Here is a 72089-nt window from a genome sequence, read left to right on the forward strand (position 1 = left end):
GCGAACCCTTTAGATTTAAGTGTGAAAATAAGAAAAATGAATACAAGAAAAGTTTCATGGAAACATGAAAGGGAAGAAAAACAAATGTACTATAGAAGTATATTATAATAAAGTGATAAAGATATCTAAAAGAACAATTTTTTATACTTAAAAGAGTGGGTAGCCAACTAAACTTACTTAAGCTGTCTTGTAAAGCAGAGGCGAATATAAAGTTGAGCCGTTGGTTTCATCTAAACTCACTAATATTGTTGTGATGTATAAATTTATATATAAAATTCAATTAAAATTGTAACATAATATATTATTTCATAACTTTAATTCAATGCTAGAAACTTTAAAATTTAACATTTTATAATTTAAATCCTGACCAAGAAAAAAAACTGTGTGCTACCGCGCCGTTTCATATTGTCACGTTAATGAAGTTTACCAATGTTTCAATTTGGAAGGATGTTCTTAAAAAAATGGAGTACTTGTCTTATTTGAGAGTTGGGACACAATAAATTTTTCTAATAAATAATTATTCTGATATTTAGAAGATCAAACTACATTTAATTATTTGTCTATTAAATTTACATCTTCTTGTAATAGTTATCGTATGATCAGTATAATGTTAAGTGAATCCTTAGATTGAAATCTAATGTTGATCAACAATTCGTTTTTAATTAAGACAATTTAGGAGCTTCTCAAAACTGCAAGTTCTCTAAATTTAATTAGATTATCCATGCTTTAAAAAACATGATTGATAATTACAATCCTGGTTTTTATCAATCAAATGATATACTTAATGAGAAAGTGATGGCTAACGTGCTATGAGGTTCTAAATTTTTTTTCCCATTTCTTTTTGCTCTATTAATTTTCTAGTTATATGATTAGTATTCTTTTTTATTCACAAGTCATGCACTGTCTAGCTTCTTTGCAACATGTGACTTCCAGTGGTTACGGAAAATCCGCTTATGTGACTATGTCTTTAAAAAAAATAAGAAGAATAACATGCATATAATATAATGCAATCAATTTAATATATTTTATTTAAAAGAAATTCGGTTAACAAAACTTGATACATAACAGATGCAATTGTATACCTCATCCTTTGACCAAGTCAGAATGGACCATCCAGAAACTTGCTTGAAAAATTAGAAAATAATTTAACACAGGGAATCTTTTACCGTCCACGTCACGAATTAGTATTGGCACTTGTTGGTAGCCATAATAGAGGTAGATCACAATTTTGAGTCTATGAATTTCGAATTCTAAAAAAGACAACTTACTTAATTTTGGATAAAATATTTATAAGTATTCAATTAATTTTTTAATATAAATATAAAATTTTAACTAAAACTTTTGTGTTATGTCAAACCCGTAACTATATACTCTCTCTCTATGCTCTCGGCGTAAGGTAGTTAACCTACGCCGGTGTGTCCATGGCAGGGGCGAGAGGACATGGAAGAGGATGAGGAAGAGGGCGAGGTCGCCCAAAAAAAAGTACCGATCATCACCATCGGGAGCTCAGTAGGAACTCGTAGCTCAGAACCCAGGAACATTGATGAAGAAATACCAGCATCCCCCACGAACAAAGGGGATCTAAAGAGGGGAATCAAGGAGAATCATCAACTGGAGCGATGAAAAAGCTCCAATTGAGCCCATCAACACAAGAGGAAAGAGCAGATCTAGAAATAGAGAAGACAATGGAAATCACTATCCCACCAGTGAAACAAAGCAATGAAACTGTAATTCCAGCAGGAGAGGAGAACAAGCATGCAGAGAAGGAAGGCACTCAAACGTGGGTTAACCTATTTGCTAAGAATAGGGCTGCTGAAAATGGTATGGCCCTAACTTATATCCCACCACAGATTGTCAATGGTCAAATAATTGTAAAATTGGATAAGGATGAAGTTGATAGAGAAACTGAGAAATGGAAAGGGGCTCTAATTGCATATGTAATTGGGGACATATCGGGTTATAATGCTATGAAGAGGTATATAGAGTTAAATTGGAATGCTATTCCAGAACCACATCTGTATATGCATGAGGAGGGCTATTACATAATCAAATTCAAAAGGAGAGAAGATATGCAGGAAATTCTATATTCTGGCCCATATACTATCAACAATAGACCTATTATTCTCAAGCAATGGACAACAGATTTCGATTTTGAGAAGGAGTTTCCAACAGAAATTCCTTTGTGGATCAAATTCCCTAAGCTACCACTGAATTGTTGGGGGAATAATTCACTTAGCAGGATAGCCAGCTCAATTGGAACACCCATGTACGCAGATGAATGTACTGCTAAGAAAATCAGAGTATCCTATGCAAGGATGCTAATTGAGATTGATATAACTAAACCACTGTTAGATGAGATAACTATGGAGTATCCAAATGGGAGAGTATTCCTACAACCAATCATTTATGATTAGAAGCCAATGTTCTGTGAAAAATGCCAAGCCATTGGGCATAAGTGTCAACATGAAGGTAGAAGACAAAAGCAACAACATAAGGATCAAACGAAAAAAAAGAGGGGAACAAAGAAAATAGTGCGGCAATGGATTACTAAAGACAAAGGCAAAGCAAAGCAACATGTGGAAGAGGAACATCTGCCAAAGCCTAATCAAGACAATCATCAACAGGTGGAAACAAATACAATGATAAGAGTCACAGAAGCAGGGCAGAATTCAGGGGTGGTGAACACCAATATGCAAGTGCAAAAAAAGGACACAACCCCAGTGGCAGCAAACACGAGCAAGAGTAAAGCAAGAGCAAGCCCAGAACTAAATGACATCAATTTTCCAGTACTAGGATCAGTGCCATTAAATATTGGGTTTGGAGTATTTGAATAGATAAGTGATAGAAGTGAAATGGGTTCAATCAAAACCTCCCGATATAGGAGGTAGAACAAAACGATCAATATGACTTGGCTTGTGTGGAATATACGAGGATTGAATAAGAGATATAAGCAGAAGGAAGTAGGAAATATATTGAAAATAAAAAAAATAGGAATATTTGCTCTAGTAGAAACAAGGGTTAAGGAGAATAAGGATGAGGCTATGAGTAAGAATATAGCCCAAGGATGGGGATGGTTACATAACTACTCAACAACTAGTAATGGTCGAATATGGGTGTTATGGGACACTAATAGGTATCAAGTAAATAAGAAAGCAGAAGGAGCACAAATGATTCACTGTGAAGTAAAAGGACACACTATAGAGTTGGCGTGTGTGATTACTGTCATCTATGGGTTCAATAATAATAAACAGAGAAAAGAGCTCTGGGAATCCCTGAAAACACTAGCTCAAGGCATTACAGTACCTAGTGTTACAAAATTTTAATGCATTGTTGTATTCAATGGATAGACTACATGGGAATACAGTCCATCAGGCAGATATACAAGATTTTGTTGACTGCATTCAAACAACCAACCTAAGTGAACTATCATGGAGAGGTGACTACTGCACTTGGACAAACAAGCAACGAGTAGAGGATATAATTTTTAGCCGAATTGACAGAGCTTTTGGTAATTATGAATGGATGATGAAATGGGGCAATATAACAATGGAGTATGGTCTGCCAGGGATATATGATCATGCTCCAATGATCCTTCCTATGGAAGTTGATCAATTAACCATAAAGTATCCATTTAGATTCTTCAATGTTTGGGCAGATCATCAAGAGTTTGAACAGATGGTAGAAGACATTTGGATACAAATAAGTGATCCCTGGGCTATAAGATGCATATGGAAAAAATTGAAAGCACTTAGACCAAGACTAAGGCAGTTGAACAACAATGAATTTAGAGCTGTGACTCAGAAGATAAAGGATGCAAGAAATGAACTTATGGCAATTCAGAGCAACCTGCAGCAGACATATAACGAGGTTATACAGGAACAAGAAAAGATCACATTACAGAACCTGAAAAAATGGTCAATGGTTGAAGAAAGCATTTTGAAGCAGAAAGCTAAAGCTAAATGGATACAATTGGGAGATGCAAACACAAAGTATTTCTCAGTTGTAATGAAGGAAAGAACTCACAGAAAACAGATAAGAGAGCTGACAACTCTAGATGGAAGGAAGATTAATGAGCCTAAAGAGATCAAAGAACAGGCCATTTAGTTTTACAAGAGTTTAATGGGAACATCTGCAAGAAGTCTTCCAGCAGAAAGCAGAGCTATAATGAAAAAAAGGCCCAACCTTGAATCAAAAACAAAGACTGATGCTATGTGCAGAAGTGACAAAGAAAGAAGTAGAAGCTGGATTGAAAGCCATAGAGGATGGCAAAGCTCCAGGAGTAGATAGATATAATGTTGTCTTCTTCCAAAAAGCATGGTACATCATTGGGGAAGAGGTGACTAAAGCAATGAGGGAGTTCTTCTCAACTGGAAGAATGTATAGAGCCATTAATTGCACAGCCATTACCCCGATCCCAAAGACTGACAATCCAACAACAATAAAAAAATATAGGCCAATAGCATGCTGCACAATGCTATACAAACTAATCTCCAAGATACTATCAGTAAGGCTACAAAAAGTAATTGACAGCATCATCTGTGAATCTCAAGCTAGGTTTATTCCAGGGAGAAAAATATGAGATAACATCATCATGGCCCATGAATTAATCAAAGCTTATATAAGGAAATATGTGTCACCAAGATGTATGTTTAAAATAGACCTCCAGAAGGCCTATGACTCGGTTGAATGGAGCTACTTGGAACAAATTATGAACCTACTGGGATTCCCTGGTAAATTCATAGCTTGGGTAATGGAATGTGTAAAGACTGTGAACTATACTATTATGGTGAATGGTGAACCAACAGACCCCTTCAATGCTGCAAAGGTCTCAGGCAAGGAGATCCTATATCTCCCTTCCTGTTTGCAATTGCAATGGAATACATGAGTCACAACTTAAAATTGATGACTAAGAAGAAAGAATTTCACTATCATCCTAGATGTGCAAAGCTGGAAATAACTCACCTATGTTTTGCTGATGACCTGCTGATATTTTCAAGAGGTGATGTTTCTTCAGTAACAGAAGTACAACATAGTTTCAACCAGTTCTCAAAGGCATCATTTTTGTAAGCAAATTTAGTAAAGAGCTTCATTTATTTTGGAGGTGTACCACATGCTGAACAAGAGCTGATACTGAGCCAACTGGGATTCACAAAGGGAGCACTACCATTCAAGTATTTGGGAGTTCCTCTATCTACAAAGAAGCTGACACTAATGCAGTGGCAACCCCTCATTGAGAAGATAGTGGCAAGAATTACATCATGGACAACAAAAAAATAACTGATATGGAGGAAGAGCTCAACTGATAAGAAATGTACTATTTGGGTTTCAATCCTATTGGGCACAATTATTTATACTACCAGCAGATATGATAAAAATAGTGGAAGGTTTCTGCAGGAGCTACTTATGAACATACAACAATGTAATAACAAGGAAAGCATTGATCAACTGGGACAAGGTTTGTTCTCCAAAAAGTAGTGGAGGGTGGAATTTGATAAACTTAAGACTATGGAACAAGGCAGCTATAATAAAGTTGTACTGGGATCTTGCAAGAAAAAAGGACAAGTTGTGGATAAGGTGGATACATACATACTATATAAAAGGACAACAGATAGAGCATGCAACAGTGCCAAAACAAGCAAGCTGGATGGTGAGGAAAATCCTAGAAGCAAAGAATATCCTAGAGCAGGAAAGTATACATGTGTGCACATGCAAGAGTGTCATTAATCAAATTTATTTACATTTACTGGGAGAACAACCCAGGATTCCATCTCTATGTGGAATGTGACTACATGAAGGCAGTGATGAACAAGATAATGCAATGGACACATAGCCAAAACATAGCAGCAGGGGATTGGGAACAACATGTGGAGGAAGTGATCAGGATAGCTAAAGAAAAATCAAGAGAAGCCCAACTCTTCAAGAAGGTATACACAGAGATAGTACACCGCATATGGATTGAGAGAAACCAAAGAATATTTGAGAAAACAAGTGTAGAGTGTGAAAGAATAGCAAAGGAGATTGCATGTGTATGTTGTGTGCGAGCTCCTCCTAGAATAGATGAGATAGTACATAGATATAGATTCTAAATAGAAGCCTAGGAAGAGATATGAGATCCATTGTAAATATGATAGATAGCCGAGTTAGCTACCTACGACACTATTATTGGTGATTAATAAAAAGTTAGTTACCAAAAAAAAAAGGTACTATAACTCTAACTCTGCTTCTAACCATAATTATTTCGCACCAAAGTTTTCCTATTCTTTGATGAAGTTATTACGTATGTGAAGGGATGAAAGAAACTTTAAGTTCATGATATGTATGTAGACTGTGCCCTCATTGGATATGATTTGAATATTTCCGCATGAATCTTCACATGATCTTTAATTTGAGCCTACACTTTGATAAATAATAAATAAAACTTAGATATATCTACCCTTGTCAATTGTCATTTATAATTAAAATGTTTAGATGGATAGGCCTCATAGTGATTAGTTCAACCACATTAATCTTTGTTAGCTGCAACCACATCTAAAAGGGACCAACAAAATATTATACGAAAAAAATAAATTTAAAGACCACATCTTTAGCATTTTAATAAGTAGGGAGTTAATAATGCAAATGGAGTAGCATGGTAAATATAAGTTTGCTTTCTGTAAAATTTCCTCCTTTCCATATTAAAAAAGAGAGAAAAATTCCTCCTTTCCATTAGAAAATTAAGAACTGCAATTTTTTTATATTTTCTTTTGGGAAAGAAATAGCCACTATATACTGGATGCGTTCAGACGCATTATTATATATTCTCTTGTTATGCCTATTGGCCAACCCTAAGTATCAAATCCCAAACTCTAAAGATACAAATTCCCCTAATTGTGAATACGGAATATTAAAAAATTGCGGCCATTGTTCCATCTTTATTCATTGAATGGTTTCTTGTCATATTAGTATACACTATGCGCTATATACTTCGATTATTAACTGTACATGCTTTTTCTTTGTATGTTGTTTTACTTATGTACAAGATTATGCGACTTCAATCATTGTATGTTTTTCGTTTATATAACTTAAATTCAACTTAAAAGTACTCATATTATTTGTGTAATAGAATTATATATCCCTTTTCCACATGAAGAAGGTATTTACAGGAGGAGGAAAACAAACCTCCCCTTCTCTTCTTCCACCTAATTAACTTGTCTTGTCTACAAGACACACTAGCGTGCATTATGCCTAAATTCTTTTACAAAAAGGAATATACATATATCCTTTTTTAAAGTATTCTTTTTTCTACAATTTTTTTTAAAAAATTAATTACGAATTTCGTTGCTAATCTGTTCCTAAATCGCTGGAAGCTAACAGAATTTTTTGATAATCCGTCGCTAAATATTTTTTCTTTTAATGACAAAATTTATCCATCGCTAATTTCTTCTTTTTAGTAGTGGCACACTCACTTTTAATGTAGAAATTAAAATGTGTATTTCGCTGCGATAAGACTCTAGAACTATTAAATTGGTGTAAGTCTAAGATAAACCTGTATGAAAGTTTTACGGCTTATCCTTCGGAGTTATTAATGAAATTAATGTCTTGTTTTAACAGATATGTTTATATGCTTAATTATTGCGTTGCCTTTTGCATTCATTAATTTGTCATTTTCTTTTGTTTTCATTTACTCGGAAGAATTACACTCACATTTTCTAAGGTTTCGAGTTGTAACACGTCCATCAATTGTGGTTTTAGTATTACTCTAACCTCTCTCTTTACTTTTGTTTATGTGAATTACTATTAATTACTAATCCCTATTTTAATGGGATTGGTCCTAACATTATAGGTTCCTGCTAGAAATGTATTTAATTAGCTGCCAAAATTTTCTTAAATATTGTGAATAAGCTTATTTCCTTGATGTAGTTATTTTGTTTTATCGTCTAGATATGGGCCAACATCATTGTGGGCTTGTTTAGTGATGCATTGGGCCTCTTGAAAAGTATGGATATTGTTACACAAATAGCCAATCGGATTCATTTTATTCTTTTTCTAGCCTATATACATAGATTATAGAGAAATTTACATAGAATACAATATATTTAAGACCTATTTAAATAACTTACAACTACTTCTCGAAAATTACAAATAATGCAACTTATTTTAAAATCTCACCTTTTTAATTAAATTATACATAACTTCTCATCCCTAATATCTCTCTCTTAAAACTTGAACCTAAAAAATAGGGATTATACCAATTAAAGCATATCACTACATTAAGTTTAAAATTATCATATTTTCTCTCTCATCAAATAATATCTCACCAGTCACTCCAACATCAAATTCTGAAACTTCTTCTCTTTAGAAACGGTGATGGAATTGAATTGGAACCATTCTTATCACCCAACTTGTTTTCTCCCCACAATATTATATCTCAGATATTGTATAATACTTATTTATGTATATACACTTTACTATAAATTAAAGGTAGACTATATTAAAATTGTTCTATGCATTTTTGCAAAGTGTTAATTAATATTTGTATATTATATAGTTATATATAATATATGTATTACATATACTATATATTATAATTCAAGCAATAGGAAATTGTCTAAGGTCAAATGCTCTTTGTATACAGTATATATATATATATATATATATATATATATATATATATATATTATGGTATGAGATAATATTTTGTATATTGTATAATAACATATAATATTTGTATTATTAATATTATATAGATGATGAAAGGATGAAAGAATAGAGAAATTTTCATCCGAAATTATGGAACGTGAGTCTCTGTTTTTATGGAGGATGTAGTGTGGGTATGAGATAATATTTTGTATATTGTATAATAACATATAATATTTGTATTATTAATATTATATAGATGATGAAAGGATGAAATAATAGAGCAATTTTCATCCAAAATTATGGAACGTGAGTCCCTATTTTTATGGATGATGTAATGTGGGTATGAGATAGTGTTATAATAGTAACCTAATGTATTTATAGTGATAATCAATAATTAATAAATTAAAGAATTTTAGGAGCTAATTATGGAATATGTTTCAAATTAGAAGTCCCCTTTATTAGGAAATCTACCTTTTTTTAGAGTATATATTTTAACATTTGTTGTAGGATATGTTATTCTATTATTAGTTGTAGATTATAGAATATTTTTAGAATCCATAGGTAATTATGAAAAATTTCCTAGATTATACTGATTATACGTGATTAAACATACATTGTATATTGATTATACATATATTATATATTCATCGACTATTTTTATTTTAAGTGATTAGGTGAACCGCTATTTAGGTTAATTCTTCAAAGGTAAATCCTCAATCTGCCTTAACCTCTGGGCTATGACCTATTACCAAGGGGCTGGAATCGTCGGTCCAATTATGATATCAAAATTGAGAAGTTGCACATAAGGCCATTTTCAGGCCTCTTTAATTCTTGACCCCGTTAGTCACTAAAAACAGTGGGGATAATTTTAGTTTTGCAAACAAAATTCGTTTACATGATTAATGGGAATAAAATTTAAATAATGGCCTCAGTTCGTGCAAATGCCCCAATTTTCAGCAGAAAGGATTCACAATTGGGTTTGGGTAGAGACCTCACTAACACTTACTAAATCCAAAAATTAGGATGTTCGCATTCATTAAAGGGAATCTTACGAAAATGTCCCAAATAAGTTCTAACTTATCAATCTCTAATCATTAATTATAGATTTACCAAAAGTAGCCAATCGCATACAAAATAAATAAATAAATAAATAAGGATTCTTTCTCTCTAAGAATCACACGCAAAGATATTCTTTCATATTTTTAAGCGTGATCAGCAACATTAGATGTAAGACGGAAAGAAAATTATATGGATGAGGTAGCAAACAAGGTGATAAAATACAAAAAATAAATTTATATAAGATTCCAAAAATCTAAGCAAAATGGGACCTTTTTCGATGGGTATGGTTGCAATTCAATAAAAACATATAGATGAGTAAATATACAAAATTTGAGGAAGATTGGAGGTGATTTGGACTGATTTGGTACCAAAATTCGAGTTAAAATCGGGTTCAAAAAATTCTTATGCGACACATGTATCACGCATGTATCTCACATACAGGTATAAATGGATATACATGTGATACACATTGATACAAATATGATACATATGTGATACACAAATGATACATAGTGTGATACACATTCATATTTTACTTTATATTTTTAATTCAAACCACCTCAAAACTATATCAAATCATCCCAAAATTGAGATTTAAACTCCTTAAGATGTATCCAATATATTCCAACAATACTTACTCAAAAGAAAGCAAAATTTTGATATTTTTTTTACTATAAATAACTAGTTAGCTAATATTAGCAATTTTTTATGAATTGATAAATTTTTGTACTAACTTATGGGCTGACATAAATGGTAATTTTCCTTCATTAAAGGCAATTTGGCATGCCATTTTTCCTTCATTAAAGGTGCAGTAAAAGTCACCAAATAACATATTTCACTAAAAAATAATTCTCTACTCAAGAGCATTCTTATCGGGTTGATACTTACGAAATTGTAGTAAAGTTGTAGTATAATTGTATGTAAATTGTATTCTGTTGTAGTTATATATTTTTTATTATTTGAATGTTGTATGAAAGTTGAAAAATAATTGTATAATGTATGAATCGTTGTATAAAATTTGTATTTAAGTTATCAAGACTATCTTTTTTACATAAAGTTGTTGATATGTATCAAAATTGTATTAAGAGAGAAAATTTTGATTGAAATTTTAGAGAGGAAGAAGCACACACCACATACAAAATATATACAAATCAGATACAAAGTATACAAAAGACATATTATATAAAATTTGTATGAAAATTATATTTAAGTTGTATGATGTTGTAGTTGTATTTAATTGGGTAAGAAGGATGTATGAAAGTTGTAGATAAGTTATAAATAAGTTGTATATTGTATAATTAGTTGTATGAAATTTATTTTTATTATATATGTTGTTGTAGATATATCAAATTTTGTATTAAATTTCTATGAAATTTATTTTTAATTTGTATGATGTTGTATAATGCATTATTCTTTTCTTGAAATAGGATATGTTGATTAAATGCATTGATTTTTGTAAACTTGAGCTTGTGTTGTCACGAAAGAAGTCCCCACTAAATAGATTGTGTTTTAGTTTTCTTTTCTTTCTTTTTCTTAATAACCTTGTGCCCACTTTTGTCCCAGCTTATAGATGTTAGTAGATTTCTTTTGTTGGTAAATTAAGAGGGTCCTCCTTTTTTGTCTTGTTTGCCATCAAATTTTTTCTTATGAGAAGCATAATATGATGTATGTATTTTATTTATGGATAAGTGACAGAAGATATCAAACTATATTCTAATGAGATGAGATTTTCGTCAAAATCATTAGAGAAATTATTGAAACGTTTTCAGCTTCACTTGTATGCATCTTAACATTGCTACACGATCATTGCACTGGCTGAAGCAGTTTTCTTTCTTTTATTTCCAAAATTCAGACAATATGCTTGTCTACAAAAAGATTTTAAAGAAAGAACAATTAGGGTGACATTTGCTTAGAAGTATTATTTATTTTGTATTCTCCCGTCTGTTTGCTTTCTTTTCTTTTTAAAAAAATATAGTTGACCATGGAAGGGAAAGGTGGTTAACACCATTGTTCCCTTCAGTCATGCCTTTTTCCAAGCAAATAATCTCTTAATTTAAGGCACTAATAATGGACTGGGAGCCTTTTAAGGTGGAATGTATATAATTTGTAAGTAATCCTTATTTAGGACAAGTAATATACAAAATTAGAACAATTTTGATAAATAAATTTCAAATATTGTATAAAAAGAAAAAAACCTCTTAACGAAATTGTTCACATGCCCAAAAACCATATTGAAATTAGGCAATATCATTATAATTCCCGAGAGTGTGTAGAATCAAGAGATTGAGCTGATCAAGGGAATTTCTAAAAATGATTAAGATGCAAATTAATATCTTGGGAGTGGTACGCCACTGCTGATAACCCTTCACCTTAATTGCGGAAGTTATATTGGGAGCTCACCAAATGAAGCTTTCAAACACGTGCCAAGAAATCTAAACACTAATTAAAATGTTCACTGATCAGGAGATTGGAAAATTTCATGTAACAAATTAAATTATTGTAGACAAAAGCAGCTGGATTCACTAATCTAATTGTAGGGGTATACAAATCAAATCGACAAATCGTACCAACCCGATAATCCGAGTCAAACCGAGAAAAAAACCCGACTATGGTTTAGTGTTGGAAAAAAAAAACCCGACGATATTTGGTTTGATTTGGATTTAACTAAAAAAAGTCAAATCGAAACCAAACCAACCCGACATTATATGTATAGAAGTTTTAAATATATTAAATACATGAAAATATTTACTGTAGTGTAGTTTATAAATATTTCTTAAGCTTTTTCATAATTTAATCTTTTAACGTATTATTTCAAGTTTGGACTTATAATTTTTGGATGCTTCAATAAGTTTTATAGTCCATAAATGTTAGTAACTCAAATAAATCCTAAATCAAATTAAATCAATACTAATGATAATAAAAGACATTCAATTCAATTGTACTATGAATGAAAATAGTGTTGGATATCTATTTTTTAGTTTTTCCATGGTTTAGATAAAATGCATAACTTATTTTTCTTTTAGTGTTTAGTCATGTAAATAATAGTACTTATTAGTCGTACTTATTTTAGCAACTTATTAGTAATTTTAAAGTATGTTTGTTTTTATTATTGCTTATTTATAATATTTATTTTATGTGATTTTCTTATCTTTATTGTTGAATATTTTAGTGCAATGACATGAATCATCTCATATTTATGTTATTTTATTAAAAAATACCTTATATAGTTCTGTCTTACTAGTATTAAAGAAATATTTGGAGCACAAATTCTATGTTTTGTGCTATGAAGACTTTATGAAAAAAAAACCCGAAACAACCCGAAAACCTCGAGAAAAATCGAGATTTAAAAATCTGACTTTTATTGGTTTGGTTTGGTCTTTAGATTTAATAACCCGATATAACTGGTTTAGTTTGGTAATTAGAAAATCCGAACCAACCCGACCCATATACACCTTTATCTAATTGTAAAATACAAAAAGATTCGTTTTGATAGACAACGCCCCACACTTAAAATCTTGCTCGTCCTCGAGCAACTTTCAAAATTAAGCATAATGGCAAGAAACACATTTTCAAAATATACTCAAGCATCATACCAATGACAATGGCTTATGCCAACACTTTGAACTCAATATAAGAACTATTGACATCTTTCTTCAAAAGTAGACCCATGCCAAGACTATATAAAATATTTGTGCTACTTCTTCTAACATCCTAACCTCAAGAGATGACTCCAATACATTCCTTACTATGACTCATTTCTTGTGTCAACTCAAAATGCTTGGACTTTACCAATCCTTTGTAAATTATGTGCTCTCGCTACAACTAAAGAGAGAAATTAGTCTACACACTCAAATATGCATTTAAGTATAATTTAAGAACTTACACATCGAAAGAATTCACTCACTCTCACAAAGAAATTCATGTATATCCTGAGGTCGTACCATAGGCTTGCCCGTAGTGTATGTCTCTACTAATTTAAGCTTGTGAAGTCTAGGATCAATTAGGTCTTTCCAAGTTGTAATGTAGGCTAAGAGATAAGTAGGATATATTTGGGTATAGTGACTAACCCTCTTAAGCATTTAATACACCACACTTAACTTTCAAATACATACTCTTCATGACCAATTCAAGCAATACTACGAAACCATATATAATTTAACCCTTCTTCTTTAAGCACGACTATGAATTCATTAGCTCAGATTAAGAGGAATAGGAGGTGTATTTTCTATTTTTTTCCATTTTTCTTTTTTGTATTTTATTTGATCTTTTTTTTTCGTTTTTTTCCCAACACTCTCCAAACTTGGGTTGCTCAGCCAATGATCTTTCAAAACATATGTACACCTTTTGGCCTTTCTGTGGTTCCACTCAAAAGTTACTCCAACTCTCACCTTACTCTTCTAGCGACTTAAGTACTTTCGGAGATAAAGGTTCAAAAAGATCTGATTAAGAACAAAAAGGGAACAAACTTGTAATGTGGGTGCCAAAGAAAAACTTTATAGGCTCAAATGGGCTATCTAAGGATAATTTTATTTATGTTGGCGTACTAGCTCAATGGACAATCAAAGAAACGCCTACATCATCTTCTAGACTCACAAAGCTTACTTATTTTGCTTTGACTAACACACGAGGCAAGTTCTAGACTAACACATGATAGCACAGAATGTAATCAAGCCTCACATCACACAATGCACATGATTCACTCCGGACGGTTCAGACCTGACACTCAAGTTAAACATCTAAGCATAATCATCATATTAACTCAACACAAGGGAAGTAATCACAGGAGTCAACAAATAAACTTAAGCGTCAAAGGAAAGTCACATATATTCTCAAGGCATGTGGGTACATAGAACACGAAATAGATAATTAATTCAAATATTACAACTCTAAGTCCCGGCATAAAGCATGTCAAAAAGTATTGATACTCAAGTTCTTTCATTCCATTATCGGTTCTAAAAAGAAAAGAAAAATCTTTTTGTATTTTTTCTTTAGACTTTACTCTCTCAAGAAAACTGTCAACGAAGTCCATCGTCGGAAAAAGTCCAAAACTTTTATGAATTTTCTACCTAAAAAAAATTACTACCCAGTTCAAAGAGTCATCCCTTGGAAAAGAATCATGTCCATAAGAAAAATCAAGAGGGATTATTTCTACCTAATTATTTATTTATTATTTATTTTTTCTCAACACACATACAATAACACAACTAAAATAGCACATGAACACCCAAACAGTCTCTTCACCCCATATTTAAAATTATGCATTGTCCCCAATGCACACCCATAAATACAAGAGGGTAAAAAAAACTCCCTGATAGGACAACGGCCGAAGCATTAGCAGCTCATGGGGTACTCAGACTTCTCCCAGACTAGGTTCTTTGTGCGGGCACCCCACACTTAGTTCTGACCATCTCCCCTGCTTTTGCTTTCTTCCAGTAGCCTTACTTCCCATGCTCCTAGAGAAATCAAAAACAACACTGCAATAATAATACAATAATAAAAAAAATAAAATAAAGCAATAAAGCTGAGTTGCCTCCCAACAAGCGCTTGATTTAAAGTCGCGGCACGATGCGAATCACTTTTTGCCTCCACCTCGAGCTTATGAATTGAACCCCAAGTTTTGCTTCAAGTATACGATTATGCTCTTGGGTTGGTGGAACGAATCTAGTTGGCCCAAGGAAACAATGTAGTATTCTGCACTTCTTGGCCTTTAGATGAGGCGTGTGATCCTGACTTTCCGGCAAGAAGAATTTTAGAGTGTAGGTACCTTGTTCCTCATCCCTTAACTCCTCAATTGGCTCGGATGACTCTATTTCTATATCATCATCCAAACATAGTGTGGGCCAATGCGCTCAACTACATGAACTTTGGGACCGTTAACATCCTTAAAATCAATGACACTAGACTCAACTAAATATGTATCTTCAATGTCTTTGGTTGACTCTAGTATCACTTTTACAACATCGGCATCCTCAAATTCTAGTTTGATAGATTGTTGGTGTTCTACTCTGACCTCCTCCATTAGCACCTCAATTTCTGCATCTAATGTATGCTCTTTTTGGATACTATCCACAATATCAGCTTGTTGAGCATTAAATGCTTCAACTAATTGACTCGCTTGTGTCTCCAGGTTATGAATAATTGCATCTTCCCTTTGGATAGTATCACATAGCCTCTGTATTTGCAGTTGTTTCTCATTACTTTGTTCCATAAAATACTTTAACATAACTTTGATCTCCTTCAGGTCAGCTTCACTGGGTTCTTTGTTCCTGTTAACCTCACAAGAAAAAGTAGAACCATCATAATAAGGGATCCAAAGAGGATAAGACATACAAGCACAATCAGAAAAATGACCATCTTGACCACCACATATATTACACACATTCCACACATAAGATTGAGTTGGTGCGCATAACTCGCTCTCGAAAATATTTTGACAATTTTGCAATGGGTGGTTTTCTCCATAATATGCATAAGGAGGATCGAGAGAAGAATTGCCAACATCAAAACTCTCATAATTCCACGATGTCATGTCTCTCAAATCAATAACTAAAACAAAAATAAAAAAAATTAAATACAAAAAAATAAAAATAAAAGTTGAAACTTGAAACCTAGCAATATGTATACCTACAACTACACCTTAGTTCCCCGGAAGCGGCACCAAAATTTAATCACGGCCAACTCTAGTCCTAAAAAGGATAAGAGGTCGCTGCAAATATAATCCGATCTAAAAGTCCGGAGTCGAATCACACAGAGAACTAAGGCTTCGCTATAATTATTAAGTATCACTAAGAATACAAGTTCGAATAATTTCTAAGTTATAAATATAAAGATTCTTATGTTAAACTAATTAACTAACAAATTAAAGTAGTGAATTACCAACTAGAGATACGAGAGGTTGGAGAAAAGATTAATTAAGGAGGTCTAGAGTTATGATTTCTCTAATTGTCGGAATCCTTCCCGCTACGTCTTTTATAATTTCCCTAAGTATTCTCTATCGATCGTGAGTACTTTGGGTGTCGTAGCTCTCTCTCTCGAGCAACTACCATAATTTACTAGACGTATTCTCTCGAACTACGCTAGCTGGCACTAATTCACCGCTCACTACGATCGCACCAAGGTTTCGTTATCTCTAATCCTGCCTTTAAACCCTCTGTATTGATCTCCCACATACATTAGGAGTGATGTTGTTCAACAACTACCTAAATGCGTACTCTCTCTCGATCAGTATACACACTAAATAGGCACAGTTTATTTATGGCCATTCAATCAATAACAATAAACACGTAGTTGAACAAGTAGAGAAATCCAACGGCTTAATTATATAAAAATATCACAAGAATTTATCCTACAAAAGGTTCTATTAAAGCCCTAGATAACAAATTAGCTATTCATAATAGTATGAAAAACTACAATACTAGAATTCATAACCAATAATGAAAATAGGAAGAAGGAAGTGAAAAACTCGTAGAAGAATTCTCCGCCTTGCTCCTGGTGTGTTCTTGCCTCCTTTGGTCGATAATCTTCTCTAAGAACGTCCCCCTCCTAGGTCGAATCTGCTGTAAAAAACGTCCTCCTCTCCCCCTCCTAAAGTGAGTTTAAAAACTATTTATATGGGATAGGGTTAGCATGGGGCAAAATAATATAAGCTCACTTCGAAATAGCCTTTTTAGGATAGCTCGTTCACTCTCTCGTGCGCACGCGAGAGTGAACGAGCAAAGTTCTTCTCTTTTTCTTTTCCTTCTAGGTATCTCGTGCACTTCCATGCCTTTTTGCCATAATCCGCTGTTTTTTTCTCAAGCTTTTCCTCAGCTTGCTTGTTCACTCTCTCATGTGCACGCGAGAGTGAATGAACAACGTCCTTCTTTTGTCTTTTGGTCCCGAATTAACTTTTTTTGCTCATTTTTTGTCCAACTTGCTTCTACACATAAGAATGCATGTAATGAGCATAATTTACTAAAAAAACTCATGTAACTTACTGTAATCACACAAGTTATGAAATATGCATTTTTGGCCGTTTATTAAAAGACAAAGCGGAAAGGTAATGGTTGTTGTTTAAAAAGCAAAATATAGGAGTTTCTGTGATGTTTTCGTCCCATAACTACGCACTGAGATTGCTTTTATTCGGCCAAACTTCAGTTGCTTCATTGCTTTGTTAAAAACTGAAAATATTTTAAATACTTATACTCACTATTAAGAAAGTTAAATCCGAGTTATTCCAAAACGATTATGGAATGCCCGAATCGTGACACAAAATAACTTTTACATTTGGTACAAGTAATGATGTCAATTTTCTTAAAGATCTTCAATTAGAAAATGGAAGAGGAGAGATAGCTTAGGTGTATTGTCCTCTTTCCAAAAGTTGAAAACTTTGACTACATTTTTGGCAAGGTTAGAAATGTTATTGTCACAAAATGAAAAACTCATTGTTTCATATTGATTTTGCCGAAATTGGATTATGGACGGCAGGCACCGACGAATTTCTAAAGCCATGCAGCAGAAGAAAAGTGTCTATTTTTTGGTCAAATTCTTTGGAATTTATATTATTGGCCTCAAAGTGAACACAGTATTTCTTACACTAAATGACAAGCTTTGTTGGAAAAATCGCGTTACAATAAGGACATGCCGAATTATATAATATGTCTTACTAGAATTATTGTTTGAAATTTCTGACTGTATATAGAACTATATTCTTTTCATCTTGTTTGATTTATTTAACGAGGCATTTTTCCTTTTTTTTTTAAAAAAAACCGAAATCTTTCTTTGAATAACAAGACCACCGATTTTAGAACATGGAAGGAGTAGTAATAAATACAAGTACTTCATTAGTGGTGGCAAACGGTAGGTCGGATCGGATCAGATATGGGCGAGTTAAAACGAATAATGTAAATGACAATTCATGTTATAATAAAGTTGTTGTAATTATCATTCAACTAAACTTTTTAATAAGTAAACTTAAGTTATAAAAAAAGACAGTTTAATACACAAATCATCTCGTGTTTACACATGGTTTGGGAAGTGCCACATTAAATGTGATTTTAAATACTGAAATGTATTATCTGAACAATGGGTTCATTTCTTGGGACGTTGAGAAACAAATTCAACTCTTCTTTAGTTATATAAATATATATTTTCTTTTCAGTTAATAATAGAATTCTTAATTTCTCAACTTGCGTGTTAGATTTTTTCAGAAGGTTTGGCGAATGAAACATGTTTGCACGTGTGAATTTTTAAGTAATCCTGCCGGAATAAAAACTTTGTTATGATTAGGTGGAAGGTCCTACTTGTTTGGCACTATAGGAAAGAAATTTTAAAGAAATCGTTCCAAATAACACTTTCTTGATAAGACATTCGTTGGTACTTTATTAGAACGACGAGTCTTGTCCCCTTTTGGAATTTTGTTTGATAGGCCAAAACTCTTAGCGGCAAAAGAAAATAAAGTTGGTTTCTTGACTTCCACTCTAGGACCTTTAAAGAGTATATATAAGTAATCAAAACATTTGTTCTATCTGAATCAGGGCCTATCACATTGAACCCTTCATATTCAAGTTTTATCTTTGATTTCTTTCCCCTTTCTTGGACCATGTGTCTACTGGATTGTGTTTAAAAATTAATATCTTTTTTCCATTTGACCTTTCCACTTTGATTCATGAATACTTCACTTTGGATAAAGCTTCCATTTCCTCTAAAATAGCTTATTAAAAACCAGATAGCAAATTGTGAAGGAGGAACAATGGCTGAAATTGCAGAGAGGTCAGTGGAAATTCAATTGGGTTGTGGTTTAATGGCAGCAATTTTTCAACTTGGAAAATCTAAGCCAAGTAAACAACCAGTGCCACCACTTCCCACCAAGTCCAGTGCCAATGATCTAACACCAATTAGGCCAAGCATCACATATTTAGACGCCAAGAAATCAGCCAAAAATCCAAGAAAACTAGGTGTGAAACATTCCACTCAACCACTCTCAATCACTCCGAGGAATTCGATTTCCCATGATCAAAAACATGTTAGGAGATCAACATCCGATGGTACGAGAATCAGCTCGAAGCAATCGTCCACTTTTTCGAGCTCACACAAAATGTCACAAGTTGTCAACTTGGCCAACACTAAAAAGCCTAGGAGGGAACCAACTTTCACCCCCTCTGACTTGACCGCGACTGGAGCATTGAACCGTGCTTCCTCCACAGGCAACATTATGTTATTAGGCCAATTAGGAAATCTGAAGCAACAAAAGAACCAAAATGGCTCAAGTGATCAAAAGACTATAGGCAGAGTAGTCTTGATGGGGAACATAGTAAAACAACCTAGTATAAGGAGCCATATGTTAAATAAATTGGACCCTGATGTGCTAAAGTGTATGGGAAATGAGCATTATAGAAATGGAAGATTTGAGGAAGCAATGGCTTTATATGATCAAGCAATTTCCATCAATCCAAGAAATGCATGTTATTATAGCAACAAAAGTGCAGCTTTAATGAGTTTAGGCCGTCTTATGGAGGCAGTGATTGAATGCAGAGAGGCCATCCGGCTAGACCCTTTTTATCACAACGCTCAATCTCGCCTTGCAAGACTATATCTCAGGTACTAAAATCATGTGATCAAAACAGAAGTTTTTAAGTAATTAGATGGTGTTCTTTACTTTAGTTGATAATATTCCCCTCAACAGATTGGGAGAAGCAGAGAAAGCAATAGATCATTACAAACAATGTGGACGAAAAGTTGAAAGAAGAGACATTGCTGAGGCTCAAGATCTTAAAAGAAGCATCTGCAATTGCATAGAAGCTCATAAGCTAAGGGATTACAGCACATTACTTAAGGAGAGCCAAAATGCAATGTCTTTTGGTGCAGATTCAGCTCCACAGGTTGAAACAACTTAGCCCTTTTCTTAATCATCAAGTTTAATTAAAAACTTTACCTGTTTAAAGATGCTTACTTTATGTTTCCACCTTCTTTTTTGTACTCAAAAAGATCATTGCAATGAGAGCTGAAGCATTGATGAAATTACAAAGACATGAGGAGGCATACATCACTATTCAGAAGGGACCTAATTTTGAAACGGAACTTTGTACTTGCCTTTTCGGCTCAACTAAAACAGCGTATTTGTTAATAATTCGAGCACAAGTTTACACATTAGTAGGCAGGTTCGACGATGGAATTGCTGCAGCTCAAGAGGCTGCGAAACTTGACTTGAGCAATGAAATAACCAAAATTTTAAGAAGAATTAAAGGGTTGGCATCAGCTCGGTTAAAGGGTAATGACCTTTTTAAGGAATCAAAATACACAGACGCTTGTTCTATTTACACTCAAGGATTAGAACAGGAGCAATACAATTCTGTTTTGTTATTTAACAGAGCAGCTTGTCGATTCAAGTTGGGACAATTTGAGAAAGCAGTGGAGGATTGCACTGCAGCTCTTGTATTACGTTCTTCATATTTAAAGGCTAGATTTAAAAGAGCTGATTGCTACATGAAGGTAAAATTACTCTTTGTACACATCTCTTTTTTTCTTTAATTTCTATTATTATTTCATAGATCATACACTAACCTGATGGGTTTTTTCCCCTCATTTTTGATTCTTGCATTTTATTACATAGTTGGAAAGATGGGAGGCTGCAATTCAAGATTATGAAATTTTGTTACAAGAAAAACCAGGGAATGAGGAAGTTAAGAGGGCATATTTAGATGCAAAGATTCAATTAGAAAGGGAGCGGAATGAGGATCAAAAGCAAAGAAAGTTAAGCAATGGATCTAATTTAGTGTTAGTCACCAGCAATTAACATTTGTCTTTATATTTTGCTTGTTTATGAAGAAGATCTATTTGGTTATTTCATGTTTAATACTAGATGAATTCTGCAATGTATTTGTATATATATTCAAGTCATTATTAATAAGAAAACAGATATAGGAAACTTTTTTTCTTTTTCCGGATTGTTTGAACATATCTTGACCAGATCATATAAGAGTAGTTAATAGCACTATCTTTTTCTTTCTCAAGCATTCGGAAATTACTTTTTATTATTTTATGTTGCCTTTTTGTGAATTTTCATGCAGAAAGAAAGTTGGTATGCCCCTTTAACTTGTTATTATAGCATTTCTGATCTTTTGTTCGGCACCCTGGCGTCAAGCTTTTAATTAATTAAGTACTAATTAATTTAAGAAAGAAGCGCAATTTAGGGAATTCATTTAGAGATAAAGCACCACATTTATCCTTTTCTATGATACATGTCTTCACATATCATTTAATCATACAGTAATTAACTAATACGTTTTACACCTTTATTTATAATTTAATCACAGTATTTGATATGAACATAAGGGATAAGTTTTTAGACGGTGAATATGATAAATAGGCAAATAGGAAGTGCTGTTTGCTTTTAGAAGAAGAAAGGTTTGAGCTTTTCCCTAATTCCTATATTGGATTTGGTACAACTTCAACACTATATCAGGCTTTACAAAAGACCTTTCTCAAATCTCTATATACAGAAGTTTTACTTAATTAGAATCAAGAATTGCTAATCACTTGCTATTTCATCAATTAATTACATGGGGAGAAGTCTCAGGTCATTATGAGAGGCCAAAATGGAGGGGCAACCCGAAGTATGAGTTTTTACAGTACAGTAGAAAAGTAAAAACAGTGTAAGTAATCCTATTATAATAAATACTCCATTTAAATTGTATGTAAAATTGCCAGCACCATAAATCTTGTTATTAGACTTGACACAAACATTACATAAGGTCAAAATAAGCAAATTTCGAAATATAAATTAGATCATACATAAAGCTCCCTCAGGAATACAATCATTATATTAAACCACATTTCCCCTCTAGCATAAATCTTAAATATACGGGTCCAAATAACTGAAAATTAACATATTATTATTTCCATAAATTAACCTTCACAGTATCACCAACTCAATAGGCGAAGGTACTTCACCTTCAAGCTGGAGCTTAGCAAAATTTCCTGTCATTTGCTCCTCAATTTCTTCTGATTCCGACGGGACAAGGTCATATTGATTACGAGGATCAACAACGATTTTCTCGAGCACCATAGCATTTTCCAAAAAATACCTAACGAGTTCAAGTTTAAGTTCACCGATACTTCAAAAATATCCGAAAAAACGTGATCACTTTGAGGTGATGTAGTGAACATCTTACAGTCTTCACACACTCCCATTCTCGCCTCGTGGGATTACTCCAAAACGACTGCCAATGAGAAAAATTGAACCCACAGTTACACAAACTCATATGGCAAACAATTAGTACATAGGAAATGCAGAATATGAAAATGAAGTTAATTTATGTAGTTTTTGGTATAATCAAGACATCCAAAATGATCAAATCAGACTTGACACTTACCTTCAACTCAAATTCCTTCAACTGTGGAGCCGCCCCTATGACATTTATGCAACCTAAGACACTCATGTCTTCCTTTGCTAAAACTTCTACGACAAATTTCTTGAGCTTGGTGAGTTCAGGAAATTTGTAATGCTCCAAGTACTCCTGGGAAATATTTACAACACACCAATTAGTACAAGCAATAAGTACAAGCAAAGTAAAGATAGATATACATTTGAAAATTTTGTTCACTGACCAATCCATTACAAGCATGTATTTTGAGGACCTCTAGCTGAGAGAGAACACATGAAACCCAACTCCAAGGCAATATTTCATCCAAATATGTGTGAACATGAAACCCGCAATTTCTACCTCAATCAGCATCGGGACATTACGAAGCAATAATTTGTCGCCTGCTGAAGTCACAAGTGTTACAAGGTTTGTATCACAGATTTGAAGTAATTTTACACGGTGGTAATACGCCAGTACCATATCTCCAAGCGTTTCAACTTGAGGAAAGGACCAACGACATTCAAATTTACCAGGAATATGATTGAACCACCATTTCTTCAAGAAAAGGACAATTGTGCAGGAAGAAGTCAAGAACATCTCCTGTCACATTTACAGACTTAAATAACAGTACCTTTATATGCTTAAAATTATGCAAGAAAGGCTTGAACATGTGGAAATGTGGTTGACAAGCATTATCAGTGAGATCGAGGAGTTGGGGCGGGAAAGTATAAAAAGTTTTAGGATCTCCAATCCCCACATCTCCTGTCGGATAAGTCAAACTCTAGCCTTTGCACTTGCCTAGCAAAGGCAAACTCAAGCCACTTGTCAATCTCATACTGGGCGAATTGTTTAAATGGAAACAAACACGAAATTGGTCTAATCTTTGACCTTTACACATTTGCAACGTACGGTTGACCCATCTCACATACTTCTTCATGTGCCTTTTCTGAAGCTTTTGATCCACTGCTACTTCGTCCAATTGTTTGGTAGCATCAAAATCAAGCCGAGGAACATATCTCCACAAGATTAACCAACGCTTGGAGAGGACACTGGTGTCTGCTGCTTCCTTAACGCTAAGGTAAGACAGTATATGTACAAGAACTTCATCAGGCAACTGACTAATGCGATCCTCCGGAGTGCAAACTCGTCTTGAACACTAGAAAAATAGAGAATAAAAACTGTTTCATCAAATCAATCAATGAGAAAAGAATAGTAGCAGAAGTCTTGTAGCAGGATTTACCTTCTTTAGAGCAAAATTATTGGAAAGCTGCAGCCTTTTCGCCATGAGAGTCTCCTGCAGCATAACAATTAACGGAATGAAATAAAAGTTTATATTTTTCTTTCTTCTTCCAACTACCAGAGTCAATCAGTACTAACATGGCCATAACATACTCTCAAAAATCATAAAGAAACTTATATTACGAGTACAAAATAGGTGGGGAAAAAAGTTAATTGGAGAAGACTAATAGTATATAGATTTTGAGAAGAAACTAAAACTAAAATATCGTAGTATTACATGGGAAGGAAAGAAGCAGAACAAAGATGCAGTTTGTTGATACCACCAACACGATTGCTCTTTCCGACCGGAACCCGGATTGTAAAAGCAGCCAGAACTTGCGCGCGCCGGACACCCGCGAATTACATACGTGATATTTTAAGAACTAGCTCCGTTTTACAAACTTTATTGTAACAATAGCTTCCTTTTATTTTATTTACATTGACAATTGATTCTCTTTTTCAACCCTTTCACTCTATTGCTTCTGCAACTCTTCTTACTCCCCTTCTCCTGTATATGCCCTCAGCCTTTAATTTGCTAATGTTGAGTTCCTTCGATTTTTGAACTAAACATCAAAGAATCTCAAATTCCTTTTAATTACACAAATACTCATATAATATAACTCAATTTTGAGAACATCCCTTATTTTTTTTTATTCAAGCACTTTCACCTCCTATATTATGAAAATTCTACACTCACACTCCTTATAAGGTATATCCCTAAATAGTTACACTAAAACTTAATCTCCTTAAAGGAGTTCTTTTGGGCATATCCTCTTTCATATCCCGTAGTTGAATTTTCATCTACCCTGTACCAACTACATCACCAATCACCCTCCATTCTCTTATTTGAACTAAACGTCGGGAATATTCCAATCCCACTGACTAATGAGGACAAAGTCAGACTCTACCAACCTTAAAAAAATTCCCTAATTATCAAAATATTTGGGAGGAAAATTTCACACCAAGTGTTGCGAGCAAAGTTGGCACACTTATGGAAACCAATAGAACCCCTCACCCTCATTAATTTGGGCTGGAATTTTTTTATAGTCAAATTCATTCTCGAAGAGAGCATGACTAGGATCTTGACAGAGGGCCTATGGTTTGTAGCGGGACATTTCTTATCGGTTCGCCGATGGGAACCAAATTTTGTCCCAGTAGAATATAAGATAGCCATAACAGTTGTATGGATCAGGCTATCCCAGTTGTCGGCAAAATTCTACGATAAAGCCAGTCTTGAACAAGTCGGCAACATAATCGGGAAACTCTTAAAGATCGACACATGTACCTCCTCCACCCAAAGGGGAAGATACGCAACGATATGTGTTTAAGTAGCATTGGAGATTCCAGTTACCTCTACAGTAAACATAGGCACCCACATCCAGCCCATACTGTATGAGGGGGAGGGGATTCTTTGCAAGGCTTGTGAGAGGATTGGGCATACAATTAGGTTTTGTTCCTTCAATGTTAAAACCCCATATCAAAACCCACAACCAGATCCCCACACAAATGTCCCCCCTCCCCCCGGAGAAGAAACAGCGTAGAACAGAGACGGTCAATGGAAAACTGTCCCTTTTAGGAAAAAACAAGCATCTACAATGGTAGCAGAAGGGAACAACGGCGACGACTACCCAAATACAAGTAAAGCGATTTAATTCGACATCAGGTACGTTCCTTGTCCTGAACCACAGGCCTTCCATGGGCTCCATAAATTAGGGCCGTGTTGAAAATGACTCAGGGAGCCAGCTAGCCCAAAAGGGGTGATCTCTTGACCTAAAAGGGCTAGATACCTCCCAGGGCTTCTATGACCCAGAAGCAAATTAGCCCAAATCACTAATTGGGCGCGAGTAGCCCACGTGACCCACCACATATCAAACATTCTGGTCATAAAAGGCACCTACCTAATACACTAATAAAAGATGCCTCTTTGGGCATAATACCTTACACCCACACTCACAAATTTGATACAAACAAGGTGGAAGAAGATACCTTAGGTGGACTTCTATTTGTGCCCCCCAAATCGAGTATTCTTACATAAAATAAAAATATCCCAGTCTCTCAAAGAAATACACTCATAGCCCAATCCCACTTGTCAGTGAGCCACCCCACCCTAAGGGACCTAAACATTGATCCCATTACAATGCCAAAGAAAACCCATCTCTCTCTCTCTCTCTCTCTCTCTCTCTCTCTCTCTCTCTCTCTCTCTCTCTCTCCCCTGACGGTGCCACCTCATCTACAGGTAATCGATTACCTACTTCACATCAATCTCCCATAGTTATTAGTGAAAATCTAGCAATTCCGGTCTGAATTAGAGGGGAATGAGGGGGGGGGGAGTTATATAGTAGTAGAAATTCGGCAAACAAACAAGGAAATATTATAAAATCAACATAAATAATGAAATAATATCATGCAAAATTAGTAAAAGTCAGATTAGGGAAAAAATAGGTAAACCCTAGTTGACAGAAATCGGAGATTGGCCGGAGATCTTGGCTTGGCTAATCAGACCCAATATAGCCTTGCCATGGTTCACATGGACGAGATTTTGTCCAGATTCAAGCGATTGAAGTTGAAAAGACCCAAATCTAAGAGATAGTACTTGCCAAGTTTAGGCAAGTACTAAGTGATACCATAGCCTTACAAGTAGTGCCGATATAACACATAAAAGGTAAGAAAATCATGGAAAGAATCCATGATTGAGACAGATTTGGAGAAAATTGAGAGGTCGACTAGGGTTTCTGAGGAGAGGAGAAGAGAGGATTCAAAGGCGGCGTCTGGGAGGAAATGATAGGGTTTTGGGGCAGGTTAGGTTAATTAAAATGGGTGAATGACTATGGGTCGTTGATCATTTGAGATCAACGGCCAGGGTTAGAGGAGAAGCGGGCGGGTCGCGGAACGGGTCCCGGCTGAGTTATAACTAAAGGGGTCATTTGGTCTTGGGCCAGGGGGTTGGGATAAGTATATTGGGCCAATTTTGGTCCAAAAATTAGTTTAAATCTGGGCTATTATTTAAATAGGCAATATTTATCGAAAGTAATTTATAAAAATAATTAATAAATAAATAAAAATATTATTTATGTACTAAAATGATTAAAAATAATAACTTAGTATTATAAAAAATATAAAATGCTATTTTGACTCAAATAATATAAATAAAGAGCATTTATGTATGAATATGGGCTATTGCTGCAAAATTGTACAAATAGCCTTTAAAATATTAATGTAATTATATATAAAAAATAAAGTAAAATATTTGAAACCTGTGTTATAGGTGCAAATAATAATTTTAGGTAATATCACAAAATAATTTGAAGAAATAATTAATAAGTATTCAAGTAATTTAAGTACAGGGAAATCAATTTAAAAACTTTAAATATTATGAAAAAATATAGAAAATGCTCGTATAGATTTGTAAACTAAATAATGATGCAAAAAATGATATTTGAAAGTATATATATTATTTGAGAAAATATGAGGGCAAAATTGGGTATCAACAATATATACGAAGATATTTACAAGGACCGATCAGGGTCCCGCACAAAAAATCAAAAAAGAAAAAACCTAAGATTCCTAATTTTCCTCAGGGGTGGTTTCTTCTCCATCGAGGTCCTCGCCATTCTCGGACCCGATCTTGCTGCCATCATCATCATCATCATCGGAAGAGGCCAGCACTCTAGCATCAGCTTAATACTCTCTAGCCTTTATTATCTCGTCGGTAAGATCGAAACCTCGAGCGTGGATCTCCTCGAGGGTTTTCCTCCGAGATTGGCATTTGGCGAGTTCAACAATCCAATGTGCTCGAGTTTGAGCGGTCTCGGCTGCCTCTCTCGCTTGGACTTGAGCGGCTTCAGCATCGGCCTGGTAGACGACCAGGATCGCATCTGCCTCGACCTTTTCCTTTTCAGCTTCAGATTTGACCTTTGCAAGTTCGGAAGCCAACCGAACCTTGAGCTCCTCTATTTTCTTTGCCTGAGCCGAGCTCTTCTCCTTCGTGCCTCGAAGCTGACTTTCGACCAATGATAATTGGGCTCGAGCAGTCTCTTTTTCTGCAACAAAGCAGTCCATACTTTCTTTCCACCCTAAGTCTCTGCCTTCATCATGTTGACCTCCTCGTGGAACTGCCCGATCCTCTCGACCTTCTGCTTCAGCTGTGAGATTGAAATGTTAGCCACCGTTCCTAAATCGAGCCCATGAGCTTTTAAGATTTTCCTTACTTGCTCGATCAGGTCGGTCTGATCTTTGTGAGCTGTGGCCAACTCGGCTCGGAGGTCCTTGATCTTTTCTTCTTTTTGCCCACCGAGAAGGTTGAGGGAATTCCTCTCCTCGGTAAGCCTTTGTATGTCGGCCTCATACCGACTCAGCTCAGCTCAAAACCGAGAAAATGCTTCCCGATAAAGCGCAGAGGCCTACGCAGAAAGAAGAAAAAAAAAGTTAGACATGAAAAGAAAAATAAACACAAGGTTAATACCAACAAGGGGAGTTAAGGCTTACCCAATTCAGAGCTTGCTGCGCTTTATTGAAAAGGCTCGATGCCTCGCCTGAGTCCTTCCTCGAGACCTCCAAGTCACTCAGGCCGGTAGCATCTTCGACCCCAGTAAAGTAATCACGGAAGAGGTCCTCCCTTCCATGGGCTCCTTCGATGGAGGGGGTCTTCAAGGCCCGAGCCTCTTGAATCATCTCCTCAGAAAATGAGGAGAGCAGCGGGGAGCCTCTTATTCCTATTACCCCAAGTGGATCACTTGGGGCGTTTTCTCCATCTCGAGGGGCCTCGAGACTAGCCCCTACAGTCGTACCCACCGTTGGCTCATTATGGTGGGAGGCATCTTCAATCCTCGATGACTCGGGGACTTCGCCCAAGTGTCTTTCCGAGACCCTATCATCTCGAGATGGAGTCTCTGCAGACTTCACCGATTCAGTGGCCTTTGGGGCCTCAGTGCTCATTCCCACTCGGGCCACCAGCCCGGAGTCGTCTTCTTCCTCTTCTTCGTCTTCCTCCCTTAGACGTCGAACATAGTCTTCGGTCAGAAGGATGATGTTCTTCTTCGGCTTACGAGCCGCCTTCTTCTTAGGTTCTGGATCCTCGGAGGTTGAGGTCTTTTTCCTCTTTTTGTCCTTAGTCGGTTTCGGTGCCGGAATCGAAATCTCCTCCTCACCAGATAGGGGCCTCATGACCGCATCCTTGCCCAGGCCTGTACACGAGAAAATTGAATAAGTAGAAGAAGTGCATCTTAGTCGAATAATCAAATACACAAAAAGTGGGATTACCATGAGTCTTGGCCTCCCATCAGCCCTTTGATAAATCGCGCCATGAGCGCTCGGCGTATTAGAGGTCGAGGCCAGGTTCCGAACCCAGCTCTCAACGTCGGGAATTGCATGGGGCATCCAAGCAACTGCTACATCATGGAAAAAGACATCGATGAGAAAAAATAAAGGAACAAATAATACATGGAAGCTAACAGTGAGACGGTACTTACGATTCATGTTCCATTTTTTAGGAAATGGCATCTTCTCGGCTGGGATTAGGTCGGAAGTCCTCACTCGAACGAACCGGCCCATCCAGCCTCGGTCTTTATCCTCGTCTATGCTCGAGAACAGTACTTTGGTATCCCGACATTGGAGTTTTATTAACCCACCTCGATAGAGGCAGGGGCTATACAATCTGATAAGGTGATCGAGGGTGAAAGGGAGCCCCTCGATTTTGCTCACGAAGAATCGGAGCAGAATAACAATTTACCAAAAGGAAGGATGGATTTGGCCTAGGTTTATTCGATATTGACGGAAAAAAGCAATGATGATGACGTAGAGGGGGCTCAGTGTGAAAGGTAAGTGTAAACACTTAGAAACCCTTCCACATGGGTGGTGATGTCTTCTTCGAGGGTCGGGATCACCACCTCTTTGCCCTCCCATTTGTAGTCTTTCTTTACCTGCTTAAGGTAACCTTCAGTTATCGAGCATATATACCTCGACACTGAAGATTTGTAAAAGGGAAGAACTTAAGAGATGTAAAAGCTTTGGAGATTAGAAGGAAGTGAAAGTAAAGTTTGAATCAATGAAGAAGGGCTCTATTTATTGGATTCACGGCGACGGTTCAAAGGCACTAGTGGCCGACCACCAACTGACACTCATTAATAACTTGGGGAACTGTACCGACGAGACATTTTGATCACTTCCGTTGCTTACGTCACGACGGTGACGTCATGGAAGGTCGAGGTAAAAATTAAAGGCTCAATTCGTTTCTTGTCATTACACTCCAAAAAATGAGGGGACTATCTGTATATGGTTAAAACCGAGCCCATCCAATTTTTTTATCTGACCCGGACCAGGAAGCTACATCGAGGGTCAGCCCCGTAGTGGATCAGACCAAGGTACGAGGACAAGGTACCAAGTTCAGGATTCGAGGTACCTGTCGATATTGAGGCCAGTAGCGATTGAGACCGAATGAGACAAGCATCGAGCAAGATCGAAGATAACATAATAACAGAAAGGCAAAATATCTGTGACTGGTTGAAGATCATGGCGAAAATCTCGGAACGGATCAAATTAGGAACGGCTAATTAGCTAATCATGGGATTTCCTTCTGTAATTAGAGTTATACCATAAGTAGAATTCCTCTACTATATAAAGGTAAGTATTAACCATTTGTAAGACACATTGTTCTCGCATAAAAAAGCCAATATAATGCTCTCTCTTTAGCTTATACTCTCTTGTTCATCAGTTTGCTTTATTTTTAACTGTTTTGGTATCAATCAGTTCGAGGGCACCCTAGCTCGAGGGCTGAGTTCCATTCTAACATCGGTTTGCTTTACTTTATAGTTTATTTCTATTATTAATCTTCATATTTATCAATTGGTATTAAGTGAAATCATGTGTCCTTAGAACCTCATTATAAGTTTGTATACGGTCAAAACCAATTTCAACCTTCGTATGATTAGTCAAGATTGGAACATAATGGACCGAAGGTCATCTTCATAATATCGGGTATGAGATCTAAAGCTAGGTTACCGAGCTCAAATTTCTAGGACCGATCAAATACCGAGCTCGAATCCAAATCGAACTATGATGCGAAGCGGCGTTATCGAGCTTGAGAGCTAGAGATCGACCAATGCCGAGTCCAAGTCAATACCGAGCCCCGAGGAAAGATCGAGCTCGAGTCAATATCGGGCACTAAATCTGGAACCAACTAAAACCAAGTCCGATCAAGATCGAGCCAATCGACAAGAGCCGTTATAGCCGCACTAAGGGAGAGAATCTCGGCGGGAATTAGAGAAAAGCTAATCTATCATAGGTTCCCCACTATGTATTTTTAATTATATTCAAAGTAGGATCCCTCCACTATAAGAGGGATGGCTATTGTTTTTGTAAGAGAATCCATCATTTAAGGCATTCATACACTCTCATATTCATATACTTTTGATATTAATAGAGAAATACAATAGAGATTATCCTCTTGTGAGCTTTATACATTGATCCATCTTGCTTGTTCATAAAACAGCTTTCTATTCAATTTGATTTGTATTTCATCCTTTATACAGTCAATACTCAATATATTTCTTCTTACTTTCCGATTTGTGCCAAGTTATACTATGCACCCTTAGAACTACATATAAATTCAACTCTTTCCATTTTTCGGGTAAACAGTTTGGCGCCCACCGTGAGGCTAAGGATAACAGTGGTTATTTGGTACGAATCTTTGCAAAACACACCATTTTACACTTGCTCTTAAAAGTATCTTTGGTTTCAGGTTGAAAAGGATGGATCCTCAATTAATAGCCCTACCTATCGACAACGAAGCTCGCCTTCAAGATGAGAACAACAACTTAAACCCCGGGGGTGGAAGGCTATTTGTCGATCCCGTTGGAGCTCGGGTCGAAGAGACAATTGACATTAATTCACATGCGGCCATCGAGGCGAACCAACGTTCCGACCCTAAAGATAACATTCATGGTGGAACTCGGTCTGCAGCTCGAAATACCCAAAACGCTCAAGAAAATGGAATCAGCTTGCGTATGATTCTGAGATCTTGCAAGCTCAACAAGTAGCAATAGCCCAGTTGCCGAGCCAAACCCAGGCACCAACCAGACTCGAGCTCAGTCTACCCCAAGAAGTCACCCACAAAATGGGACCATCTATAATAAGGTCAAATGATCAAGAATCGGGGACTAATCCCGAAATTGTTAAGATGCTCGAATAACTAACAAAACGAATAGAGTCAGGAGAAAGGAGGATCGAGGCAAACGACAAAAAAGTGGAAATGTATAACTCTAGGGTTGATCAGATCCCGGGGACATCACCGATATTGAAGGGCTTAGATTCCAAAAAATTCGTACAAAAGCCTTTCTCCCCGAGCGCAACTCCTAAACCGATCCCAAAGAAGTTTCGCATGCCCGAGAATCCTAAATATAATGGAACGACCGATCCCAACGAACATGTCACCTCTTACACATTTGCCATCAAAGGGAATGATCTAGAGGACGATGAAATTGAATCTGTATTATTGAAAAAATTCGGTGAAACCCTGTCAAAGGGAGCAATGATATGGTATCATAATTTACCGTCTAACTCTATCGATTCTTTTGCTATGCTTGTAGATTCTTTCATAAAAGCACATGCTGGGGCCATAAAGGTCGAGACCAGGAAGTCGGACCTATTCAAGGTAAGACAAAAGGATAACGAGATTCTAAGAGAATTCGTATCTCATTTCCAAATAGAACGAATGCATCTACCACCAGTCACAGACAATTGGGCTATTTTAGCTTTCACTCAAGGTCTAAACGAATGAAGCTCGATGGCTTCACGGCGGCTGAAGCATAACCTGATTGAGTACCCAGCTATTACTTGGGCCGATGTGCACAATCGGTATCAATCCAAAATAAGAGTCGAAGACGACCAGTTGGGTTCTAGGTCCGTTATTAAAAGGGATACCAACTGAGAACAGAGGCCGATCAGGGACCGATAGCGGCCGTATAGTGGAAATCCTACAAGCTCGGTGTGATAAACGACAATCAACTTCAAAGCAATTGGAACGTGTCACACCTAAAACGATACTACTGCTAAGGTATGACCCTCCCCTGTTCAATTATATTTTGAAACTAACCCTTGCAGGTGTTCGACCAAAGACATGGATGTATTATTCAACTCGAAGCCTTTAGGCCAGAAAGCACGAGTTGTTGCACTCTTTTTCCCTTAGACCGATTTTTGTCCCAAATGGGTTTTTTGGCAAGATTTTTTAATGAGGCAACCATTGATCGTGCTTGTAATGACCCAACCAGTCAATTTAACTTTTAGAACCCCCTTCCCTAAAACAAAACTTCTCATATGTACTTTTAATGATTTATTACTTACAGGGATGGTTGGTTCGGGATTTGGAAGTGTTTCGGTTGAAACCGGAACACTTGGTTCCTTAAGTTGGCCTTAAAGTGCTAAGTTTGACTTCGGTCAACATTTTGAGAAAACGACCCCGGAATAGAATTTTGATGATTCCAACAGCTCCGTATGGTGATTTTGGACTTAGGAGCGTGTTCCGAATTTTATTTGGAAGTCCGTAGTTAAATTAGGCTTAAAATTGCTAAAATAGGAATTTAAGTTTGGAAGTTTGACCGGGGAGTTGATTTTTTGATATCGGAGTCGGAATCCAGTTCTGAAAATTTTTATAACTCTGTTATGTCATTTATGACTTGTGTACAAAATTTGAGGTCAATCGGACTTGATTTGATAGGTTTCGGTACCGAATGAAGAAGTTGGAAATTTTGAGTTTCATTAAGCTTGAATTGGAGGATAATTTGTGGTTTTAGCATTGTTTGATGTGATTTGAGGTTTTGACTAAGTTTGTATGATGTTTTAGGACTTGTTGGTATAATTGGTTGAGGTCCTGAGGGGCTCGGGTGAGTTTCAGACGGCTAACAGATCATTTTTGGCCTTTGGAACACTGCTGATAACTGCTGGTATTTTTTTCTGGTATCCTTATACCAGATCGCGTAAGTTGGTCTGCGATCGCGTAAAGTAATTTAGGCAGAGGTTGATTTGTTCTACACGATCGCATGAATGGGGTTGCGATCGCGTAAGGTTAATTTGGGCAGCTGGGAATTTGTTCACTGCGATCGTGTGGACACGTCCGCGATCGCGTAGGATTGGCCAGTGTGTATCGCGATCGCGTGTCAGTGTTTGCGATCGCGTAGGGGAAACTTGAGAGGAAGCTGGGCCACGCGTTTTGCTACGCGATTGCGTGAAGAGGGGTGTGATCGCGTAGAGTCGGAACCTGATGCATTCGCGATCGCGTGAGACTTGATGCGATCACGTAGGGTTAATGTTTGGGCAGTAAAATTTGTGCTACGCTATCGCGTGAGGAAGTTTGCGATCGCGTAGAAAAAATCACTAGGCAGAGAGTTTAAGTTCTGAAAATGGGACTTCGTCCCATTTTTCATTTTTAACGATTTGGAGCTCGGATTTAGGCTAGTTTTGGGAGATTTTCAGAGAAAAAAAATGGGGTAAGTGTTCTTAACTCAATATTGGTTAAATTACCCGAATCCATCACTATTTTTATCATTTAATTGATGAATTGATTTGGAAAAGTTTGAAAACCCTCTTGGATAGATTTGAGGATTTGAGGGCCGAATTGTTATCGAAATTTAGTGATTTTGGTATGGGTAGACTCGTGGTTGAGTGGGTGTTCATATTTCATAACTTTTGTCGGATTCCGAAACGTGGGTCCCACAGACGAATTTTTAATTAATTTCGGGATTTTTGTTGAAAAAGTAATATTTTCTTATAGAATTTATTCCAATAGTTTTTAGTGATTGTATCGAATTATTTTGGCTAGATTCTAGCCAGACAGAGTTGGATAATCGTGGAAAAGGCCTTCTAGTAGATTAAATTGGAGCAAGACGAGGTAAGTCTCTTGTCTAATCCTGTGAGGGGAAAATTACCCCATATGCTAATTGCAGGGGCTACGTACGCACGAGGTGACGAAGGTCCGTGCGTAGCTACTATTAATGCTAAAGTCCGGGTAGTTTAGGACTCAAAGCATGAATTACTTGTGTAAATTGTATTCTTTGTTTAATTAATATTAATTGATATATATGAATATATTGTGAATTATTAGATAAAGATATTAAAGGATGAAAATCTCATATGCTTGATTTTCTGTTTAAATTAATTAATTGTTAAAAACAATTGTTCTTTCTCCCAAATTTATCCTATAATAAATATACTCTCCTTCCGGAGGTACATAAAAAAATGTCCTCCTTTATTGTGGAGCAGGCCGAACGTCTCGGCAGGATAGATGCATCTATGGATCGCGTTGCACGTCCCTCGGCAGTGTACACGACACTCTGGATCGGGTCGTACGTCCTCGGCAGAAATCGTGCTTAATAATAATAATTACACGATACTTTAATAGTTTATTTCAGCTTGCGAAGCTAATTGATAAATTGGAAAATCCTTGAAATTTAATGAATTATTATTCTTGCTTGTTAAAAAATTAATTATTATTCCTGTAAATGATATTTAATTGATAAATTGTAAATTATTTGAATTGAAGGAATTTAATTAATATATTGAGAATTGTTGCATTTGAAGGAATTTGATTATTTCTGCTGATTAAATAAATTATTTTAAATTTTATAAATCATGATGATTTAAATATCCTAGTTGTATTTCAATTATTATTATTGACCCATAGTGAGTGTCAAAGTCGGCCATCTTGTCTCTACCACTTCGAGATTAGGCTTGATACTTACTGGGTACACGTTGTTTACGTACTCATACTACACTTGCTGCACTTTTTGTGCAGAACCTGAGGCAAGTACTAGTGGGGGACCTATCGTCTTACACCCACGTTATCCAGGGGCATAGTGGTGAGCTGCCTTTCTGATCCATTCTGCAGCTACTAGTGTCTCTTTTTATATTTTTTCATTCTGTCTATTTTTATTTCAGACAGTGTTTGAGGTTTTGTATAATCTACTGGATGCTCGTACACTTGTGACACCAGGTCTTGGCACACATATTGGTAGAATTTGGGTTTTATTATTTTCTTGGTTTGAAATTTTGTCAATATATGCTTAATTTATTAAGTTGGCTTGCATAGCTGTAGTATTGGGCGCCATCACGACCTATAGGAAAAATTGGGTCGTGACAACATGGTATCAGAGCACTAGGTTCACGTAGGTCTCACAAGTTATGAGCAGGCCTAATAGATTCTTGCGGATCGGTACGGAGACGTTTGTATTTATCTTCGAGAGGCTATAGGGTGTTAGGAAATTTACTTTCTTTATATTCCATTGTGCAATTGATGTAGTTCTAAATATCCTTCTCTTATTCTCTCTCAGATGGTGAGAACGCGCTCGAATGAGGTTCCAGACCAGGGAAGAGCTACTCCCCCAGTTGCTAGAGGCCGAGGGAGGGCTCCAGCCCCTGGTAGAGGGTGAGGACGTCCCAGGACTATTCCAGTTTTGCCGCCAGTGGGTCCAACAGAGAATCCCATTATTGAGGAGCAGGGTGAGGTGCCTGTGGCAAAGCCAGCTCCGGTGGATTTCACATCTGCACTGGGATTTCAGGATATCATGGGTCGTATGCTGCGGTTCATGGACAATATGACTCAGGATGATTTATTTCCGGCAGACCCAGCCACATCTCAGGCGGGCAGGGGAGCACAGATCCCTACTGCGCAGGCTCATGGACAGACAGCTGCTGTATATCAGATCCAGGGTGCACTACCCGTGGGAGGAGCCCAGCAAGTGGCAGTAGCTTCACCTGAGCCCAAGCTAGCTGTAGCCGCCGATCCTCAGAAGCTATTGGACCGATGGACTAGACTGCATCCTCCTGTCTTTGGGGGTGAGCGACATGAGGATCCACAGGACTTCATTGATCGTTGCAGGGACAGACTGCACAACATGGGGATATTAGAGTCTCATGGGGTAGACTTTGCTACTTTTCAGCTAGAGGGCAGAGCCCGTAGATGGTCGCAGTCTTATGCTCTTGGCAGACCAGCAGATTCTCCTCCCATGACTTGGGACAGGTTCACCCGTATCTTCCTGGACAAGTATATTCCACCCTTCCAGAGGGAAGAGTTGCGGTTTCAGTTTGAGCAGCTCCAGCAGAGTCAGATGTCAGTGACTGATTATGAGGCGAGGTTTTCTGAATTATCTCGCCATGCACTTATGATACTGCCTACTGAGGCGGAGAGAGTGCAGAGGTTTGTAGCCGATTTACATACTGGTATTCATGCCACTATAGCTCGAGAGGTTGAGATGGGTACTTCTTATGAGCGAGTTGTGGAGATAGACCGGAGGATTGAGGGTGTGCGTCAGGGGAGCCGAGAGCAGATTATGAGAGATAAGCAGTTCAGGTACTCTAGAGAGTTCAGAGGTGCTCCGTCTGGGGGCAGAGGTAAGTTCGTGAGGGGGCAGTCTAGCAGACCCCCATTTCCAGCACCACCACCTCCTCGAGGTGCTCAGTGCGACCTTATCTCAGTGCTATACCAGAGAGTTCCTACCACCCACCAGCTATTCAGGGTCCTCCCAGTAGGTATTCAGTTCCCCAGGGCGAGACACTTAGTCAGCAGCCCATCGCACCGAAGAGTTGTTACGAGTGCGGGGATCCCAGTCATATGCGGAGGTTTTGCCCCAGGCTTTGGGGTAGACCAATACAGCAGGGTCAACAGCCTATGCTTATCGGACCAGTTGCTCTACCAGTAGTCGGACCACCAAGAGGTGGAGGATAGGTGGGTAGGGTCCATCCTAGAGGTGGAGGTCAGCCAGGCGGAGGCCAGCCAGTTGGCGCTCTAGCTCGGTTCTATGCTTTTTTGGCTAGAACAGATGCAGAGGCCTCGGATGCTGTGATTACAGGTATTATTTCTGTTTGCGGCAAAGATGCCTCAGTATTATTTGATCCAGGATCCACGTATTCATATGTGTCATCTCTATTTGCTCCATTCCTGGGTGTTTCTCATGAGTCCTTAAGTACTCCTGTTTATCTGTCCACTCCTGTAGGCGATTCTGTTATTGTGAACCAGATCTACCGGTCTTGTATTATTACATTTTGTGGTTATGAAACTAGAGCAGATCTTTTATTGCTCGAGATGATCGATTTTGAAATTATTCTGGGTATGGACTGGTTATCTCCATATTATGCTATTCTAGATTGTCATGCCAAAACTGTTACCTAGGCTATTCCATCTTTGCCTAGGCTGGAGTGGAAGGGTTCGTCGGTTAGTTCATTTAATCAAGTTATTTCTTTTATAAAGGCTCAACACATGGTTGAGAAGGGTTGTTTGGCCTATCTAGCCTATGTTCGGGATACTACTACAGAGACTCCGACTATTGATTCAGTGCCAGTAGTTCGGGAGTTCTCCGATGTATTTCCTTCAGATCTTCCAGGTATGCCACCTGATCGTGATATTGATTTTTGTATTGACTTGGCTCCAGATACTCAGCCTATATCTATTCCACTGTATCGCATGGCTCCGAAAGAATTGAAAGAGTTAAAAGAACATCTTGAAGAGTTACTAGCCAAAGGGTTTGTCAAATCGAGTGTATCACCTTGGGGTGCACCGGTATTATTTGTGAAGAAAAAAGATGGCACAGTGCGAATGTGTATTGACTATCGCCAATTGAATAAAGTTACTATTAAGAACAAGTACCCGTTGCCGCGTATTGATGACCTATTTGACCGGTTGCAGGGTGCTAGGGTGTTCTCTAAGATCGACTTGAGGTCGGGGTATCATCAGTTGAAGATTCGATATTCGGATGTTCTGAAAACTGCTTTCCGTACTAGATATGGTCATTAGGAGTTTCTGGTAATGTCTTTCGGTTTAACTAATGCCCCGGTAGCGTTTATGGATCTGATGAACAGGGTATTCATGCCATATATTGATTCGTTTGTCATTGTCTTCATTAATGACATTTTGATCTACTCGCGCAGCAAAGAGGAACATGAGAAGCATGTGAGAGCAGTGCTTCAGACATTGCGGGAACAAAAGCTATATGCTAAGTTCTCTAAATGTGAGTTTTGGCTAGAGTCTGTAGCATTTTTGGGACATATTGTATCGGGCGAAGGTATTAACGTTGATCCCAAAAAGATTGAGGCAGTTCATAATTGTCATCGTCCCACTTCGGCGACTGAGATCAGGAGTTTTCTGGGTTTAGCAGGTTATTATCGTCGGTTTGTGGAAGGTTTTTCATCTATTGCAGCACCTTTGACCAAATTAACCCAGAAGGGTGTTCGGTTCTGATGGTCCGATGATTGTGAGTCAAGCTTTCAAAAGCTCAAGACATCATTGACTACAACACCAGTGTTAGTGTTACCTTCCGATTCGGGAATATATACAGTGTATTGTGATGCTTCACGCGTCGGTTTGGGTTGTGTATTGATGCAGGAAGGGCAAGTTATTGCATATGCTTCACGTCAGCTGAAGCCCTACGAAAGGAATTATCCGGTACATGATTTGGAGTTAGCTGCGATTGTTCACGCCCTTAAGATTTGGAGGCATTATCTTTATGGGGTGTCCTGTGAAGTTTATACTGATCATCACAGTTTGCAAAATTTGTTCAAGCAGAGGGACCTAAATTTGAGGCAGCGCAGATGGCTGGAATTACTAAAAGATTATGATATTACTATCCTATATCATCGAGGTAAAGCAAATATAGTTGCAGATGCCTTGAGTAGAAAGGCGGAGAGTATGGGTAGTTTGGCTTTCATTTCAGCAGAAGAGAGGCCATTAGCTTTGGATATCCAGTCCTTGGCCAACAGACTTGTGCGGCTGGATATTTCAGAGCCCAGCCGAGTTCTTGCATGTGTCGTAGCTCAGTCTTCACTATTTGAGCAGATCAAGGCTCGCTAGTATGATGATCCACACTTGATGGTTCTTCGAGAAACGGTACTACGAGGTGGTGCCAAGGAAGTTACTATTGGAGAGGATGGTGTTCTGCGACTCCAGGATCGTCTATGTGTTCCTAATGTGGATGGACTGAGGAAAAAGATCCTAGAGGAGGCAACAGTTCTCGGTATTCTATTCATCCAGGTGCTACGAAGATGTATCGTGATTTACGACAACATTATTGGTGGCGACAAATGAAAAAGGACATAGTTGATTATGTAGCTCGGTGTCTAAATTGCCAGCAAGTTAAATATGAGCATCAGAGGCCAGGTGGCCTACTTCAGCAGATGACTATACCAGAGTGGAAATGGGAACGAATTACTATGGATTTTGTAGTTGGGTTGCCGCGGACCTTGAGGAAGTTTGATGCAGTTTGGGTGATTGTTGATAGGTTGACCAAGTCGGCACATTTTATTCCTGTTGTGACTACGTATACTTCAGAGAGGTTGGCCCAGATTTATATTCAGGAGATAGTTCGGTTGCACGGTGTGCCAATTTCCATCATATCAGATAGAGGCCCTCAGTTTACTTCACATTTCTGGAGAGCAGTACAGAGTGAGTTGGGGACCCGTGTAGAGCTCAGCACAACCTTTCATCCGCAGACCGATGGACAGTCAGAGAGGACAATTCAGATTTTGGAGGATATGCTCAGGGCATGTGTGATTGACTTTGGAGGTCAGTGGGATCGTTTCCTGCCTTTGGCCGAGTTTGCTTATAATAACAGTTACCAATCCAGCATCGAGATGGCTCCATTTGAGGCTTTATATGGCCGTCGATGCCGTTCACCTATCGGATGGTTTGATCCCGGTGAGGCTAAGTTATATGGTACTGATTTGGTAAGGGATGCCTTGGAAAAGGTAAAGTTGATTCAGGAGCGACTTTGTACAGCATAGTCCAGACAGAAGAGTTACGCGGATCAGAAAGCACGTGATTTATCATTTATGGTAGGTGAAAAAGTTCTCTTGAAGGTTTCGCCGATGAAGGGAATTATGAGATTTGGGAAGAAGGGCAAGTTGTACCCAAGGTTTATAGGCCCATTTGAGGTGTTGAGACGAGTTGGAGAGGTTGCTTATGAGCTTGCATTGCCTCCCAATCTATCGGAAGTTCATACAGTTTTCCATGTATCTATGCTCCGGAAGTATCATGCCGACCTATCACATGTGTTGGACTTCAGCACAGTTCAGCTAGATAAGAGTTTGGGTTATGAAGAAGAGCCATTTGCCATTGTTGATAAACAAGTTCGCCAGTTGAGGTCCAAGAGGATTTCTGCAGTAAAGGTCCAGTGGAGGGGCCAACCAGTCAAGGAAGAGACTTGGGAGGCCGAGGAAGACATGCATAGCAGATATCCACACTTATTCAGCACTCTAGGTATAATTCTAAACCCGTTCGAGGACGAACGTTTGTTTAAGAGGTGGAGAATGTAATGACCCAACCAGTCATTTTAACTTTCAGAACCCCCTTCCCTAAAACAAAACTTCTCGTATGTGCTTTTAATAATTTATGACTTGCGGGGATGGTTGGTTCGGGATTTGGAAGTGTTTGGGTTGAAATCGGAACACTTGGTTCCTTAAGTTAGCCTTAAAGTGCTAAGTTTGACTTCGGTCAACATTTTGAGAAAACGACCCCGAAATAGAATTTTGACGATTCCAACAGATCCGTATGGTGATTTTGGACTTAGGAGCATGTTCGAAATTTTATTTGGAAGTCTGTAGTTAAATTAGGCTTGAAATGGCTAAAATAGGAATTTAAGTTTGGAAGTTTGACCGTGGAGTTAACTTTTTGATATCAGAGTCGGAATCCAGTTTTGAAAATTTTTATAGCTCCGTTATGTCATTTATGACTTGTGTGCAAAATTTGAGGTCAATCGGACTTGATTTGATAGGTTTCGGTACCGAATGAAGAAGTTAAAAATTTTGAGTTTCATTAAGCTTGAATTGAGGATGATTCGTGGTTTTAGCGTTGTTTGATGTGATTTGAGGTTTCGACTAAGTTCGTATAATATTTTAGGACTTGTTGGTATAATTGGTTGAGGTCCCGAGGGGCTCGGGTGAGTTTCGGACGGCTAACAGATCATTTTTGGCCTTTGGAACACTGCTGATAACTGCTGGTATTTTCTTCTGGTATCTTTATACGCGATCGCGTAAGTTGGTCTGCGATCGCGTAGAGTAATTTAGGCAGAGGTGGATTTGTTCTACGCGATCGCGTGAATGGGGTTGCAATTGCGTAGGGTTAATTTGGGCAACTGGGAATTTGTTCGCTGCGATAGCGTGGACACGTTCGCGATCGCGTAGGATTGGCCAGTGTGTATCGCGATCGCGTGTCAGTGTTTGCGATCACGTGAAGAGGGGTGCGATCGCGTAGAGTCGGAACCTGGTGTATTCGCGATCACGTGGGACTTGATGCGATCGCGTAGGGTTAATGTTTGGGCAGTAAAATTTGTGCTACGCGATCGCGTGAGGAAGTTCGCGATCGCGTAGAAGAAATCACTCGGCAAAGAGTTTAAGTTCCAAAAATGGGACTTCGTCCCATTTTTTATTTTTAACGATTTGGAGCTCGAATTTAGGCGATTTTTTGGAGATTTTCAGAGAAAACAACGGGGTAAGTGTTCTTAACTCAATATTGGTTAAATTACCCGAACCCATCACTATTTTTATCATTTAATTGGTGAATTGAGTTGGAAAATTTTGAAAACCCTCTTGGATAGATTTGAGGATTTGAGGGCCGAATTGTTATCGGAATTTAGTGATTTTGGTATGGGTAGACTCGTGGTTGAGTGTGTGTTCATATTTCGTAACTTTCGTCGGATTCCGAGACGTAGGTCCCACGGTCGAATTTTTAATTAATTTTTGAATTTTTGTTGAAAAAGTAATATTTTCTTATAGAATTGATTCCAATAATTTTTAGTGATTGTATCGAATTATTTTGGCTAGATTCGAGCTAGACAAAGTTGGATAATTGTGGAAAAGGCCTTCTAGTAGATTAAATTGGAGCAAGACAAGGTAAGTCTCTTGTCTAATCCTGTGAGGGAAAAATTACCCCATATGGATTAAATTGAATAATTATTGCTAATTGCGGGGGCTACGTACGCACGAGGTGACGAGAGTCCGAGCATAGTTACTATTAATGCTAAAGTCCGGGTAGTTTAGGACTCAAAGCATGAATTAGGACTCAAAACATGAATTACTTGTGTAAATTGCATTCTTTGTTTAATTAATATTAATTGATATATATATGAATATATTGTGAATTTTAAGATAAAGATATTAAAGGATGGAAACCTCATATGCTTGATTTTCTGTTTAAATTAATTAATTGTTAAAAGAAATTGTTCTTCCTCCCGAATTTATCCTATAATAAATATACTCTCCTTCCGGAGGTACATAAGAAAACGTCCTCCTTTCTTGTGGAGCGGGCTGAACGCCTCGGCAAGATAGATGCATCTATGGATCGCGTCGCACGTCCCTCGGCAGTGTACACGACACTCTGGATCGGGACGTACATCCTCGACAGAAATCGTGCTTAATAATAATAATTACACGATATTTTAATAGTTTATTTCAGCTTGCCAAGCTAATTGATAAATTGAAAAATCCTTGGAATTTAATGAATTATTATTCTTGCTTGTTAAAGAATTAATTGTTATTCCTGTAAATGATATTTAATTGATAAATTAGAAATTATTTGAATTGAAGGAATTTAATTAATATATTGAGAATTGTTGCATTTGAAGGAATTTGATTATTTCTGCTGATTAAATAAATTATTTTAAATTCTGTAAATCATGATGATTTAAATATCCTAGTTGTATTTCAATTATTATTATTGACCTATAGTGAGTGTGAAAGTCGGCCATCTCGTCTCTACCACTTCGAGATTAGGCTTGATACTTACTGGGTACATGTTGTTTACGTACTCATACTACACTTGCTGCACTTTTTGTGCAGGACCTGAGGCAAGTACTAGTGGGGAACCTATCGTCTTACACCCACGTTATCCAGGGGCATAGTGGTGAGCTGCCTTTCTGATCCGTTCTGCAGCTACTAGTGTCTCTTCTTGTATTTATCATTTTGTCTATTTTTATTTCAGACACTGTTTGAGGTTTTGTATAATCTACTAGATGCTCATACACTTGTGACACCAGGTCTTGGCACACATATTGGTAGAATTTGGATTTTATTATTTTCTTGATTTTAAATTTTGTCAATATATGCTTAATTTATTAAGTTGGCTTGCCTAGCTGTAGTGCTGGGCGCCATCACGACCTATAGGTGAAATTGGGTCGTGACAGTGCTAACTTGGAACAATTCAACAGTATCTGAGGCCTCCTTACAATCAACCTCGAATACTGGGGGCATTGTCATCGAATATATCAACGATGATTATCAAGTTCGGTGCAAAGGAAGTTACTTCGTTACTTTATGGCAACAGGGTCTCGACCGGAAAAATTGTACGGGCCAAATGGTCAAACGAGCCATGCCCATGTAGTTGGCCCGAGCCCTAGCACACAACATGAACACATGTATAATGACTTATAAAGAAAATTTTCTTCTTTACCGATATCTTATATCCCAGAAAAATTCCTCTATTTCGTGATCTATTATGCAAACAGGCTTAAGGGTCGACCATTACCCCATAAATCGGGGACTGCCAACCAAAAATCAACGAGATCGAGCACCACTAAGCCTACGGGCTATATTACTTCGAGTTCGAGTAAACACTCACTCGACTACTAAGCCTACGGGCTACATTACTTCGAGTTCGAGTAAATACTCACTCGACTACTAAGCCTACAGGCTACATTACTTCGAGTTCGTGTAAACACTCACTCGACTACTAAGCCTACGGGCTACATTACTTCGAGTTCGAGTAAACACTCACTCGACTACTAAGCCTACGGGCTACATTACTTCGAGTTCGAGTAAACACTCACTCGACTACTAAGCCTACGGGATACATTACTTCGAGTTCGAGTAAACACTCACTCGACTACTAAGCCTACGAGCTAATATACTTCGAGTTTGAGTAAACACTCACTCGACTACTAAGCCTATGGGCTACATTACTTCGAGTTCGACCAACACTCACTCGACTATAAAGCCTAAGGGCTACCCCAACTCGAGTTCGAGCAACCATTCTCACTCGGGGACTATCTACGAAGCCTAAAGTCTACCTTATTTCGAGTTCGAGTAAACACTCACTCAACTACTAAGCCTACGGGCTACATTACTTCAAGTTCGAGTAAGCAATCACTCGACTATTAAGCCTAAGGGCACCTCTTACTTCGAGCTCGAGCTAACACTCACTCGGTTATAAAGACTACAAGGTCCGACTTCAATCAGATTGCCTAAAGCCTCGAACTTATGAAAACTTTCATAAGGCAAGAATGAAACAAAATCTTCACAAGGCAGATAATAAGACAAAAATAAGTCGGGGAAGGAAAAGGATCTTTATATATATATATAAGAGCATTTACAAGGTCCGATCAGGACCCTACACAAAAAGATCAAAATGGAAAAAACCCTAAGTTTCCTGATTATCTCCGGGGGCAGTCTCTTCTCCATCGGACTCCTCCCCGCTCTCAAATCCACTCTTGCTCTCGTCATCATCATCATCATCAGAAGCCAGAGCTCCAGCTTCGGCTTCACGCTCTTTAACCTTTATTATCTCTTCGGTAAGATCGAAGTCCCGAGCATGGATCTCCTCAGGGTTTCCCTCCGAAATTGGCATTTGGTGAGTTCAGCAACCCAATATGCTCGAGTTCGAGTGGTCTCGGTTGTCTATTTTGCTTGAACTTGGGTGGCTTCGGCATCAGCCCAGTAGACGGCCACGAATGCATCCGTCTCGGCCTTTGCTTTTTTGGCTTCAGATTTGGCCTTGGCAAGTTCGGAAGCCAACCGAGCCTCGAACTTCTCTATTTTTCTTACTTGACCCAAGCTCTTCTCCTTCATGCCTTGAAGTTGACTTTCGGCCGATGATTATTGGGCTCGAGCATCCTCTTTCTCTGCATCAAGGCGGTTCATACCTTCTTTCCACCCCAAGGTCTCCACCTTTATTATGTCGAACTCCTCACGGAGCTGTCCGATCTTCTCGAGCTTCTACTATAGTTATGAGATCGAAATATTAGCCTCCGTTCCCGAATCGACCCCATGAATTTTTAAGATTTTCATTACCTGCTTGGTCAAATCGGTCTGATCTTGGTGAGCTTTGACCAACTTAGCTCGGAGGTCCTTGGTCTCCTCTTCTCTTTGCTCACAAAGAAGTCTGAGGGCATTTTTCTCCTCCGAAAGCATTCGAAAGTCGGCCTCACATCGGCCCAGCTCTACCCGAGACTTGGAAAACTCCTCTTGATGAAGAGCTAAAGCCTATACGAAAAAGAGAAAAAGTTAGGCAGCGAATGGAAAAATATGACATCAACAAAGGGAATCGAGGCTTACCCGATTCAAGGCTCGTTGAACCTCGAAGAAAAGACCCGACGCGTCACTCGGGCCGGCAGCATCCTCAATACCGGTAAACAAATCACGAAAGGGGTCTTCTCCCTCATGGGCCCCAGCTACCTCGAGGGTCCCAAAATCTCGGGCTTCCCGAATTGCCCCTTCGTAAAAAGCAGGGAGAGTAGGCGAGTCTCCGATTACTGTTGCCCTGAGCGAGTCTCTTAGGGCATTCTCCTCAGTTCGAATAGCTTCAGGGCCGGCCCCTTCAGATATACCCACCGTTTGATGACTTCGGTGGGAGGCATCCTCGATTTCCAATGACTCGGGGACTTTGTCCGAGTCCTTATCTGATATCCCCTCAGTTCGAGATGGAGCCTCATCAACCGCCATCGACCCAACTGCCTTTGGGGCATCGATGGTTTTCTTCACTCGGGCCACCAGTACGGACCCGTCGTTTTCTTCTTCTTCTTCTTCGTCTTCATCCCTTAGATGCCGAACTGATTCTTCAGTCAAATGAATGATATTATTTGTCGGCTTACGAGCCATCCTTGTCTTAAGCTTTGGATCCTCGCCAGTAGAGGCCCTTTTTCTTTTGTTATCCTTCGCCTGTTTCGGAATCAGGGCCGAAGTCTCTTCCTCTCCAGACGAGGGCCTCATGACCGCATCTTTGCCCAGGCCTACACACAAGAAAATTGGTTAAGTATAAGAAAGGCATTTTGTTCGAACCATCGAAGACAATGTAAAAAAGGCTTACCATGATTTTTATCCTCCCATCGACCCTTTGTTAAGTCGCGCCATGAGCGTTCGACATATGTGGAGGTCGAAGCCAGGTCCTGTACCCAACTCTTAAGGTTAGGAATAGCATCGGGCATCCAAGCAACCGCTACAACAAGGAAAAGGATATCTGTAAGAAAGAAACAAAGAAGCAAAACAATAAGAGCTAACAGTAGAAATTATACTTACGCTTCATGTTCCATTCCTCGGGAAACAACATCTTCTCGGCCGGAATTAAGTCAGAAGTCTTCACTCGAACGAACCTGCACATCCAGCCTCGATCCTTGTCCTTGTCTATGCTCGAGAACAACACTTTGGTAGCTGGAGTTTTATTAACACACCTCGATAGAGGCGGGGGTTATACAATTTAATGAAGTGGTCGAGGGTGAAAGGCATCTCCCAGACCTTGTTCATGAAGAAGCGGATCAGCATAACAATCCGCCAAAAAGAATGAAGGATTTAGCCTAGGGTTATTTGGTATTGGCGGCAAAAATTGATGACAACTGGTTCGAGTGGGCCCAGCATGAAAGGGTAAGTATAAACACTTATAAACCCTTTCACATGAGTAGTAATATCTTCTTCGGGAGCCGGGATTATCACTTCTTTGTCCTCCTAATTGTAATCTTTCCTTAACTATTTAAGATGGACCTCGGTTATCGAGCACATATACCTCGATACTGGCTCGCATCGACCGAGGACCGGCGAAGCTTTGTCGATCTTAAAATCGGAGGTAAGAACACACCCCCTGGGAACACACTCCTCAGGTCGTGGCTCCACCGGCGTTTTGTCGCCGGCCGGCAGTGAAGAAGAAACTTTTTCTTTTTTAGGAACGGTTTTTGACGTTTTCGCCGTTGGGATTTGAAGATTGAAGATGACAAGATTTGGTGTTCTGAAGAGGGATTTTGCAGTGAAAATCACAAATTTACATATGAAGAACTCAGAAGATGCGAAAGGGAACTTAGAAGATTTGGAGATGTAAAAGTAAAAAGTGGTAAAAAGAGGGGCTATTTATAGGGTTGGCAATGACGGTTCAATGTCAACAATGACCGACCATCGTCTGACACGCATTTAATGCCTTGCTAAACTGAACCGACAGGACATCTATCACGTACGTCATGGTCGGGTTCGATGCAAACGTCAGTTTGTATCGAGTCATACTATTAGAAAATCATGCCGTTTCTCACCACATTCTTCCCGAGAAACGAGAGGACTATCTGTATACAGTCAAAATCGGTTTCGACCTTCGTATGATTAGTCAAGATTGGAACATAATGGATCGAAGGTCATCTTCATAATATCGGGTATGAGATCTGAAACCAAGTTACCGAGCTCAAATTTCTGGGACCGATCAAATACCGAGCTCGAAGTCATTACCGAGCTCGAATCCAAATCGAACTATGATGCGAAGCGGCGTTATCGAGCTTGAGAACTAGAGACCGACCAATATCGAGCCCAAGTAAATACCGGGACCCGAGTCAATATCGAGCTCGAGTCAATATCAGGCTCTAAATTTGGAAACCAACCAAAACCAAGTCCGATCAAGATCGAGCCAAGCGACAAGAGCAGTTACAGTTGCACTATGGGAGAGAATCTCGGCGAAAATTAGGAAAAAGCTAATCTATCATAGGTTTCTCACTATGTATTTTTAATTATATCCAAAGTAGGATCCCTCCACTATAAGAGGGATGGCTATTGTTTATATAAGAGAATCCATCATTTAAGGCATTCATACACTCTCATATTCATATACTATTGATATTAACAGAGAAATACAATAGAGATTATCCTCTTGTGAGATTTATATATTGATCCATCTTGCTTGTTCATAAAACAACTTTCTATTCAATTTGGTTTGTATTTCATCCTTTATACAGTCAATACTCAATATATTTCTGCTTACTTTTCGATTTGTGCCAAGTTATGCCACGTACCCTTAGAACTACGTATAAATTCAACTCTATCCGTTTTTCGAGTAAACAAAATTTAATAGTTATCCAATTTTAAGGGTAAACAGATATTGGTGAAGATGTAGAGGTTTCAGCGGTAGATACAAATTTGGATGAACAGGGATGAGTTCCATCAATGTATCCCTCCAAATCATAGCCTCTTATTGAAGGAAGAACTTGAGATTTCCACAAGATATAGTTATTCCTGTCCAGTTTGATTATGTGAGGATGGGAGAAAGTTGTGGCCATGGTGGTAGTGTTATTTGATGAGAGTGACTGTGCCGAGACATTGAAGGTGAAGATATGGCTATTCAGACGTAAGTCTTGAATGCTCTAATACCATGTAAAGGTAGCAAAGTAGTCATATGTTTCACTGCATGATAGAGGAAGAATAGTCCTCTATAAATACATGTTATACAAGAGATTCAATAGGAGAGAGATTAAACATGAGAGGAACTCTATGAGATGTAGTTTATCCCTAACCAACTATATACAATATTTATCTAATAGTTAAACTATACTTATCGAATCCCTAATAGCTCCAAATAAGCTCAAATTTGAAACATAACTTTCAAATATCATAACGAACAAATCACAATTTTTAAATTGTTAAAACAACAATAAAGTTAAGTTAATAAAAAATTGTTATCTGTGCAAAAGCGAATTATACGGGACTTTCATATAACAATAGTAGCTAAAAGTGAATCTTTATTGGCGACTATTAAAAAGTTAGAACTAATACTTCTTAAAAAATTACATAGAAAAAAGAAGAGGAGCTCTACTTAATGACTTTGATGAGTTGATAGGAGTTATCTTTGCATTATAATTGTTTATAAAAATTGAGTTGTTATTGTCAATACGGACAAACAAGGAAGTAGTTTGAATCACTTCTAATACCTTATGAATCCTAAAGTATCAACACGTACTTAGTTGGACGTTCTAGGAATTGTGTGTGATTTCAAATAAGGAAGGAATTATTAAGTAAAATTTAGTTGACTTTACAATCTTAAATTAGAAAATATTAAAATTCAAATAAGAAAAAAAATTTAATTATCAAAATTTTAGTTGACTTAAAACCTAAATATTAGGAAAATACCTTATGAATTCTTTAGGATTCTTTAGGCTTTTCTTTGACTAGGATTCAGTTTCTTTACTGCCGTGTGTGGGTTTCTTTTAGGTTTAGGCTTCTTTAGATTTTTCTTTGTTTCTTCATTCTTTCCTTGTAATTAATATGTCTGATTTGTTTTTAAAGTTTGGGGAAAAACTTTCCGTTCCCGCTCAAAAATACATCCTGCAAAGAAACACAACGTGACCGTTGGATGTGATTTTAAGCAGATCTCTGTGACTCTTACGTCAATCCTTGTGATCATTAATCCAGTATATCTTACAGAAACAATGCACTATATATATATATATATATATATATATATATATATATCTATCATTTGAATTTCCCACTCATCAGTTCAATCAAATCAATCAATCACAAAAGGAAAATGGGTAGGAGAAATCGTCATCCTAACAAGCCTAAGGTTAGGGGCATTAGGGAATTTGAGTTTATGCTATTTGAAAGGTATATTGAAAATTTGGAGAAAGTGGAAGGAGAAATCAGTGAAGCCCCAAATTTGTGTAAAATGGCCGAAGGAGAAACCAGTGAAGCCCCAAAGGAAGAAGTCAGTCCCAAGTCCCCTTCCTCTGAAGAAGGTAGTCCCAAGTCATCTTCTGAAGAAGCCACTCCCAAGTCATCCTCTGAAGAAGCTACTCCCGATGCCGTGGTGTCCTTTGAACACCTCGGTCCGTATGAAAAAGCAGCCCGCCGAGCTTCCGGTCAACTTACTCCGTCCATGCATTTAGAAGAGGTTGAAGCTTGCTTCAAAACAATGAGCAAAGTGATAATTAGGAACCCTAGTCATGTTAGAACTTTTTGCCAAATCTCCCGAAATATTGGGGGATTTAAAGGCAATGTGAGGGTTTTTTGCAAGGATTCCAAGACTAAGAAAGAGATGAAGGAGATGTTGGAAGGATATGGAATCAAAGTTACCAAGAAATAATAGTCTTGTTCGTTTGTTTTTTGAATTCCGTTTCTTTATATAGGAAAATAGGAAAACTAGGCATTAAGTCTTTAAGTAACTGATTCACAATCTGTTTTTTCTCTACCACATCGTAACAGTTAGATTGATCTCACCATTTATGCAAATTGATGAATTTCCATTTTCATTGCCTTTCTGTATACTAGTACCTACGAAAATGCATGTTAATGTTTATTTTATGCCACGATTTAGAACTTAGATTGATGCACTTCTCAGGATTTATGTAAATTAATCTCTTTCTGAAGTATAAGTTTCAAATCTGCTAAATATGTTTCAGAGATTGTTCAGAAACTTTTTACTTGCTGAAAGAATCATGCCCTTTAATAATTGTTCACCAATTTCATATTGAATGCTACCACCTACTCATCAGTGCACCGTATGTTGTAACTACATTAAAGCTTTCCAAGTTTTATAACAATCATGTCTACTTTTCTCTCACTTGTCGTCTACATGTATGTTGAGGATGCATGGGACATGGCAGCAGAAATCTGCCTTTCCCAACTTCCAACTCTAGTCGAGGATCCTAATGCGGAATTTTAGGTGAGCATAATGCATTACTGCCTGTTTGATATGTATGCTTAGAGTTCCAAAGCCTCAGCAATATAATACATAGGGATTAAATGTTGCCTTCTGTTTTGTATGTCTTCAGCCTAGCCCGTTTTTCACGGAGCAGTTGACAGCTTTTGAAGTATGGCTTGACCATGGATCAAAAGAAAAAAAAGCCACCGAAGCAGTTGCCAATAGTGCTACAGGTAGGAAATTCCTGATGGTCCAAATCAAATAATGGAACTTCGTTTGGGTTCTCTGGCCTTTTTGTGGTGACTGTAACTCTGTAAGTTAGTTTCTTGGATGTAGGTTGTATCAGTCTCACATCTCCTGTCAATTCCTGTTTCTTTAATAGTTTGATGAAAAGTTGGGGAAAAATACTGGATATACCATACCATTCAGTAGTCAAATTCATAAACCATTTAGTCAACAACTTTTGTTGTTCCCTACTTATCAAGGAAACCAATAAATTGTACTATATGTTGTTCGTGACCTGATAAAAGCATTGGTTCTTCTCTCTTATGCTTTTTGTTGAAATGGTTTGTTAGGAAAATAGGTAGCTACATATCACGCTAAAGATTTAACATTCCTGAATTTTCTTAGGAATTTTAAGAGAAAAATGTGACAAGATGCTTTCCACGATGCTGAGGAATGCTTGAACCATCTCTTGGTATAAGGTCGAGATGTGGGAATGGTTAAACTTTTTTCGCGTTGTCATTCCAAGGCTGCCTAATATTGGTTTAATTTTCTTACACATCTTGTGTTATTCATTTCTTTTGAGGGTTCCTTTCTAGTCCAATGGATCTTGAGAAGGCTAGCCGAAGTATATCTATCAATGTCCAGTAGATTAGTGCACTTCTTTTTATTTAATCTTTTTATGGTTTTGGGAATCTTGTATTTACAAGCAAATCATCCTGAGGAAGTTGCTACAGTTTGTGATCGCGGGAAAAGATATTAGTATGTATTTGTTGAGGTAAAAGAAATGCATTATATATGGCAGAGCAGATATTGCTGTGCAGAATGTTCAGCTGGTACAGTTTGCTGGTTGAGTAAAGCTTTTCTATTTGAATTATGAAGTAGGTAGGAGTTACTTGATGTTTATCCTCGTGACACTAAAGATATATACAGAAACAGGAAAACATAGTTCCCTCAAATATGAGCTACTAGTTGTCTTTATTATTTTTTGGTTGTTATGTCAGGTTTCTTTACATTCTGTGGTTTTGTTACCTTCATGCATTTTTCTCTTGCATGACACTATAACCAATCTAACCTTTTTATTAGGTGTTGCTTAGTCAATGCCATAAGCTCCGTTGCAGTTGTACTTCTTGGATGATTTCTTGTTATGGGACCTTGGGCTGTAGATCTGGTACTTATGAACTGGCTTCACATTTCCATTTTGTGTAATTGGTTGTGGCATCGGCTTCATAACTAATATTAAAGTCAACTGTTTCCTTTCTCCTAGGCCTTATGTTCTAAAGCTTTTGCAAACCACCTCTCCAGAACTTAGGCAAATTCTTGTCCTCATCTGGATGAATATCCTTCCACTCGATAAAACATGATTTTGCTGTAACTCATCACCTCTGTTATTCAATTATTTCATTTCCTTGTATATCATCTTTGTGTATATTTTTCCTATACAAAATCCTTCCCTCTTGTGTTATTACTGCTATCAAAAGAAGCATGTACACAAAATTTGGCTGCACATCAACACCTGTTGGACCTCTGTTGACTCCAGCGATGACTTGTTTTTTTTTCCTTTTCTTAATTTGTTTTACGCTGGGACACTTCGCCACTCGATTAGAGACCAATATGACATTAGTCCGTAACTTCTTCTGTTAGTTAAACTTCTAAAGTTCTTTTTGTTGGTGTACAAAGCAGAAATCTGAAATAATAGAGAGGTACTTTTCTGTGATAGTAAACCTGAAATCTCCAGCCGTTTTTATTGAACCAAGTGCTAATTGAAAAGCAAGAGGTGGAGATCTCGCCACAACTTTCAAAGAGTTAGGTTTGTTGGTTTATGTTTTTTCCATATTTCAAACTTCTTTGAATGGTTTTATCCTTTTTTATTCCGAGTTTACCCAAAATCTGGTGTACAATGGTTTGTTGGCTTGGAATTTGTAGAGGCTTGGTTATGCTCATGATATGATAATTTACTAATTCATTATCCTTTGCTCATGATTCAAGGCTTGAATTCGAGGTCGAATGATGATCACATTTGGCTTAACACTTAAACATTAAGGATTTCTGATGGACATGCGAAGTTTGAAGTGCTTCAAGAGGTCATGGAAACCAAATCCCAAGTCAAACTTGTCCAAGGAACTGCCAAGAAAGCACACAAAAGGAGAGGCAGCTGCAGGAGCAACGGCTCGGGCATGTTTTTAAAACGGCTCCAGAAAGCGTCTCCACGTTACCCATTCGTGGAGCCAACTTTAGCTACGTTCTATTTTTCCTTTTCTCGCCTAATTGTATTTTTATGGCCTTGTTAGGATAATATTAGTTATCCTTTAGCCCTAATATAAATATCTCCTTTTCTCCTTTTGGTAGGTTAGATTGTTTTGATAAAGACATTGATGAACTCCTTTGTAAGTGCGTGAATAGAATCCATTGTTGATTACTATAGATTTGGTTCATCTAATAGCTAACTGAGTGGATGTTTGTGTTTAAGTGTTCTATTTGGGTCTCTTCTAAATCTCTATCTTTACTTGCTTTATTTTTATTTTTACTTCCGTATTTGTGATCAATCCCCAGGGGCGGACTATGTAGAGGAGAGGGCGTAGTACGCCTATCAAGTGCAAGGCCTAGGATCACCCATTTTACTAAATATCAGTGCAAGCTAAATTTCCTTTTCCCCTTCGCTCTATTTGTTACCTCTTTTTTTTCTTCTTTATTTCATCTTTGTATTTCCTCTCCATGTACAATTATTTATTTGAATTAGAATATATACTTTTCTCTGTTTCTTTTTCTTAAATCTTAAAATATCTATTTTCCATTTTTATCTAGTTAATATTTCTTCCTTGATTTCAAATGAAGAATCAAGCATTTTTAGTTGGTTATCGCGTGTTTAATTATGCAGGAAAAAGATCTTGTAGAGCTAACCAAATTAATTCAAAACAGAACGAACCGATCAGATGTATACCCTAATGTGTTTGATTCGGCACAAATACGAAGAAGAAGAAAAAGAATATTTTTGAAACTTGTGGTTTAAAATAAACCATAGATATTTGTACGGTTGTAGTTATTTCATTAAAGGTAAATTAGGAATTTTAAAGTTAAATTGTTTCTAAAATGCGGAAGTATGATATTTTCTTTAGGACAGACTAAAAAGAAAAGTATGACACATAAATTGGGACAGAATGAGTAATAAATTTACATAAAATATAATGGCACTCGTAGCCATCAAATCCCGAATCAACCTATCAACCCCTACTCATATTAAGTTATCCCTTTCCTCCCATATTTGGAGTAGTAAGTCGGGCTTACGATGGGATCATTTAGTAATGTTTTAACTAACCAACGATCATTTGCATGCTTGTTGTCCCATGAATCATAATGTGATTGTTTACTCGAAAAACGGATAGAGTTGAATTTATACGTAGTTCTAAGGATATGTGGTACAATTTTAATACAAATCGTAAGGATAAATAGAAATGTCAAGTATGGACTTCAAAGAACGCGGAATAGATAAGGTTATAAAGAAGATGAATTTTAGGACTAAACAAGTGGAATCAATTTAAGAAGTTGAAAGAACAACTCTTTACTATGGGGGAGTATGGTGCTTGGATTACAATGTAAGCCTGAAAACTTGCCATCTACAAAAATGATAACTATCCCCTTTATAGTAGAGAGATCTTACTTTGGATATAATTAAAAATACGTAGTGGAAGACCCATGATAGATCATCTTTTCTATAATTCCTACCAAGATTCTCTCCTCTAGTGGAATCGCAACGGCTCTTGTCTATAAGCTCGATATTGACTCGAGTTTTCGGTCTTGATTCGAGCTCTCAATCTTGGCTTGAGCTCAACTCTGACTCGGACGCTTTAATTGATTCGGGGTCAATGTTGGTCGGTCTCTGGATCATAAGCTCGACAACTTTACTTTGTATCGTAGCTCGATTTGGATTCGAGCTTGATTATAATATCGAGTTGTACATTGATCGGCCCCTCGGACTCGAAGCTTGTTTGTACCATCTTCGGAACCCATCTCGAAGTATTACTTCGATCAATTATATTCGAACTTGATCAATCGTACGAAGGCCGAAATCTATTTCGACCGTATACAGATAGTCCCCTCGTTTCTCAGGAAGAATGTGGTGAGAAACGATATGATTTTTCAACGGCTCGATCGGATTATAGGCTGACGTTTACATTGGGCTTCGACCATGACGCACGTGATAATTGTCCCGTCGATTAAGTCTTTCAAGGTATTTAATGCGTGTCAGACGGTGGTCGGCCACCGTTGATACTGAACCACCATTGCTTACCTATAAATAACCCTTCCTTTTATCATTTATCACTTTTACATCTTCAACCTTCCAAATTTTCCATTTTCTTTTTCGTATTTTCTGAGTTTATTCGCAAATCTGTGATTCGTCTTTGCAAAATTCTTCTTCCGAATTACCAAATCTTTGTCACCTTCTTTAAATCTAAAATGGTAAAGACATCCAAAACTGTTCCCCAAAAAGAAAAAGCTTCTTCTTCCCAATCCGCCGCTGATAAAACACTGGTGGATCCCCGTCCTGAGGAGTGCGTTCCGGCGGTGTGTGTTCTTACCTCTGATTTCAAACTTGATAAAGGTTTGCCGGTCCATGACCGATGTGAGCCTGTATCGAGATATATTTGTTCGATAACTTGGGAGCACATCGAGCGGATAAAGAGAGATTGTAATTGGGAGAACAAAGAGGTGGTAGTGTCGTCTCCCGAAGAGGATATTACTACTCACGTGAGAGGGTTCTTAAGCGTGTATACTTACCCTTTCACTTTAGGTCCCCTCGATCCTGTTATCATAGATTTTTGTCGTAAATACTTAATAACCCTAGGCCAGATACATTCTTCCTTTTGGCGGATCGTTATTTTGATACGATATTTTGTGAGCAAAATCGAGGGGATGCCTTTCACCCTCGATCATCTTATCCGATTATACTGTCCTCGCCTTTTTGGAGGATGGTTAATAAAACTCCAACGTCGAGCTACCAAGGCTTTGTTCTCGAGTATAGACGAGGATAAGGATCGAGGCTGGATGGGCCGGTTCGTTCGAGTGAGGACTTCGGACCTGATCCCAACCGAAAATATGCTTTTTTCCGAAGAGTGGAACATGAAGCGTAAGTGTAGTCCTGTTGTTATCTCCTATTATGGTGTTCTTTCATTTCTTTTCTCACCAAATTCCCCGTTTGCGATGCAGCAGTTCCCTGGATGCCCGGCGCAGTGCCCGATCTCAAGAACTGGGTACGAGATCTGGTTTCGACCTCCTCATATGCCGAGCGCTCATGGCGCGACTTGTCAAAGGGCCGATGGGAGGCCAAAAATCACGGTGATCACTTCTCTCGTATCTTTTGGTATTTCGAATAAGATGCTTTTCACATACTTCAGTAAAAAAAATCGTATGCAGGTGTGGGCAAAGATGCGGTTTTGAGGCCCTCGTCTGCCGAGGAAGAGGCTTCGGCCTCTGTCCCAAAGTCGATGAAAGATAATAAGAGGAAAAGAGCCCCCGTCCTCGAAGATCAAAAACCGAAGAAGAGGACGGCTCGTAAGCCGAACAAGAATGTCATTCCTTTAACCGTAGAATCAGTTATGTGTCTGAGGGATGATGAAGAAGAAGAGAACGATGGGTCTGCTTTGGCGGCCCGAACAAAGATGTCACGACCCCAAATTTCCTTCGTAGGAGGTCGTGATGGCACCTAATCTCTAAAATTAGGTAAGCCTATCAATGCGAAATAATCATAAATATCTGAAATAAATAAACTCTAATTCAAATAATTACAACTCCCAAAACCCGGTAGAAATAAGTCACAAGCTTCTAAAACTTTATTCTCAATGTCTCTATGTATCAAGGTCTAAAAAAAAATAAGAAAGCAATATAAAAATGATAGAAGGGGACTCTGGAGTCTGCGGACGCTGGCAGATATACCTCGAAGTCTCCGTGCGCAGGTAACTCACTGACGTCTAGACTGATAAGATGTACCTGGATCTGTACAAAAAGATGTGCAGAATCACAGTATGAGTACACCACAGTGGTACCCAGTAAGTGCCAAGCCTAACCTCGGTAGAATAGTGACGAGGTCAGGTTAGGCCCTACTGGAGAATATATAATGACATGGAAAAATGTTTAAACAATTTAATAAGATAAAGTGATAATGAAAATTAATCAAGTAGTATGTCACATTTAATTACACCAAATAATGACAAATAAATACCTCGTGGAAACAAAACAGAATTTCTTTTCAACTTTAAGAAAAATCACAATAAAAATCAAAGGCAACTACGGCCATAAATCAATATCAACAAGGGCACTACCGAGGTATCGCCTCGTAGTCCCAAATCATAATTAAATTCACAATATCTCATTTCCTTATCTCACCGCGGGAGCCTTCACAATTTATTTTAAAGAAAATATTTTTCTCGAAATAGCATCCCGCGTTTTAGCCATCCTTATCACACCGTATGACTTCTAGTAGTTTTCCCTACTAGCCACGCGTATCAAGCCACCCTTATCTCACCGCACGTATTTTAATACCCAAACCTTATACCACCACATGCGTATCAATATCACAATATATCACAATTTGCACCTCAAGTGCTCAAATAATTTAACGTGCCAACATAATTTAACAACAATATTTTCCAAAATAAATAGCTCACGGCTCATGCCAAAATAAGTCATCAATAATATTTTTCCACAATAAAGAGTTCACGGCTCCATCACAATGAGTACAAAAATCTTACACCAATATTCAGGAATAAATAATTCAGCAAAATAATATTTCAAAATCTTTAATACGTTGCTTCAATACCAAATTTAAAATGTCAAATATTTTATATTAATAATATTTAAATTTAAGAAAATCAATTTCAAATAATGCACAGAATAAAAGGAACCAAGTTTCAACTAAACAGGTAAAACAATTAGCAGGAAAAGGTCAAGCAAATTTAAAGTATACAAATCAAATCAATGATGGAAAATATAACAAGATTTAATAAATTAATTAATATGCAACAGTGAACTTCACAATTTAAAAACATAATCCTTCACATTTAGTCCGTATATACACTCATCACCTCATGTACACGACTTTTATCACATTACAATTAATACCAATCCTAAGGAAAATTTCTCCCATACAAGGTTAGACAAGTCACTTACCTCGACTTGCTCCAATTTAACCAAGTAGTATGTTTTTTCCTCGATTTTCCGATTCCGGTCGACTCGTATCTAGTCATAATTAATTCGATACAGTCAACAAAAATTATAGAATTAATTCTGTAAGAAAATACTATATTTTTCAATAAAAATCCAAAATTAACTCAAAAATGGCTCGTGGGGCCCACGTCTCGAAATCCGGCGAACGTTATAAAATATGAACGTCCATTCAACCACGAGTCTAACCATACCAAAATGACTAAATTACAATAACAGTTCGACCCTCAAATCCTCAAATCTATCTAAGAGGGTTTTCAAAATTTTTCCAACTTAAATCATCAATTAAATGTTAAAAATAATGATAGATTCGGGTAATCTAACAAAGATTGAGTTAAGAACACTTATCCCAACGTTTTCTCTGAAAATCGCCTCAATCCGAGCTCCAATTCGTTAAAAAATAGAAAATGGGACGAAGTCCCATTTTCAGAACTTAAACATTCTGCCCAGGCTTTTACTCATCGCGATCGCGAACATCCACACGCGATCGTGAAGCAAAAATTACCACTGCCTAAATTAACTATACGCGATCGTGTATATCCTCACGCGGTCGCAGAGCACAAAATTCCCAGCTCTACGCGATCGCAGTCCTCTTCACGCGTTCGCGAGTCACAAGGTCTCAAAGCTACGCGATCGCATCCCGCTTCACGCGATCACGAAGCACAAAACTTAGCAGCCCTCAATTAACCTTATGCGATCGCAAACAATGCCACGCGATCGCGATGCACAGCTTGCCAAACCTATGCAATCGCGGTTGACCTCACGCGATCGCGAAGAACAAAATTAACACTGCCTCAACTAAGCCTATGCGATCGCATCCCAATCTTCGCGATCGCGAAGAAGGTTTAAAATACCAGAAATCAGCAGCTACCAACAGTGCCAAAATGAAGGAAAATACTCTGAATACCATCTGAAACACGCCCGAACCCCTCGGGATCTCAACCAAATATACCAACAAGTCCTAAAATACCATACGGACTTAGTCAAGTTTTCAAATCACATCCAACAACACTAAAAACACGAATCACTCATAGATTCAAGCCTAATGAACTTTGAAACTTTCAATTTCTACAAACAACACCGGAACCTATCAAATCAAGTACGATTGACCTCAAATTTTGTACGCAAGTCATAAATGACATAACGAGGCTATGAAAATTTTCAGAAATGGATTCCGACCCCGATATCAAAAAGTCAACTCCCCGGTCAAACTTCCAAACTTAAATTCCTATTTTAGCCATTTCAAGCCTAATTTCACTACGGACTTCCAATTAAAATTTCGATCACGCTCCTAAGTCCAAAATCACCATACGGAGCTGTTGGAATCATCAAAATTCTATTCCGGGGTCGTTTGCACATAATTCAATATCCGATCACTATTTGAACTTAAACGTTTTATTTTTCATCAAAATTCCATATCTCGGGCTAGGGACCTCGAAATTTGATTTCGGGCACACGCTCAAGTCTCAAATCACGATACGGACCTACCGGAACTGTCAAAACACTAATCCGAGTCCGTTTACTCAAAATGTTAACCAAAGTCAACTCACTTGAGTTTTAAAGCTCAAATTCACATTTTCCATTTTTTCACATAAAAACTTTTCGAAAAATTTTACGGACTGCGCACGCAAGTCAAAGAATGATAAATAGTGCTTTACAAGGTCTTAGAACACAAAATTAATTCTTAAATTTAAAGATGACATTTTGGGTCATCACAAAAGAAGACCACCGACGTTCCACAGGTAGCTGGATCGGTGGTAGTTCATAAGGCTCCGCCTCGATCTGAGGATATATTGGAGAGAGATTCGAGCAGAGTCCCGAGTTACTGGAGATCTAAGATATTTCCCATCGATGCTGACGGGTGGGGGATATGTATGAAGGGGCTCTTCCCGAATCTTTTCGAATCGAAGAGAATGCCCCAGATGACTCATTTGGGGCAGTAGTAATCGAAGGCTCGCCTACCTTCCCTGCTTTTTTCGCAGGGGCGATTCAGGAAGCCCAAGCTTTAGGGGCCCTCGAATTAGATAGGCCTCATGATGTAGAAGATCCTTTTCGTGACCTGTTCATCGGCGTCGAAGACACTGCCGGTACAAGTGACGCATCGGATCTTTTTCACGGAGTGCAGGAGGCTTTAAATTAGGTAGGCCTTAAATCATATAGCATTACCTTTAAGTTTGCTTTTCTTTTTTGACTTCGTTTCTTCTTTCTTTGCAGGCCGTGACAGTTTATCGAGAATTATGTTCTCGGTCCCGAACCGAGGTGCGTCAATATGAGGCCGAGCTTCAACGGGTTACGGAGGAGAGGAACTCCTTAAAGCTCATTTTGGGCCAAATGGGAGAGGAAATAAAAGACCTCCAAGGTGAGTTGGACAGGGCTCACCAAGATCATATCGATTTATCCGAGCAGGTAATAGTGCTTTTAAAAGCCTATGGGCTTGATACCATAACGATGGCTAATCTTTCGGTCTCACAGCTGCAGCAGAAAATTGAGATGATCGAAAAGCTCTGTGAAGAAGTCGATGTGATAAGAGCGGAGTCTTTGAAGTGGAAAGAAGGAATGGACCGCTTTGCTGCAGAGAAAGAAACTGCTCGAGCCCAATTGTCATCGTCCAAAAACCAACTTCAAAAAATGAAGGAGAAAATCTCGGTCAAAGCAAGAAGAATAGAGGAGCTCGAGGCTCGGTTGTCCTCCGTACTTGCCAAGGCCGAATCTGAAGGACAATGCGGATGCACTCATGGCCGTCTATCGGGCCGATGCTGAAGCTACCCAGGTCCAAGAACGAGAAGCAGCCGAGACCGCCTATACTCGAGCACATTGGGTCGCCGAACTTGCTAAATGCCGATCTAGGAGGGAGACCCTTGAGGAGATCCATGCTCGAGGTTTCGACCTCGCTGAAGAGATAAAAAGGGCCAGAGAACTCGAAGCCAATGCTGAAGCTTTTGTTTCCAATGACAATGATGATGAAGATGGGAGTAAGAGCGGATCTGAGAACGGGGTGGAGCCTGATGGAGAAGAGACCGCTCCTGGGAATGACCAGGAAGCTTAGTCCTTAATTTTTACGTTGTAATCAATCATGTAAACAATTTTTGTATATAAAAATATCCCCCTTTTTGCCGACTTGCTTCTGTTTTGTTTCCTGTCTTGTGAACACTTTATTCATGCCTTATGAATATTTTCACAAGGATTTAAAGAACTTAATCAAATTTGGACTTCGTAGCCTCTATAACCGAGCGAGTGCTTACTCAAACTTGAAATAAGGTAGCTCGTAGGCATTATGGTCGAGTGAGTGCTTGCTCGAACTCGAAATAAAAGTAGCCCGTAGGCTTAATAGTCGAGTGAATAATTCGAACTCGAAGTAATGTAGCCCGTAGGCGTAATGGTTGAGTGAGTGCTTGCTCGAACTCGAAATAAAAGTAGCATGTAGGCTTAGTAGTCGAGTGAATGATTCGAACTCGAAATAATGTAGCCCGTAGGCGTAATGGTCGAGCGAGTGCTTGCTTGAACTCGAAATAAAAGTAGCCTATAGGCTTAGTAGTTGAGTAAATGATTTGAACTCGAAGTAATGTAGCTCGTAGGCATAATGGTCGAGTGAGTGCTTGCTCGAGCTCGAAATAAAAGTAGCCCGTAGGCTTAGTAGTCGAGTGAATGATTCAAACTCGAAATAATGTAGCCCGTAGGCATAATGGTCGAGTGAGTATTTGCTCGAACTCGATCCTGTTTGCATAATAAATCTCGAAATAGAGGAATTTTTCTTGGATATAAGATATCGGTAAAGAAGAGAACTTTCTTTGCAAGTCATTATACATGTGTTCGTGTTTTGCGTCAGGGCTTGGGCCAACTACACGAGCATGGTTCGTTTTGACCATTTGGCTCTTACAACCTTTCCTATTGGAACCCTGTTGTCATGAAATAACTTTCTTGCATCAGAACTTGATATATTTGAGAGCTAATACCCCCTAGTATTCGAGGTCGATTGTAAAGAAGCCTCGGATATTATCGTATTGTTTCCAAGTATAGCACGATCATTGGTTGCCTCATTAAACACCTTGCCGAAAAACCCATTTGGGATAAAACCGGTCTAAGGAAAAAAGAGTGCAACGCGTGCTTTCAGACCTAAGGCTTCCTATTGAAGGATTCATCTTAGCTCCTGATCGGACTTCTACAGGGGTTAGTTTTGAAATGTAAATGAATACGGGAGGGTCATACCTTGGCAGTAGTATCGTTTTAGATGCGACACATTCTAATTGCTTGATAGTTGTTTGCCGTTTATAATGCCGAGCTTGTATGATCTCTTTCCGACATTTTCGAGAACCTGATATGGTCCTTCCCAGTTCGGTCCTACTTTTCCTTTGTTTGGATTTCGGGTATTTATGGTGACTTTCCTTAGCACTAAGTCCCCGGGTTTAAATAGCGGAGCTTGGTTCTTCGATTATAGTATCTTTTGATTCGTTGCTTTTGGGAGGCCAATTGGATGAGAGTAGCTTCTCGTTTTTCATCCGATATCTCGAGGCTAGTGTTCATAGCCTCGCTATTTGATTCTTTTGTTGTATATCGAAATTTGGCACTGGGTTCGCCGACTTCGACTGGTATCAAAGCTTCGGAGCCATATACTAAGGAGAATGGGGTTGCCTTCATACTAGATTTTGATGTTATTCGATATGCCCAAAGGACTTCGGGTAGGACTTCTCTCCATTTTCCTTTAGCGTCGTTCAACCTCTTCTTTAGGTTTTGAATGATAGTTTTGTTCAATGATTCAGCCTGTCTGTTCCCATTAGGGTGATACGGCGTTGATAATATCCTTTTTATTTTGTGGTCTTCGAACAATTTCGTCACTTTGTTGCCGAAAAATTATTTCCCATTGTCACACACTATTTCAGTGGGTATCTCGAATCGACATACGATATGATCCCAGATAAAGTCTATAACCTCTTTCTATCTTACTTTCTCGAACGCATGTGCTTCAACCCATTTAGAAAAATAGTCAGTCATAAATAAAATAAATTTAGCTTTACCTAGGGTCGATAGCAGAGGGTCGACGATATCCATTCCCCATTTCATGAATGGCCATGGGGATAGGACTGAGTGAAGTTGCTCTCCGGGTTGATGGATTATTGGTGCAAACCTTTGACATTTGTCACATTTTCGAACAAATTCCTGTGTATCTTGCCCATATCGATCCAATAATACCTTGCCCTGATTATTTTTCGGACTAATGAATCGGCACCAGAATGATTCCCACAAGTTCCCTCGTGCACCTCACGTAAGATGTAATCGGTATCTCCCGGACCTAATCATACTGCCAATGGTCCATCGAATGTCCTTCGGTATAGCATTCCATCTGAAGCCAACGTGAATCGAGCGACTTTGGTTTGTAGAGCCCTTGAATCTTTAGGATCCGATGGGAGCTTTCCGTTCTTTAAGTATTCAATATACTTATTTCTCCAATCTAAGGTTAAGCTCGTAGAATTTATCTCGGCATGACCTTCTTCGCTCATGGATCTCGAGAGTTGAACGACAGTCCCCGAGCTCAATTCACCTTCCTCGACGGATGATCCCAAATTCGCAAGTGCATCAGCCTCACTGTTTTGCTCTCGTGGAACATGTTGTAAAGTCCATTTTTTGAAATGGTGCAAAGTGACATGTAGTTTGTCCAAATACCTTTGCATTCTATCCTCTCGAACTTCGAAGGTTATGTTTACTTGATTTACCACCAGCAAAGAGTCACACTTGGCTTCAATAACTTCTGCTCCCAAGCTTTTAGCTAGCTCGAGACCTGCAATCATGGTCTCATACTCGGCCTCGTTGTTAGTCAACCTGGTAGCTTTATTAGATTGCCTAATAGTGTTACCCGTGGGTGGCTTTAAAACTATGCCTAGCCCAGACCCCTTCACGTTCGAAGCCCCGTTCGTAAAAAGGGTACATACCCCCGATGACGTACCCGATTTCAACAAGAGTTCTTTTTCGACTTCGGGTACAAGGGTTGGTGTGAAATCGGCCACTAAGTCTGCTAAAATTTGAGACTTGATGGCCGTACGGGGTTGATATTCGATATCGTACCCACTGAGTTCGACAGCCCATTTGGCCAATTATCCTGATAGTTCGGGCTTGTGCAAAATATTACGAAGAGGGTAAGTGGTTAATACACATATGGGGTGACATTGAAAGTACAGTCTTAATTTTCTAGAGGTGCTTATCAGTGCAAGTGCTAGTTTTTCTAGGTGCGGATATCTAGTTTCTGCTTCTCCTAAGATTTGACTTATATAATAAATGGGAAATTACGTACCTTACTCTTCTCGAACTAGGACATCGCTTACTATGATTTCGGATACTGCCAAGTACAAATAAAGTTTTTTATCTATTTTTGGAGTATGAAGTAATGGCGGGCTCAATAGATATCGTTTTAATTCCTCTAATGCCTGTTGGCATTCCGGGGTCCAAGCAAAATCGTTTTTCTTTTTGAGTAGAGAAAAAAATTTGTGACTTCGATCTGATGATCTCGAAATGAATCGGCCTAAGGCTGTAATCTATCCCGTTAGCCTCTTACGGCTTTCATGCTGTCCACGATGGTGATGTCCTCGATGACCTTGATTTTATCGGGGTTAATCTCGATTCCCCGATTTGACACCATGAAGCCAAGAAACTTGCCCGAACCGACCCCGAAAGCACATTTTTCGGGGTTGAGCTTCATGTTGTATTTCCTCAAAATCTCGAACGTTTCCTGCAAATGGGTCAAATGGTCCTCTGCGCGCAGGGACTTAACTAGCATGTCATCAATATAAACTTTTATTGATTTACCTATTTGTTCTTCGAACATTTTATTTACTAAGCGTTGGTAGGTAGCTCCTGTATTTTTTAGCCCGAAGGGCATCACATTATAACAATATGTTCCATATTTGGTGACAAATGAAGTCTTTTCCTAGTTTTCCGAGTTCATCTGGATTTGGTTATACCCGGAATAGGCATCGAGAAAAGTAAGGATCTCGTGGTCGACCGTGGCATTGATCATGCGGTCGATGTTGGGCAGCGGAAAGGAATCTTTGGGGCATACTTTGTTCAAATCCTTATAATCCACATACATTCTAAGTTTGTTCCCATTTTTAGGCACTGCAACTACATTGGCTAACCATTCGGGATATTTCACCTCCCGAATGGACCCTATCTTGAGAAGTTTGGTTACCTCGTCCTTTATGAATGCATGCTTTACCTCGGACTGGGGTCTTCTCTTTTGCTTCACCGGTCTGAAACTAGGGTCCAAGCTTAGCCGATGCATCATTATGTCCAATGGGATCCCTGTTATATCTAAATGGGACCAAGCAAAGCAATCAATGTTATCGATAATAAATTGAATAAGTTTCTTCCTGAGTTCGGGGATCAACCTCGTTCCCAGGTATACCTTCTGTTCGGGCCAGTGCTCGATTAGTGTGACTTTCTCCAATTCCTCAATCGTTGATTTGGTAGCGTCGAAATCATCGAGAATCATGAAGTATCGAGGGATCCTCTGATCATCATCTTCTTTGGTCTTTTGGTTATCTTGTCGGGTCAAAGACGATGTCTGTGATTGCTATTTGGCATCTCGTTCCCTTTCTGAGCCCGATCCCTTTACTGGCGAAGGCGAGGATATTGGTTTCGCTTCCTCGATGGCGAACATTTCTCTTGCAGCTGGTTGTTCTCCGTACACTATTTTGACTTCTCTCGAGGTTGGGAATTTAAGGACCTGGTGTAGGGTCGAAGGTACAGCTCTCATATTGTGGATCAATGGCCTTCCAAAAAGGGCGTTGTATCTTATGTCGGCTTCGATCACGTGGAACTTCATTTCCTGGATGGTCCCAGCTACGTTTATCAGTAGAATTATCTCACCTTTGGTGGTTTCACATGCCATATTGAATCCGTTTAGAACCAGGGTTGCGGGTACGATCTGGTCCTGCAGGCCGAGTTGTTCTACGACCTTTAATCTGGTGATGTTGGCCGAGCTACCTGGATCAATCAACACATGCTTAACTTTAGTTTTATTCATGAGTACGGATATTACTAATGCATCGTTATGAGGTTGTATGACTCCTTCTGCATCTTCATCATTGAAGAACAAAGTTCCTATGGGTGCGTATTCTTGAGTTCGAGATCGCTTTTCTCTCACAATCGATGTCTTAGTGCGTTTAAGCACCAGTCCCTGAGGGGTATCGGCACCGCCGATGATCATGTGAATGACGTGCTGTGGTTCTTCTTGTTCGTTTTTCTTGCCGAAATCCCTGTTTATAAAATGGTTCTTTGCCATATCGCTTAAAAATTCTTGAAGGTGCCCTTTGTTGAATAACCGGGCTACTTCCTCTCTTAGTTGCCTACAATCTTCCGTTATGTGGCCATGGGTACCATGATATTCACACATTTGATTGGGATTCCTCTGGGCAGGATCAGTCTGCATGGGTCGAGGCCATTTAGTGTCTTTGATGCGTCCGATAGCCGAAACGATGGCAGATGCATCAATGCTGAAGTTATATTCCGATAATCGAGGTGCTTCCTTAGATCCGACAGGCCTATCGAACCTACTTCTGCTCATCAGCCCTCGGGACCCTTGACCTCGATCACTTCTCTTGTTATTTTGTCCGAGGTTATGTCTCGATTCGCTGATTCTATGGTTTCCGTTGTACGGTCGGTATCGATCCTCGATCAGACCTTGTTCTCGATTAATATCCCTTCGAACAACAGATTCAGACCCCAATTGGTCATCTTCGACCCTAATATTTGATTGGTACTGATTGTGCACGTTGGCCCACGTGATGGCTGGGTATTCGATTAGGTTATGCTTTAACCACCGTGAAGCCGTCGAACTTCGTTCGTTTAAACCTTGAGTGAAAGCCTGAACAGCCCAATCGTCTGTGACTGGTGGCAGGTCCATTCGTTCCATTTGAAAACGAGATACGAATTCCCTCAGCATCTCGTTATCCTTTTGTCTTACTTTGAAGAGGTCTGATTACCTTGTTGCGACTTTTATGGCACCGGCATGTACTTTCACAAAAGAATCTGCTAACATGGCGAACGAGTCGATGGAATTTGGTGGTAGGTTGTGATACCAAATCATTGCTCCCTTCGAGAGGGTTTCTCCGAATTTTTTTAACAACACAGATTCGATTTCATCGTCTTCCAAATCATTCCCCTTGATGACACATGTGTAAGAAGTGACGTGCTCGTTGGGATCGGTCGTTCCGTTATATTTGAAAATTTCGGGCTTACGAAATTTTTTGGGGATTGGTTTCGGGGCTGCGCTTGAGGGAAAAGGTTTTTGCACAAATTGTTTTAAATCCAACCCTTTTATCATTAGTGGAGCTCCCGGGATCTGATCGACCCTAGAGTTATAAGTTTCTACTTTTTTATCGTTGGTTTCGACTCGCTTTGTGAGTTTCTCGAGCAATTTAGTAATTTCGGGAGTAGTCCCCGATTCTTGCTCATTAGACTTCACTATGGCTTGCTCCGTTCTGTGGGTGATTTCTCGATGTGGATTGGGCTCGGGCATGCTTTGTAGCTGGGTTTGGCTTTGCAACTGAGCTATTGCTGCCTGTTGAGTTTGCAACATTTCGAAAATCATACGCAACCTAACGTCGTTTTCCTCAACGTTATGGGTATCTCGAGCTGCAGACCAAGTGCCACCATAAATGCTTTTTTCGGGTTCAGAATGTAGGTTTTCCTCAATTGCTACATGCCAATTGATATCTATCGGCGCTCCGATTCAAGCTCCAACAGTGTTTACGAGTGGTCTTTCGATACTGGGTGTCAAGTTATTATTCTCATCTTGAAGATCGGCTCTGTTGTCGATTGGTGAAGCCATTTGATTGGTAGTTAGTCATTGCTAATCCGAAATCCAAGATATTTTCAGAAACAAGCGCAAAACACAATGGCGTATTTTTCAGATTTGTATCAAATAACCACTGTTATCCTTAGCCCCACGGTGGGCGCCAAATTATTTACCCGAAAAACGGATAGAGTTGAATTTGTACGTAGTTCTAAGGATATGTGGTGCAATTTTAATACAAATCGTAAGGATAAATAGAAATGTCAAGTATGGACTGCAAAGAACGCGGAATAGATAAGGTTGTAAAGAAAATGAATTTTAGGACTTAATAAGTGGAATCAATTCAAGAAGTTGAAAGAAAAACTCTTTATTATGGGAGAGTATGGTGCTTGGATTACAATGTAAGCCTGAAAACTTGCCTTCTACAAAAATAATAACTATCCCCTATATAGTAGAGGGATCTTACTTTAGATATAATTAAAAATACGTAGTGGGAGACCCATGATAGATCAGCTTTTCCATAATTCCTGCCAAGATTCTCTCCTCTAGTGGGATTGCAAACGGCTCTTGTCTATAAGCTCGATATTGACTCGAGTTTTCGGTCTTGACTCGAGCTCTCGATCTTGGCTTGAGCTCAACTCTGACTCGGACCCTTTAATTAATTCAGGGTCAATGTTGGTCGGTCTCTGGATCATAAGCTCGACAACTTTACTTTGCATCGTAGCTCGATTTGGATTCGAGCTTGATTATAATATCGAGTTGTACATTGATCGGCCCCTCAAACTCGAAGCTTGTTTGTACCATCTTCGGAACTCATCTCGAAGTATTACTTCGATCGATTATATTCGAACTTGATCAATCGTACTAAAGCCGAAATCTATTTCGATCGTATACAGTGATCAAACTTGACAAATATACTCTTAAAGAAGTCGAAGAATCAAAAGAGAGAAAAGAATAAGCCTGAATAGGAGGCCCAACGGGTGGCGAAGCCAGGAATTTCTCTAAGGGTGTTAAAATTTAAAAAATATGAAAATAATTCCCCGACGAAGGGTGTTCAATATATGTTATTTACCTCTAAAACTTAATATTTTAACTATATATATAGTGTAAATTTTAGACGAATGGTGGTCAATTAACCGCCTTTAAGTAAATATAGCTTCGCCCCTCGGCCCAATGCTCTTCGAGAAATGATCGGGCGGCTCTAGGTGGTGAAAACAAGAAGCAAGTTGCATGTTAAGACCTCTTCTTGAAATTATGGTTCAAAATTTTCAATTTTTATATGTCAAATAATTTTGTTTTCTCTTTCCTCTTCTCGTCGTGAATCTAAGAGTTTTTTGTAATTTTTGGTTTCAACTAGCGCCCGGCAATAAAGGGATAATTTATTCTCAAAGCTGACTTCTTTTATCGAGCGACTCTCTTTGTTGACGATAAAAGCATAATTCGGACTATCTGAAATAATATTTTTTGGTCGTAATCCTAATAAATACCACATGAAGCACGTGATCACCCAAATTCCTAGTAAATGAATTTGCCTCCCCTAAAGTTTTGTTTTATTTCTGAGATACTTTGACATCCATTTATATACCTTAGTCCAAAGAAATGTACTGATGTTTTGATTTGACTTTGACTAGTAGTTTTTGAAGATCAAGTTTTGTAAAGTACATTTGGGTTGAAGGTATGAACTTTTATATAAATATATTATCCTTTGAAAGAAAAATTATATAGGTATTTTTAGTTATTTTTAATATTCAAGAGTTAGGAAAGATTATTTCTAAATTTAACGGCGTTTTACTAGTTTGAACATTAAGTAATTTTCATCGAAGACCAAAAGGTGCAAATGACTATTCCTTTTAGATATAGATACTACTAATTAATTATCTGGTCGTATCTGATTTGTATATTTGATTTGATAGGAATATTTACAACCAAGAACACAGAGAAGGGGTGGATCCGTTAAGAAAATTAGGTCAAAATAAGCAAATTTCGACATAAATTAGATCATAGTTGAGTTTGACAATATTTTTTCTAATTGAAGTGTATTAACTGACGAAACACGTGGCGGAGTTGACGCTAGACTAGAGGTTTGGAGACAGATCATAGAGTCTAACAGTTTCAGGTTAAGCATGACCAAGATGAAGTACTTAGAGTGCTAGTTCAGTGACATACCTCATGGGGGGGGGGGGAGAATTGGTACACAAGTCATCCCCAAGAGAGGAGTTTCAAATATTTGGGGTCAATAATCCAAGTAATGGAGATTGGCAACGATGTACCACATATTGGAGCAGGGTGGGTGAAATGAAAACTCGCATCCGGTGTTTTGTATGATAAGAAGGTTCCACCAATACTTAAAGGTAAGTTCTTTAGAGTGGTGATTAGACCAGCCATGTTGTATGGGGTGGAGTGTCGGCCAATCAAAAACTCTCACGCTTAGAAAATGAAAGTAGCGAAAATGAGGATGGTGAAATGGATATGTGGACATACTAGGAGAGATAAGATTAGGAACAAAGATATTCGGGACAAGGTGAGGGTGACTTCCGTGGTTGACAAGATGAAGGAAGCGAGGGTGAGATAGTTCGGACATGTGAAAAGGAGTTGCACAGATGCCCCAGTAAGAAGGTGTGAGACATTGACTATTGTGGGTCTAAGGAGAGGTAGAAATAGGTCGAAGAGGTATTGGGGAGAAGAGATTAGATAGTATATGGCACATCTCTAACTTACAGAGGACATAACCCTAGATAGTATGATATGGATGTCAAGAATTATAGTAGAAGGTTAATAGGCAATCGAGTTTGAGATACCGTATGTGTTCCATGTTTTCCATATCATGTGTATTATTATTATTATTATTATCATTATCATTCTCCTATTATCTTAGTTTATTACTACATGTTGTTTCCTGTGTGTCGATTTTTTTTATTGTTCTGTTATTTTGATGTTATTG

General features: G+C 38.3%; 2 protein-coding genes and 1 pseudogene across 4 annotated transcripts; 2 read left to right on the forward strand and 1 right to left on the reverse strand.

The window, feature by feature from the left end:
* The first annotated feature begins 3339 nt into the window (after window positions 1–3339).
* Window positions 3340–4104, forward strand: LOC107773375 (uncharacterized). The gene has a single exon (XM_016592800.1). It carries the CDS (start codon window positions 3340–3342, stop codon window positions 4102–4104), a length of 765 nt encoding a protein of 254 aa, XP_016448286.1.
* A 15069-nt stretch (window positions 4105–19173) lies between these two features.
* Window positions 19174–21597, forward strand: LOC107792448 (inactive TPR repeat-containing thioredoxin TTL3-like). Of its 2 annotated transcripts, XM_016614660.2 has the most exons (5): window positions 19174–20256; window positions 20342–20537; window positions 20644–20926; window positions 21027–21147; window positions 21269–21405. In XM_016614660.2, the coding sequence occupies exons 1-4, from the start codon at window positions 19409–19411 to the stop codon at window positions 21110–21112; spliced, it is 1413 nt and encodes a 470-aa protein (XP_016470146.1). In that variant the 5' UTR covers window positions 19174–19408; the 3' UTR covers window positions 21113–21147; window positions 21269–21405. The 2 variants fall into 2 exon arrangements, with proteins under 2 accessions (XP_016470146.1, XP_016470144.1); XM_016614658.2 differs by having other exon boundaries at window positions 19175–20256; window positions 20644–21147; window positions 21269–21597.
* Window positions 21598–22499: 902 nt separating this feature from the next.
* On the reverse strand, window positions 22500–26756 carry LOC107792449 (F-box/FBD/LRR-repeat protein At5g22660-like; annotated as a pseudogene). Its single transcript, XR_012697549.1, has 5 exons — window positions 26748–26756; window positions 24262–24315; window positions 23266–24177; window positions 23020–23189; window positions 22500–22866 (listed from the first exon to the last, which is right to left on the reverse strand). The product of XR_012697549.1 is annotated as an F-box/FBD/LRR-repeat protein At5g22660-like (transcript).
* Between the last annotated feature and the right edge of the window lie 45333 nt (window positions 26757–72089).

This window comes from Nicotiana tabacum, chromosome 12 (genome assembly GCF_000715075.1).
Source record: "Nicotiana tabacum cultivar K326 chromosome 12, ASM71507v2, whole genome shotgun sequence".
In the NCBI taxonomy this organism is placed as follows: domain Eukaryota; kingdom Viridiplantae; phylum Streptophyta; class Magnoliopsida; order Solanales; family Solanaceae; genus Nicotiana; species Nicotiana tabacum.

Excerpts from the sequence above, each read along its gene's own strand:
- LOC107773375 (XM_016592800.1), top strand. The coding sequence starts at position 3,340 with ATGGATAGACTACATGGGAATACAGTCCATCAGGCAGATATACAAGAT.
- LOC107792448 (XM_016614658.2), top strand. The coding sequence starts at position 19,409 with ATGGCTGAAATTGCAGAGAGGTCAGTGGAAATTCAATTGGGTTGTGGT. Across the intron at positions 20,257-20,341 it reads CTTGCAAGACTATATCTCAG|ATTGGGAGAAGCAGAGAAAG; the intron begins GTACTAAAATCA and ends TCCCCTCAACAG. Across the intron at positions 20,538-20,643 it reads GTGCAGATTCAGCTCCACAG|ATCATTGCAATGAGAGCTGA; the intron begins GTTGAAACAACT and ends GTACTCAAAAAG.